This window comes from Hyperolius riggenbachi, chromosome 2 (assembly GCF_040937935.1).
Source record: "Hyperolius riggenbachi isolate aHypRig1 chromosome 2, aHypRig1.pri, whole genome shotgun sequence".
NCBI lineage: Eukaryota > Metazoa > Chordata > Amphibia > Anura > Hyperoliidae > Hyperolius > Hyperolius riggenbachi.
The window spans coordinates 14,789,933-14,862,021 of record NC_090647.1 but is presented as its reverse complement, the minus strand read 5'-3'; the positions used below and the strand labels follow the sequence as shown (position 1 = coordinate 14,862,021).

Genomic DNA, 72,089 nt, shown 5'->3' with positions numbered 1-72,089 from the left:
TTATGTACGTCACCATCACTACCATTGAAATAGCCCAAATAAACAGGTTTTTGTGACCCTAGGCTATGACCTCTTCGGCCTAGGGGCCCGAAACTCACCAGTCATGTTCCCCCTAAGGGTCCCTACAATGCTAGAAAATTTGCCACTGCTGAGCAATTGCCCTTTGAAAAGATGTGAGATTTTGGAAAGTGAAATAGGGAGGCAATGAAAGCCTATGGGGGATTTTACCAATTTTGGACCCCTGTAACTCTGGTTTGCAAAGATGTAGGGACCCCATCTTTGGAATCCAAGTCTAACAATATGTCTTCTACCTGCATGAGACATTTCGTGAAATTCAGACGTTGCTAACGGCCATGGCTGAGATTTATGTACGTCAGCATCACTACTATTGAAATTGCCCAAATAAACAGGTTTTTGTGACCCTAGGCTATGACCTCTTCGGCCTAGGACTGCATTGAACGCGACCCACGCATTGTGCGCATTCTGGACAACACCAATTACTGTGTTTATACCCTTCTGGATCCACGGTACAAACACAATGTTCCAAAACTGCTTGAAGAAAGAGTCAGACAGGTCAAAATGGAAGAATACCAGCAGGCCCTTGTGGAGACTTTAGAGAGGAGATTGACATCCTCCCCCTCCTCTAGCCAGTTGTACGCCGACAGACTGACTTCCGCAAACCCAGGACGACCAGGAGGGCAGCAAACAACACAAGCCGCAGCTAGTGCCCAAAAGGGAATGGTATCGGCAGTGTCCTTGGAGTGGGAAAATTTTCTGACACCCATGCAGCAGCACACAGAACAGCAAGCGTGCAGATCCACCTCCAACACCGATCGCCTGGAGAAGATGGTCAAGGACTACATGTCAGATGGCATAGCTGTGTTGAACAATCCATCTGCACCCTTCAACTATTGGGTATCGAAGCTAGACACCTGGCACAAACTGGCAATGTACGCAATAGAGGTGCTGGCTTGCCCGGCAGCCAGCGTTATGTCGGAACGCTGTTTCAGTGCTGCCGGAGGCATCGTCACAGATCGGCGTATCCGCCTCTCCACAGAAAATGCAGACCGTCTGACTCAAATTAAAATGAATCAATCCTGGATTGGAAACGACTACGCAACACTCCGGGACCCCAACCAAGTAACATGAACAATGAACATCTGTGATGGGTTAGCGTTTCCGGTCCCTGTTTATTGAACCTCTCATTTGTATTACATTTATGACTGCATGGCGACAAAATGCAAATTGCTATCCGCACGCTTCTTGTCCTCATGCAAGGCCTGGGTTGTTGTGTCTCACAAAGCGTGGCCTTCTCCTCCTCCACCCTCCTCCTGTTCCATCACGTGTGCTGCTGCTGGGTTAGCGTTACCGGTCCCTTTTCCTGGAACCTCTTATATGTATTACATTTATGACTGCATGCCGACAAAAAGCATGTTACCTGTGCAAAGAAAACAGACATTTCCCGCATTTAAAAGACAGTTTTCCCTTTGAAATTTAAAATCGATTTTCTCAAAAACTATAAGCTCTTTTTGCTAATTTTTTTTCCCTCTTGTACCCACTCCCAAGGTGCACATACCCTGTAAATTTGGGGTATGTAGCATGTAAGGAAGCTTTACAAAGCACGAAAGTTCGGGTCCCCATTGACTTCCATTATGTTCGGAGTTCGGCGCGAACACCCGAACATCTAGGTGTTCGCCCAACACTACCCACAGTCAGGGCTGGTGCACACCGGAGCGGTTCTGGAGCGCTTTTTAAAACGCTTGCAGGGGGGAAAACCGCTTGGCTAATGAAAGTGAATGGGATGGTGCACACCAGAACGGCTCGTTTTTTTCACAAACGCAAACTCTCGGTCTGCAGCTTTTTTAGATTTCTGAGGCGTTTCTGCCTCAATGTTAAAGTATAGGAAAGTGGAAAACTGCTCTGAAAATGCTAGATCAGAGGGGTTTTCCAGGCGTTTTTGTTACAGAAGCTGTTCAGTAAAACCTCTCTAAACATGCCTAGAATCGCTCTGAAATCTGCTTCAAAAACCTCTAGAGGTTTGTGGATCTGCTAGAGGCTTTTGGTGTGCGCTGGGCCTTTTGTGGGAAGGGGATAAGGCATGTGAAAGGAGGTGGGTGCAGGAAGGGTGATGGGACAGGCATTGCCCATATAATTTGTAACAACCATTTCATTTATTGAAGCGTCTGGATTTTTAAATAAAGGATTTCATGAGAGGCTCCCTTGGCTAAATATTCCATTTATCTTGGCACTTGTATTGGCCTGAGGAAGCGGGCTTGGACCAGCGAAACGCGCTGCCTGTTCTATAATAAATCTTTTGTTTATTACAAAGATTTGTTGTCATTGAGGTAAGCTACCTCATGTTTTTGTCAATTTTAAACTGTTATTAGATGCTTTTATCTACGATTAGGGCGCCTCTTTACAATTGTCTAGTGCATTTCATGAAAATGATTAACTATATTTTCTCTTGGTATTTCCTTGAACCACTAGCAGAAGTCTAGCATAGATTGTTTAAAAATTGGTGATATTTGAATATGGATGTGTGAATTTGCGGAAATGTGCGGAAATATTCACAAAAATACATTATATTTTCTCAATATGGCGAAAATGTACGAAAAACATGGAAAATCATTATTATTGTGAATATGTGAAAAACGTTATTTTTAATGTGAAAAATTGTTTATTTTTAGTGTGAAAAATCGTTTGTTTTATCACAAAAATGAAAAAAAAATCAACAACTTATTACAAAATGATTTCCGATGGCATTTTCGCTTGAAAGTCGAATTTGACAATATTTTGGCGAACATAAGTGCAAAAAGAATATTGGTGTTTTCACTCATCACTGGCGCTGTATCAATTACTATTTTCACCACATCACCCAATAGTAAATAACATTTTGTCTTCTTAAAACAGAAGGTTTTTACGATATTTTAGCTTTAATCGAGCAGTGGTGTGTGTGGTTTCCCATGATGCATCACTGCCAATATTCAAACTATCTCTTTATGCCCCTGAAAGCCAGACTCACATCCAGAACTGCTGGTGTATAGTGAACCTTTAGCTTAAAGGACATACAAGGTGAAAATTAACTAATGAAATAAACAATTGTATCTATCCTCCTCCTTCTAAAAATGACTTTTTAAGGTATCCCACAGTTTTATTTTATATTTAAATCTACTTTTAAAGTTTTTACTGTTTCATGGCCTCTTCTCAATGACACATTCATTGAAGTATGCCAGAGCTAGAATCTGTGAACTATTGACCCTTTTTATTGCTTTCCTGCTCTCAGAAGCCATTTACTGCCCGGGAAAGTGTTTTATGGCTGCAATTCCTTATCAGTGAGGGTTACGTTATAGTCCGACCCAGTCTCAACCCGGACAGAAATTGTCACTTGCATACCCGATTTTTAACTCTTTCAGGCAGAGAAAGGAAAAAAGGAACACAGCCTAGTTATTTGCGTGCTAGGCACTGTACATACACATGTCTATCTCATCATGTCACATGTCACCTCAGATGTACTTTAAAGCCAATAGGAATCCGTACTTAAATAAAAAAAAGTCAGATACTCACCTCTCCCGGTGCCCCCGGTGCTGCGCTGGCTCTTCCTTTCAAATCCCCCGCCGCGGGGACTTCAGAAGTGTTTGGGAGCCTAGTCCTCCCAAAGACAGGCGGCTTCATAATGCGCACGCGTGAGTGCATCATAGAGGGTGTGCACAGTGTCTTCGGGAGCACTCGGGCTCCAGTAGCATTTCTGAAGCCTCCCTTCGGCGTGGAAACAGTGGTATTTGACTGAAACGGTCGAATAAAGATATGGGGGAGCCAGCGCAACAGCGGGGACCAGGAGAGGGAATGCTCTATGGGACCCAGAGCCTCCCTCTCCTTAGGTGAGTATCTGACTTTTTTATTTCAGTATGGGTTCCCATTCACTTTAAACATTTTACAGAGCCACATCAACTCAACATGCAGACAGCCTGTCTCAGACTTTTTGGTCCTCATCAGTGCATGGCAGGGATTAATATGGCTCCATAGGATAGCGCTTGGAAAAGGGCTATGTTATACCCAGACAGCTCATGGACCCAGAACCACTAGGAATGTATAAAGGGCTAAAAGAGACCAAAAAGTACTCTGTAACTAAACACTATTCATTTCTCAGTGCTGGAGGTCTTGCTGGAGGCCCTGTACAGTGTATCTGCAGCACTATGAGCTGTACAGGTTCCCATGCACTATTCACTATTTCTTTAAAGAGACACTGAATAAAAAAAAATGATGATATAATGATGATTTGTATGTGTAGTACAGCTAAGAAATAAAACATTAGGAGCAGAGACATAAGTATAATATTGTTTCCAGTACAGGAAGAGTTAAGAAACTCCAGTTGTTTTCTATGCAAAAAAGCCACTGAGCTCCACAACTTTAAAAGTCGCAGAGAGCTCAGTCTTCTGAAGCTTATTATCTCAAGTGTCTGGCACTGTATTGTTTTATTCTCTGCAGAAGACAGTTCAAGAGTTCATTAGCTTGCTCTGTGAAATCATTTAGAATGCTGAGTAGTGTGTAAACTGCAAATATTAGAGAATGATGCAATGTTATAAAAAAAACAATATAACGGAAAATAAAAATACGAGAATATTTTCTTTGCTACTAATGTTCTAGTAATTATTGGTACTACGTTACCAATTCATTATATCATCATTTTTTTTTTCGCTTCAGTGTCTCTTTAAGGGATTAGAGATTTGATTTGCTGTGCATAACAGTTCTTGCTCAAAGCATGATACTTATCGTTTTGAATCGCTGCTGTTTGAGTGAACGAGGGGTTAAACGTTCCTGACCTCCTCAGGCCCAGAGGAATTGGGGAATACTGTGTCTGGCAGTGGTGCTCAGCAGAGCTCGAATATTCGAGTAGCTCGAATATTCGAGCTCTTTTTCAGCTATTCGAGCTCGGTATTCGAGCTCCGAATAGCTGGAGCTATTCGAATGGGCTATCCGAGTACACTCGAATAGCCCATTCACTATTCGAGCTATTCGAGCAACCCGGCGCTATTCGAGCTCGGTACCGAGCTCGAATAGCGTCATAGCCCAGATTGATGTCCTTAGAGCCAATCAGAGGGCTCCCAGGCCCTCTGACGGCAGCCAATCACAGAGGGGGACCCTGGCCAGCCCCTACCCTATAAATAGCGGCCGCCATGTTCCGTTTCTCCATGCTTGCCTGAGACTTGTACAGAGAGAGAGTTGCTCCTTTGTGCTTTGGCTTAGCAAGTGCTCTATTGTGATCATTTACCTAGCGTTTTTGCTCACCTACACCTGCCATATACACCTATATTGTTGTTAGTTAGATAGACATTGTATTTTAGTTAGTAGCTTGTGTGTTACATTAGAGACAGGCAGCTGCTGCAAGCTTACAGGTTTAGGCCTCAGGGGGGCCTTGCCTCTGTGGGCAGCTGTCCTCTGTTTATTTCTCTCATCTATACCAGTATTTCTGCTGTCCTTTACTAATAGTATTGTAGTTATACTGTACTAGGAGTAGGACACTCACTGACTGTCACTGTTTATAGGCTACTAGCTAGCTCCTGCGTGTGTGCACTCACTCACTGTCTGTGTGTACACACACTCTATTTCCTTCTGATTACTGATAGATTATTGTTAGTTAGTTGTACTTACTTACTACTTACTCTTACTGTACCCGTAGGGACACTCACTGTCACTGTTCATATAGGCTACTAGCTCCTGCGTGTGCGCACTGCACTCACTGTCTGAGTGTACACACACAACACACACTCTATTTCCTTCTGATCGCTGATTGATTATCGTAATTAGTTAGTTCTACTTACTGTTACTACTTACTCTTACTGTACTAGGAGTCTAGGACACTCAGTCACTGTCCATAGGCTACTAGCTCCTGCGTGCGTGCACTCACTGTCTGAGTGTACACACACCCACACTCCATTTCCTTCTGATCGCTGATTGATTATCGTAATTAGTTAGTTCTACTTACTGTTACTACTTACTCTTACTGTACTAGGAGTCTAGGACACTCAGTCACTGTCCATAGGCTACTAGCTCCTGCGTGCGGTCACTCACTGTCTGAGTGTACACACACCACCCACACTCCATTTCCTTCTGATCGCTGATTGATTATTGTAATTAGTTAGTTCTACTTACTGTTACTACTTACTCTTACTGTACTAGGAGTCTAGGACACTCAGTCACTGTCCATAGGCTACTAGCTCCTGCGTGCGGTCACTCACTGTCTGAGTGTACACACACCACCCACACTCCATTTCCTTCTGATCGCTGATTGATTATTGTAATTAGTTAGTTCTACTTACTGTTACTACTTACTCTTACTGTACTAGGAGTCTAGGACACTCAGTCACTGTGTTCATAGGCTACTAGCTCCTGCGTGCGGTCACTCACTGTCTGAGTGTACACACACCCACACTCCATTTCCTTCTGATCGCTGATTGATTATTGTAATTAGTTAGTTCTACTTACTGTTACTACTTACTCTTACTGTACTAGGAGTCTAGGACACTCAGTCACTGTGTTCATAGGCTACTAGCTCCTGCGTGCGTGCACTCACTGTCTGAGTGTACACACACCCACACTCCATTTCCTTCTGATCGCTGATTGATTATTGTAATTAGTTAGTTCTACTTACTGTTACTACTTACTCTTACTGTACTAGGAGTCTAGGACACTCAGTCACTGTGTTCATAGGCTACTAGCTCCTGCGTGCGTGCACTCACTGTCTGAGTGTACACACACCCACACTCCATTTCCTTCTGATCGCTGATTGATTATTGTAATTAGTTAGTTCTACTTACTGTTACTATTTACTCTTACTGTACTAGGAGTCTAGGACACTCAGTCACTGTGTTCATAGGCTACTAGCTCCTGCGTGCGTGCACTCACTGTCTGAGTGTACACACACCACCCACACTCTATTTCCTTCTGATCGCTGATTGATTATTGTAATTAGTTAGTTCTACTTACTGTTACTACTTACTCTTACTGTACTAGGAGTCTAGGACACTCAGTCACTGTGTTCATAGGCTACTAGCTCCTGCGTGCGTGCACTCACTGTCTGAGTGTACACACACCCACACTCCATTTCCTTCTGATCGCTGATTGATTATTGTAATTAGTTAGTTCTACTTACTGTTACTACTTACTCTTACTGTACTAGGAGTCTAGGACACTCAGTCACTGTGTTCATAGGCTACTAGCTCCTGCGTGCGTGCACTCACTGTCTGAGTGTACACACACCCACACTCCATTTCCTTCTGATCGCTGATTGATTATTGTAATTAGTTAGTTCTACTTACTGTTACTACTTACTCTTACTGTACTAGGAGTCTAGGACACTCAGTCACTGTGTTCATAGGCTACTAGCTCCTGCGTGCGTGCACTCACTGTCTGAGTGTACACACACCACCCACACTCTATTTCCTTCTGATCGCTGATTGATTATCGTAATTAGTTAGTTGTACTTACTGTTACTACTTACTCTTACTGTACTAGGAGTCTAGGACACTCAGTCACTGTGTTCATAGGCTACTAGCTCCTGCGTGCGGTCACTCACTGTCTGAGTGTACACACACCCACACTCCATTTCCTTCTGAACGCTGATTGATTATTGTAATTAGTTAGTTCTACTTACTGTTACTACTTACTCTTACTGTACTAGGAGTCTAGGACACTCAGTCACTGTGTTCATAGGCTACTAGCTCCTGCGTGCGTGCACTCACTGTCTGAGTGTACACACACCCACACTCCATTTCCTTCTGATCGCTGATTGATTATTGTAATTAGTTAGTTCTACTTACTGTTACTACTTACTCTTACTGTACTAGGAGTCTAGGACACTCAGTCACTGTGTTCATAGGCTACTAGCTCCTGCGTGCGTGCACTCACTGTCTGAGTGTACACACACTAAATTTACTTGTGATTACTACTGATTATTGTAACTGCTAGTTGTACTTCCTGACTGTTACTACTTACTTACTGTACTAGGGGACACTCACTCAGTCACCTCACCAACCAACCCACTCCATTAAAGTACCCCACTTTTCACCCGCCCTTTTACAAAACTTTTGTCTATACGCCCAAAACATTTAAGATGTCTGGAAGTGGCAGCCAGCGCGGTTTGGGCAAGGGGAAGGGCAGCAAGGGAATCAGGAGGAGAGGGAGCAGCATTGTGGCAAGCCGCGGCCGCGGGCGCGCCACCATGCACAGTTCCGCAGCAGCAGCAGCAGCGTCAGTGGCTAACATTCCTCCCATAGCCACTGGCCGTGGACGCCTTGGGCGCCGCCCAGCAGGAGCATCTGCAACTCACGCTGCAGAGACACAGCAGCAGCAGCGTGTAGCACCTGCTCCCATTTTCCTCCAGCCGGGTCGGAAACGTCCCATTGAGGAAAAGGATGCAGACACTGTGGTGCAACTCATGACGGAGGATGAGCAGCCCGCCATCAGCTCTGCATCCGAGGCCTCCACCCTCACCACCACCACCACCCCTGTTCGCAGCAGCCGCCCAGCAGGGTCTGGGGAGGAGGCCAGTTCACCGTCACTCGCCGACCTGTCATTCAGCAGTCTTTTGACCCCAGGCATCATGAGTAAATTGTCTGCTGTTGTTGGCGATCTTGAGGAGGAGATGCTGATGGGCACTTTGGGGGATGAGGGATTGGACAGCAAGACTGTGGCGACAGTCAAGCAGCCCATCCATGCATCAGGAGAGGAGTTTGGGGGGTCCTCATCCCAGCAGGACATGTTTCAGGAGGGGGAGGATGATGATGACCCGGTGACAGACAGAGACTGGGTGCCACCACCTCCAGGGGATGTCGTCCTCAGCAGCTCTGAGGAGGAGGAGGAGGATGCGCTTGTGGGCCTTGCAAGGAGGCGCATCATTGCAAGCATTGGCAGCGTCCCACAGCCTGCTGGTGTCTCAGGCTCAGCAGCAGCAGCATCAGCCAGTACCACCCCCAGCCGCACCCAAGCCCCTCCCCCAACCACCACAGGGAGACAGGCAGCAGCGCTTCCATGCCGTAGGGGGAAGTTTCTGTCACCAATCTGGCGGTTTTTCACCATGCCCACTGTGTACAGCAAGTACGCCACTTGCAACCACTGTCAGCGGAAGTTGAGCAGAGGTGCAGACCCCTTAAAGTTCAGCACCAGCTCGCTCATCAACCACCTTGCGGCTAAACATTTCCACCAGCATGAGGAGTTCCAGAGGCTGAAGGCATCTGCTGCTGGCAGTGGCACCACACCCATCACGGCACAGCCTTCAGCAGCAGCAGCAGCAACAGCAGCCACCCGCCCTCCTGCTCCTCCAGCAGCACCAGCAGGAGTGCGGAAACGCACTGCTCCTCCCCCCTCTGCAACTCCTGCCGCCGACACTGAGGCCTGTTCTGGCAGCCAGTCCTCAGTGGCCTCCTCTGCTGTGTCTGCTGATTCCCGTGTCAGCAAAAGGCCACGCCAGAGCCTTTTGAGCGAGTCCTTCCAGGGGGTGGTTAGGGCTCTGCCTCCCAGCAGCCGTCGCGTGCGGCAGCTGAACGGCTTGCTGGCACGGGCCATGTGCTCCCAACTCCTGCCGTACACGCTCGTGCAGGAGGGGAGCGACATTCGTGCGCTGCTTGCTTGCGCAGCCCCAGATTGGCAGCTCCCCAGCAGACACTTTTTCTCCCGCAAGGCCATTCCTGCACTGCACCGCTTTGTGATGGCCAATGTGGAGCGAGGGCTGGAGCACGCGGTTGGTGAAAGGGTCCACGTCACCATGGACTCCTGGAGCAGCCGCTTCGGGACAGGCCGCTACCTGTCCTTCACTGTCCACTGGGTCAGCTTGGTGGAAGGGGGTGAGGATGGGAGAGCAGCAGCGGGCACAGCAGCAGCAGCAACACAGTGGGTGGTGCCACCCCGCAGGCTCAGGGGAACTGCAGCAGGTTCCTCCGATCCTCTGCCATCCTCCGGCACACCTGGCCAAACCCCCCGCCTCAGCAGCAGCGTGAAGGCCCGCCACTGCCAAGCGCTGCTGCACTTGGTCAGCCTTGGGAAGACCAAGCTGACGGCAACCCATGTGTTGGCCAAACTCCAGGAGCAGGAGAGGATTTGGCTGACCCCCAGAGGCCTCAGAGTCGGAGAGGTGGTGGCCGACAATGGGGCCAATCTGGTTGCCGCAATAGACAGGGGAAACCTGACCCACATCCCCTGTCTTGCCCACGTGCTGAACCTGGTGGTGCAGAAGTTCCTGCGCACCTACCAGGGGATGGGCGAACTGCTGGAAACGGCAAGGAATGTTGTGCGTCACTTCCGGCGTTCGGCTGCAGCCTGTGCGAGCCTGGAAGACGTGCAAAAGGAGCTGGATCTGCCACGCCATCGGCTGATCCTTGACGTTCCGACTCGCTGGAACTCCACCCTGGCGATGTTGGAGCGTCTGGTTGAACAGAGGCGCGCTGTCAAACAGTACCTTGCCCTGGCCACTGTTTCCGCAGCTCTGAGAAGGGACAAGACCAGCAACTTCCCGTCCATCGTCCCCGATGATGACTGGAGGCACATGCAGCAGGTGTGCTTAGTGCTGGCTCCCTTCCTGCAGGCCACAAACATGGTGAGCAGGGACCATGCTATGGTCTGCGAGTGGGTGCCCCTGGTTTCTCTGCTGAACAGGGCCCTCGATGCTTTGCTGGAACAGGGAGCGGCAGCCTTGGACCAGCAGGAGCGGCAACCAGCTGCACAGTCCACCTCTGAGGGGGAGGAGGAGGAGGACTTGGTGGAGGTCCCTGACCTGGCTGCTGATGAGGGGGATCAGCACAGCGCAGCTGAGTTGGTGCGGGGGTGGAGAGAGGATGAGGCGGCAGAGGAGGAGGATGAGGACAGCACTGACGTCGATGTGCCAGCAGACGTGGCCCGCCTCTTCCCAATGGCAGCGCACATGCTGACGTGCCTGCGCAGGGACCCCAGGGTGATCCAGATGAAGCAGAGGGAGGACATCTGGATCAGCATGATGTTGGACCCACGCCTCAAGGGGAAGTTGAGCCAGTTCCTGCCGCCTGCAGGAGGAGACCCAGCGCAACAAATAAGGAGCTTGCAGCAGGCCCTTGTTGAGCGCTTGGAGGAAGCCTTCCCCCAGCCTTCCATCCCCACTGTCCAGCAGCCAGCACAGAGGCAGCAGCAGGTGCCTGCATCCAGCAGCAGCAAGCGCCCCACAGACCTGCTGTCTCTCAGCCACGAGCTCTACAGGACTGTAGAGGCTCCGGCAGCAGTGACTAGAGAGGAGATGCATGCAGCAGCATCCTCCTCCGGTCACAGCCAGCGCCTGACCCGCATGGTGGCTGACTACATGGGGTCGTACAGCGGGCTTGACAGCGATGCCCCTGTTGATCCCATGGAGTATTGGGTCAAGCGCATGGAGATCTGGAGCGAGCTGGCGCAGTACGCCCTGGAAGTGCTGTCCTGCCCCCCTTCCAGCGTGCTGTCCGAGCGCTGCTTCAGTGCAGCTGGTGGCGTGGTCACCGAGAAACGCTCACGTCTGTCTCACAAGTCTGTGGACAGACTGACGTTTCTCAAGATGAACCAGGCGTGGGTGGAAGGCGAGTTCCTGGCCCCTGTTGTCGGCGAGAGGGGGACATGAACTGGCTGCCGGAACCATCGTTAATGTGCCTTACCACCCTTTACCACCTCCTGGCTCCTGCTCACTAAGCCAGCCTGGTTCACTTTGACTATTACGTCACCTGCAGCCACACATTTTACACCTACAGTGGGCTGCTGTGTACTGCCCTTCTGCTGTCTGTCTGTGTTTCCCACTGCCAGGGTACACAGATGATTTACCTTCTGCTGCCACTCTGCCACCAGCTATTACGTCAAACAATAGCTATATTGGTTGCAAAACCAAAAACCAAAAAACCATAAAAAAAAAAAAAAGGTTTAATTTTTCTGAGGTGCCCGGGTTGAAAACTGTGTTGTCCCAGTTGTGTATTGGACACAATGTGGGCTGCACGACCGCTGTCTGGGACCTCCTGTTGTGTTTATTTACAGCCCTGGTATCACCGCTAGGTACCAGGGCTATTATGTCACGCTGCCTACCTGCTGCCACACTCACACTGCTCCTCCATACCTCCTCCTGCTGCTGCTGCTGCTGTCTGTCTGTGTTTCCCACTGCCAGGGTACACAGATGATTTACCTTCTGCTGCCACTCTGCCACCAGCTATTACGTCAAACAGTAGCTGCTCGCCTACTCCTCCATTCCTCCTCCTGCTGCTGCTGTCTGTCTGTGTTTCCCACTGCCAGGGTACACAGATGATTTACCTTCTGCTGCCACTCTGCCACCAGCTATTACGTCAAACAATAGCTATATTGGTTGCAAAACCAAAAACCAAACAAACCATTAAAAAAAAAAAAAAAGGTTTAATTTTTCTGAGGTGCCCGGGTTGAAAACTGTGTTGTCCCAGTTGTGTATTGGACACAATGTGGGCTGCACGACCGCTGTCTGGGACCTCCTGTTGTGTTTATTTACAGCCCTGGTATCACCGCTAGGTACCAGGGCTATTATGTCACGGCGAGCTGCCTGCCTCATTGACTGCCTGCTGCCACACACTCATCCTCCTCCTCCTGCTGCTGAATTTACCTCCTGCTGTCTTTGTGTTTCCACTGCCAGGGAGCACATACAATGGTGCTTCCAACATGCGTGCGCCCACCAGCTATTTGTTACGCTCAAAAATAGCTGCATTTCTTTAAAAAAAAATTGAAAAGAGAAATACGTGAAGAAGAAGAAGACGATATTGAAAAGGAAGGAGAAGATGAAGATGAAGAAGAAGAAGAAGATGAAGAAGAAGATGAAGAAGATGATGAAGAAGAAGATGAAAAAGAAGAAGAAGATGAAGAAGATGAAGTAGAAGAAGATGAAGAAGAAGAAGAAGATGAAGAAGATGATGAAGAAGATGAAGAAGATGAAGAAGAAGAAGAAGAAGAAGAAGAAGAAGATGATGATGAAGAAGAAGAAGAAGATGATGATGATGAAGAAGAAGAAGAAGAAGAAGAAGAAGAAGAAGAAGAAGAAGAAGAAGAAGAAGAAGAAGAAGAAGAAGAAGAAGAAGAAGAAGAAGAAGAAGAAGAAGAAGAAGACAATATAGAAGAAGAAGAAGAAGATATAGAAGAAGAAGAAGAAGATATAGAAGAAGAAGATCGAGAAGAAGAAGAAGAAAGATAAAGAAGAAGAAGAACAAGTATATACAGTAACACTACTGAACAAAATTAAGGACACAACTTCTCTTTCCACATTTTTTTTTAAAGGAACATCCCCACATAATCACTTGCTGTTGTTACTTGGAAAAAAAGAGGTTTCTTGCATCATTCACCCTCAAAAAAAGTGTTGGAAGGCTATTTAAGGCCAATTCGAATAGTCAGCTCGAATAGTTAGCTCGAATACCGACTCGAATAGTGAGCTCGAAGTCCGAGGTCGAATCGAATAGTAAAAATTATTCGACTCGAATATTCGACTGACCTCGAATAATTTACTATTCGAATTCGACCAAACTCGAATTTTAAAAAGGGGTATTTGAGCATCACTAGTGTCTGGTCCTCTGGGTCTGACTGATATCATTATAAACCTCCATCCAGACCCTGGACACAACATAACAGGAGGTGTGAGGACTGTCTGTCTGTAGCGGCTGTCACAGAACGTACTCGGTGGAGAATTCTGTAAGTTATACAGCTGGGGGATAATTTTACTCTAAGGCTTGGTTCACATCAGCTTTTAGCTGCGGATCCGGCTGTACGGTTCCGGTTTCCGTTCCGCTGAATGGACAAAAAAATGCAACAGGACCTATTTTTCCTGACTGTATCGCTCGGTGGAACGGAAACGGAAGGATTTGCAGCAAAATAGGAACCTATGAAAACAGACGTTTTACAGCATAAAAACAGAGCGTTTTCCTGGATCCAGATGGCCGGATCCGTACGGCCCGATCCGCAAAATAACACAGATGTGAACCGGATCTAACATTCAGAATGATCCTATGGATAATGTATAGTATAACTTCATTCAAACACATTTGGAAAAGTTAAGAACAACATATGGCGAGTTGTATGTGCAGATTCATTAACCGAGAAATCATTTCTTCATTTAGAGCAGGGGTGTCAAACTCAAATACAAAGTGGGCCCAAATTGCACATTGGTACCAAGTCACGGGCCAACCTCAATGTCTAGTGGCCCTCATCCCTCCCTAATCAAATTTCCTGGTGTCTCATGCCCTCCCATACAGTGACCTGGTGTCTAGTGGTCCTCCTCACACCTCTTAACAGTTCCTTGATGTCTAGTGGTCCTCCTCACACCCCTGAGCAGTTCCCTGGTGTCTACTGAACCCCACACCTCCCCTATGGGCCATAGGTTGATATTTACTGTATAATTCAGAGCAGTTAGCAGTTAGTGAGTGGTACTCAATGCCAGGCTATTTAGGATTCCAGCACCGATATCTGGCTTGATAAAGTCAGTTATATATGCTTACAAAACATGTTGCCATCCTCTATAATAATCCCTAAGTGTCTCTGCGTCCCATGTCCCTGTGTTAGTGTTGGGCGAACACCTGGATGTTCGGGTTCGGGCCGAACAGGCCGAATATGGGCCAGATGTTCGACATGTTCGGCCCGAACCCCGAACTCAATGCAAGTCAATGGGGACCCGAACATGCCGCAATACGGCCCCCCTATGGGGTCGCAGGCATAAGGGGGGAGCATGCCCCGATCGCGGGGGGGGGGGGGGATGGGGGGGGGGTTGGAAATTCCCCCCACCCCCTCCGCTAGCGCTCCCCCCTCTGCCCGCTTCCCCATAAAAAAGTTGGCGTAAAGTTAAATATTACCGGTGGTGGCTGCTGCAGTGGCTGGCTGGCAGTGGTGTGAATGAGGAGGAGGAGGAGGAGTCTGAGTATGACGCGTTGAGGCCAGGCAGCGGGCGGTTCAGCGGTAGTACCCTTGTGGTACTTCCGCCCTTTCTCTGACCTCACGTCCTCTACGTGATGACGCATACGAGGGTACGCGTGACGCGTACCCTCGTATGCGTCATCACGTAGAGGACGTGAGGTCAGACAAAGGGCGGAAGTACCACAAGGGTACTACCGCTGAACCGCCCGCTGTTCGGCCTCAACGCGTCATACTCGGACTCCTCCTCCTCATTCACACCACTGCCAGCCAGCCACTGCAGCAGCCACCACCGGTAATATTTAACTTTACGCCAACTTTTTTATGGGGAAGCGGGCAGAGGGGGGAGCGCTAGCGGAGGGGGTGGGAGGAATTTCCGACCCCCCCCCCCCCCGCGATCGGGGCATGCTCCCCCCTTATGCCTGCAACCCCATAGGGGGGCCGTATTCGGCCGAACATGGGGCCCTGTTCGGCCTGGCATTGAGTAGTTCGGGCGAACCCGAACGGTTTGGCCGAACACCATCAGGTGTTCGGCCGAACTCGAACATCACCCGAACAGGGTGATGTTCTGCAGAACCCGAACAGTGGCGAACACTGTTCGCCCAACACTACCCTGTGTGTGTCCTTTTGCGCTCTGCGCATGTGCAGGGACGCAGAGACACTGAGGGGGAGTGACGCGTGGCTCGCACGCCATGACAGGCCAAGGGGTGGGCGGGCCGATGGATGGGCGGGCGTGCACGGTGGGCGTGTGCGGTGGGTGGGCGTGCGTGGAGCGTGTGCACGGCATTTGTGCGCAGCGGGGGTGCGTGGCGGGCGCATGTGCAGTGACAGACCTGGCCCATTTTTAAATGGGCTAAGGTCACTAGTGGCACAAATAATTTCCCTATTTTACCTCTTGTATTTTACCTGCGCCAGTGCTCCACGATCCTCCTGTCCCCTTGGCGCCGGGAGCGCAAACGAGTATGTGCTTGGGCAGGTCCATGCAGGCGCAGTGGCCTTCAACTTGCAAATCAGCGATACCGAACTGTGCCACGGGGAGAAGACGATCGTTGAGGACTGTGCGGTCACAGGGAGTTGGCAGAAGCCCCAGGTAAGTGAAACTCTTTTTTTTTTTAACTATCTTCAGGTTCCCTTTAAAGGTACCGTGAGCAGTAAAAATAAACAAAATCGGAACTTACCTGGGGCTTTGTCCAGCCCACCGTAGGTCTGGCGGTCCTCCGGCGTCCTCCTGACTCCTCTTCCGGTCCCGCTGCAGAATACACCACCGGCGACACCTGGGCAGAGTGTCGGGCTGACACTTTCTTATCGGTGACGCTACGTGTCATCGCGGGGCCCGCTATGGTGTCATCACAGTACTGGGCATGCACGGTTTTATAACTCTAAACAGCGCATGCGCAGTACTGTCACGGCAACCACCGTGATGATGCATAGCGGCACCGATAAGGAAGTGTCAGCCCGACACTCTGCCCCGGTGTTGCCGGTGGTGTATTCTGCTGCGGGACCGGGAGAGGAGCCAGGAGGACGCCGGGGGACCTCCCGGCCTACGGTGGGCTGGAGAAAGCTTCAGGTAAGTCCCGATTTTGCTTATTTTTATTGCTCAGGTTCCCTTTAAGCTTCTTAATACATTTTATCCATCCTGGACGCTGCTCTTCCCCCATTGGCTATCATTCATAAAGCATTTCCGCATGTGGAAATGCTTAAAACAGCTGATTTTACCGAACACTCAGCATTCATAAAGGCTCTTTCCGCATGAAAAGCTGACATTACCGAGCAGAGCGATAAATCACCGCCTTGTGCGGTCATTATCGTAACAAATGTAACAAAATGTTAATTTATAAAGATCACCGCAAGCGGTGTGAGGTCGGGAAGTACCGCTCCCTTACATGTGACGATAACCATGTTAAGTTAATGGAGACACAGACCTCCCAGGCAGCTGCAGCAGAGCGGAACACGGAGAAATGTATCAACTCGGCAACTTCCGTGTCTCCGCCTGCCTACTGCCAGCCTAGTTCGGGGAATCTCCGCACTGCTACCGCACATGGATACATTTTTATGAATGCCCACCCAGAAGTCTAAAACACCGGCAGCCGTGTTTTACCGCATTGATTCTCCTTACCGACAGCTCCTTTATGAATGATAGCCAATGTGTCAGAGCAATTAGTACTTTTGCTGTAGATGAAATTTATGGCTTTAAGGCAGCGTTCACACTGTGGTAAGATCGCTCGCATTTTACCGCATCCGGAAATGTAAAACCGTTTCACAACGACGCACACTTAAATCAATGGCTGGCTCTTGTCAGTTCACATATATAAAATGGTGAATTCTGTCCACAATTCCAATTCCGGAGGCAGATTTTCAGATACTGGGCCGATCCAATTCCCTCTTCTCCTGACTTTTCTCCTACGTGATATTTCTTATCAATAAAATGCTTTCACTTTTGGTACTTTTTCAGTTACATAGCGATGGAAAGTTATTTTAAACAGAAGATGAAAATGATCTCCTAGGAAAAAGCTTGTGAATCAGATCAGGCAAATCGCACAGTCGCCTTGCAGAGCTGGGCCCAGCCTGGGCACTATCTGCACTGAGTTTGTATGTTCTCCCCGTGTCTGTGTGGGTTTCCTCTCGGCACTCCGGTTTGCTCCTACATCCCAAAAACATACAGACAAGTTAAATGGCTTCTCTCTAAATTGCTTCTAAATGACACTGGACATACGACTATGGTCAGGGCCAGTTCTAGACTTTTTGCTGCCTGAGGCAAACTTGTCCTTTAAATTGATATTACTAATTTAAAAATGTCCATATGAAGGACAATGAACCAGGATAGAAAGGACCAGTGTGGTTTGAATTATAAAACAACAATTTTTCTTATGAAATCTTTATGGTATGCGTGACTAGGGGTGTGACGGGGACGTGACCTAGCGGTGTGGCATGGGCGTGACTTAAGTGTCCCTCTTTCTCATCTCAAAAAGGTATGCTGGTCGCTGTCCTGTCACAGCAGCTCAATGGACTCTGAGGACAGTCAGTGATATGACTATGTACTCTGTAAAGTGCTGCAGAAGATGTCAGTGCTATATAAATACATAATAATAATATGGTAGGACATTAGACTATGACTGTGGTAGGATTAGAGTGTGAGCTCCTCTGAGGACAGTCAGTGACATGACTATGTACTGTGTAATGTGCTGCAGAAGATGTCAGTGCTATATAAATACATAATAATAATATGGTAGGACATTACACTATGACTATAGTAGGATTAGAGTGTGAGCTCCCCTGAGGACAGTCAGTGACATGACTATGTACTCTGTAATGTGCTGCAGGAGATGTCAGTGCTATAAAATACATAATAATAATATGGTAGGACATTAGACTATGACTGTGGTAGGATTAGAGTGTGAGCTCCTCTGAGGACAGTCAGTGACATGACTATGTACTGTGTAATGTGCTGCAGAAGATGTCAGTGCTATATAAATACATAATAATAATATGGTAGGACATTACACTATGACTATGGTAGGATTAGATTGTGAGCTCCCCTGAGGACAGTCAGTGACATGACTATGTACTCTGTAATGTGCTGCAGGAGATGTCAGTGCTATATAAATACATAATAATAATATGGTAGGACATTAGGCTATGACTATGGTAGGATTAGAGTGTGAGCTCCTCTGAGGACAGTCAGTGACATGACTATGTACTCTGTAAAGTGCTGCAGAAGATGTCAGTGCTATATGAATACATAATAATAATATGGTAGGACATTAGACTATGACTATGATAGGATTAGATTGTGAGCTCCTCTGGGGACATATATATATATATATATATATATATATATAGGGAGATATATATATATATATATATATATATATATATATATATATATATATATACAGTGGCTTGCAAAAGTATTCAGCCCCTTGAAGTTTTCCACATTTTGTCACAATACTGCCACAAACATGCATCAATTTTATTGGAATTCCACGTGAAAGACCAATACAAAGTGGTGTACATGTGAGAACTGGAACGAAAATCATACATCATTCCAAAAATTTTTTACAAATAAATAACTGCAAAGTGGGGTGTGCGTAATTATTCAGCCCCCTGAGTCAATACTTTGTAGAACCACCTTTTGCTGCAATTACAGCTGCCAGTCTTTTAGGGTATGTCTCTACCAGCTCTGCACATCTAGAGACTGAAATCCTTGCCCATTCTTCTTTGTAAAACAGCTCCAGCTCAGCCAGATTAGATGGACAGCATTTGTGAACAGCAGTTTTCAGATCTTGCCACAGATTCTCGATTGGATTTAGATCTGGACTTTGACTGGGCCATTCTAACACATGGATATGTTTTGTTTTAAGCCATTCCATTGTTGCCCTGGCTTTATGTTTAGGGTCTTTGTCCTGCTGGAAGGTGAACCTCCGCCCCAGTCTCAAGTCTTTTGCAGTCTCCAAGAGGTTTTCTTCCAAGATTGCCGGAAAAAAGAGAACCAGGTGAGACCTCTCCTGCTGGAACGTTCCTTTATCTTTCTGGGAGTCTCAGAGTGCCCCTCTCTTTTTGTATGTTTTTACAGTGGACTTTTTTTGGGAGCAGCCGAGTGAATACTAGGTGGCCAGATTGCGCCTCTGGGGGTCTCCTCACTGCCTCATACGTTTCCTTTGAATTTTTTGGAGATAGGGAATAGAAGAATTTAGGAGCATTAAATGTCAAAAGTACTTGGTTAGACTTATAGCCAAACTCCAACCAAAACCATAATTTTCAAATCTAAAAAATGCAAAATCAGCACCTGCATAAAATCTAAAAAACAGCTGATAAAATAGGTCTGTCCCAAGTCTCAATTGTTTAAAAATAATCCGCGCTTAAATTCATCTCAGAGGTTATACGCCACCCGATGTCAACACTCTTTAGTGACCAATCACCAAAAACAAGTAAAGAGGCTTACCAGCCCGATACAGCCTGAATCACAAGGCTATATATGGCTGTACAGAGATGTCCTCCAAATCTGCAACTGGTAGGCAACTGGTAGGTACAGTTATCCTCCGAATTCTCTTGGGGTAGGTGTAGTCTGTTTTTTCTTGTGTGCCTCAGGGTTGCTACTTTAGTTGTTGGTATTTTACTGGCTTGACCAACTCTAGAGGTACCCCCTTGCGTAACATCAGGCAGCTAGCATACAAATCAGCTGCTTCATGCAACCTTCTTTACTCCAAGGTGTTTTCATAAAATCACAATGCTCAGGTGAGAACAAGCTCATAGCATTACATTAGCAAGAGCTTTTAAGACCACAAGTGCTTAGAAAAAGCTCTTGCAGTGTGAGCCAGCCCTTTGTGTTGGTGTTCAAATTTGGCATATTGAATTGGGAACACCCGAATACTCCCGAAAACCCCGCTTCAGCACCATATCAGCACCGAACAAGTGGACCAGGTCAGGGGGCGGTCTTTGCTTGTGCTTCACGGTGCATCCAGGTGACACACATTCTTCCTCCTTCTGACTTTGGAAGGAGGAAGTATTGGGGTCACATGAAACACACCGTAAAGCACAAGTGGTGACCTCCCCCTGACCCTGTCCACGTTTTTGGTGCTGATATGGTGCTGAAGTGGGGTGTTCGGGAGTATTCAGGTGTTCCCCGGCTAGGCATAGAGGGACACAAACTCACCGTGGCTGCGTACGAGGTGCCGGCCAAACGAGAACCAGGTGAGACCTCTCCTGCTGGAACGTACCTTTGTCTTTCTGGGAGTCTCAGAGCGCCCCTCTCTTTTTGTATCTATCTCCAAAAAGACACTCACATATATCTGTTTTTTAAATGTGTTTCTTATTTCAGAGACCTAAACAGCAATGGCATTTTCTGGTAATATTTCCATAATTTTTGTTCTGAGTGGGATTCCTGAACTAGAAGATCATCAGAATTTCCTTTCTTTTCCTCTGTGTATTTTATACATTGTGGCATTTTTTGGAAATTTTACCATCTTGGTCCTCATTAAGATGGAGGAGAGTTTCCACCAGCCCATGTACATCTTGCTCGCCATGTTGGCCAAAACTGATATTGGTGTGTCACTCACCACCCTGCCTACAATGATTGGCATCTTCTGGTTTAATCACCACCAGATCCATATTGACCTGTGTCTTACCCAGATGTTCTTTCTCCATGCCTTTGCTGCCATGGAGTCTGGAGTCTTGGTGTCTATGGCAGTAGACCGGCTTATTGCTATCTGGAATCCTCTGAGATATTCCTCCATCTTAACCAATCCAGTTATCGGGAGGATTGTGCTTGCAAATGCTTTACGTGGACTGTGTTTGGGTATCCCTCTCCCAGTTCTCACCAGAAGATTTCCATTCAGCCACAGTCACAACTTGTCCCTTCCCTTCTGTCTCCACCAAGATGTTATCAGACTAGCTGGAGCAGATACCACCATCAATAACATCTATGGGCTGGTAGCTGTATTAATGACCAAGGGGATGGACTCCATGTTTATCATTCTCTCCTATATACTGATACTTAAGGCCGTTCTGAACATTAGGGCCAATGAAGCCTTCAGCACTTGTGTCTGCCATATTTGTGCCGTGCTCTTGTTCTACATCCCACTAATTGGACTTACGGTGGTCTACAGGTTTGGGAACAACAACTCTCACCTTCTCCTTATCTTGATGGCTGATTTATATCTTCTATTTCCTCCAGTGATCAACCCAGTTATCTACAGTATAAAAACCAAACAGATTCGACAGAAGATTGATAAAATGTTTACAAATCTGAAAAAACAGACTCTTAGATAGAATATTGCAGTTCTCAGGGTCTAATGCCCTATTTCTACTCTCCGCGATGGGACGTGGCAGAATGCATACCTGCTTCGTACTATGGAAAACTACAGCATGTCGTCCAGAATCGTACCACCATGCTATTTGGACAACATGCCTATTGTCTGAAGAGGCAATGTGAAAACTGATTCTATGGAAACAAGGCAAAAAAAAAAAAATTCAAAAAGACCTTGTTTGAGAAAACCGATTTTTGAAAATTAAAAGTAATTTTGCTATGGTACACTTTAATAGATACTGAGTACAAATTTTATATATTAAGCGTAGGGTCCCCCCACCGATCCTCTTAAATCTCTTGTTACCCATGCGGGCTGACATAGCCAGAATTCAGGGGTTATACTGTATGAGGCTTGATGCCTGAGCTATACCAGCCCATATGGTCCATGGTATGGGGTAGGGGCAAAGGGCTTTTCTCCACCTCTGGTGCCCAGGAAGAGATGGAGGCCCTGAGGGATTCAAGGTGGAATCTAGGGTTCCATTTGACAATGGGACCCTAGATGCCCAAATGCGTATAAGCATACTAATGTACCCCTTTAGCATTTCCACAAAGAGTTAAATAATCAATGTGGGTGGATGTGCAGCAAGGATCTTCAAAGATCAATTAAGAAGAATAAAGGTCTGCTGTTACATTTTTATTAGACTTTGACCCTTTGTGGAAATTGGTAAGGGGTATATTAATACCCTTATACCCATTTCATTTGGTGGGGCAGGCATCTAGGGGTACCATCATTAAAGGTGACCCCCAGGTTCCACCAGGATCCTGCTGGGCCCCCACCCTTTCCTGGGCACCAGAGGTGGGGAAGAGCATCTTGTCCATTGTATGGATAAGGGCTTTGGAGGAGGCACTGCCGCCCCTCTGTTCCAGAGTCTCCCAGCATCATGGACCATGCGGTTCAGGGTGTGGAGTCCCACGTGATCTGTGCTCCGAATTCTGGCTATGCCAGCCTGCTTGGATGCCGGGGGTTAAGGGGGTTTGGGAGGGAGATCCCATGCTGTCCGTTCTTAAAATGTATGCAATGTGTAAACAGCATGTGGAACTTGTATATGTTAACCACTTCGCATCCAGACCTTTTTTCCCACTTATGGACCAGAGCAGTGTTGACAGTTTAGCTATGTCCTTATTTAATCAGAAATAACTTTATCCCTACTTATGACACAGAAATGAAATATATATTGTTTTTTTCTTCAAGACAAACTAGGCTTTCATTGTATGCCATTTTTTCCCTCAAACAATTTTGTTTTCTATGAATTTTATTTGGAAAACATAGAAAATACACATTATTTCTCTGTTTTACCAATTCCAGTTTAAAAATAAAAAGTGCAACTGTGGATAAAAAAGACACATTTTGTTTGGCTATTCTTACCGCTTATCACAAAACCTGATTATAGATTATAATCAATTAGATTATGTTCCTGTCACAATTTATGGTGAGGATATTTGATTCTGAAATAATGGTACAGAGTGTATTTTTCACTATGAAATGTGAAAATAAAAGTATTTCTACTAGTAAAAATCAATCTCATTAGCTCAGGAAACATATATTCCCGTTCACCAATTAGTGCTGCATCAGATAGTGGCAGAAATGTGCACAGGAGCAAGCCCAATCCTGCACAGCACTGCTTCTGCTACAAGACGTATATCTACTGACTCGTGGCTTAGATGAAGTCACAGAGGACGGAGATAGACTGTAGTGGTGGATAAAGTGGTTAAACTGCACTGCAGCAAAATGTGATTTTTACAGAGTTTAAAAAAACATTTTCTTTGAATTTTTAAAAATAAAAAAAAACTGCAGGGTCTTTTTGAAAAAAAAAATGTGTCTTGTGCCTACTGGTTTATGCCGACTGCATTCATAATTTACGAAACATGTAAAGTTTACGAAGGGATTACATAATTTTAGACAAAATTCACACTACTCACTACTGTATATCTTCTGGAACCTGAGATATGTTAATTAATGTATATGTTACGGCCAGAACCCGAAGTATGGCCACTTCGGGTTCTGGCCGGCCAATTTGCAAAGTGGCCACAGCGCAGCGGCCAATGTTACAAATGGAATGTTTACACTTATTTTACGGCCGTCTCGCTGCGGCCAAATGTATTAAAAGTTGCTTAAATTTAATTAAATATAGCCGGCGGCAATGTGATAGATGAAGCTGCCGGCTTTCGCACTGCCTCCCCCCGATTCCCCCCCTCCCGCCTCTCTCCTCTACCTGCCTTCCATACAATACGGAGCAGCCGGGAGAGTCGTTCGTCGCGGCAGGGGAAGCAGAGTGGGGAGGCTGCAGACATTGCTTCTGCCAGCACCCGCTCAGCAGGAACGGCAGGATTCCCCTGCCGCGACGAACGACTCTCGGGAACACGCGTGTCCCCGCCCGGCTGCTCCGTATGTCGTATAGGAGGCAGGGAGAGGAGAGAGTCGGGGGGGGGGGGGGGGGGGAGGAGAGGAGGAGGAGGCAGTGCGAAAGCCGGCGGCTTCATCTATCTCATTGCCGTCGGCTATATTTAATTAAATTAAGCAACTTTTAATACATTTGGCCGCAGCGAGACAGCCGTAAAATAAGTGTAAACATTCCATTTCTAACATTGGCCGCTGCGCTGCGGCCACTTCGCAAATTGGCCGGCCAGAATCCGAAGTGGCCACACTTTGGGTTCTGGCCGTAACATATACAAATAATACAGTATTTTTTGAGTTCATGTAATACTTTGAATGCATTTACATGTTTTTATTCTGGGATTACGTGTTTTATGGTACAGATAAAGGTTTATTGAAGTAAGTGTAATATACAATATGCAGAACATATTATTTATTCTAAAAAAAATTGTAAAGATTCATAAAGCAGAGTAAAATTTTTTCCCTGTAATTTACTCCTTTAAATGATTATCATAGATAAAGTGATTTTAAGAGAGGACATTGAATAGAGTATTGTTATTATCTTTAGAAAAAATAATATGTGTTCCTGTCTAGCTACAGTATCTAAGTTACAGCTATAAAAGTGAGGGCATATGTCATCTTCACAAAGTATGTTTTTTTTTTTATAAAGTTGATGTATATTATGTTTATAGAATGGGGTGAATGTATTATTGGCACAATGTTTAGTTTTTGATCTACAGGCACTCTTTTTTTCTGAGGAAGGGAGTATGACCCACAAAACATGCTGAATATACAGGATCTTCTCAAAAAATCAGCATATTGTGATAAAGTTCATTATTTTCTGTAATGTACTGATACACATTAGACTTTCATATATTTTAGATTCAGATACACACAACTGAAGTAGTTCAAGCCTTTTATTGTTTTAATACTGATGATTTTGGCATACAGCTCATGAAAACCCAAATTTCCTATCTCAAAAAATTAGCATATTTCATCCGACCAATAAAAGAAAAGTGTTTTTAAACAAAAAAAGTCAACCTTCAAATAATTATGTTCAGTTATGCACTCAATACTTGGTCGGGAATCCTTTTGCAGAAATGACTGCTTCAATGCGGCGTGGCATGGAGGCAATCAGCCTGTGGCACTGCTCAGGTGTTATGGAGGCCCAGGATGCTTCGATAGCGGCCTTAAGCTCATCCAGAGTGTTGGGTCTTGCGTCTCTCAACTTTCTCTTCACAATATCCCACAGATTCTCTATGGGGTTCAGGTCAGGAGAGTTGGCAGGCCAATTGAGCACAGTAATACCATGGTCAGTAAACCATTTACCAGTGGTTTTGGCACTGTGAGCAGGTGCCAGGTTGTGCTGAAAAATGAAATCTTCATCTCCATAAAGCTTTTCAGCAGATGGAAGCATGAAGTGCTGCAAAATCTCCTGATAGCTAGCTGCAGTGGCCCTGCCCTTGATAAAACACAGTGGACCAACACCAGCAGCTGACATGGCACCCCAGACCATCACTGACTGTGGGTACTTGACACTGGACTTCAGGCATTTTGGCATTTCCCTCTCCCCAGTCTTCCCCCAGACTCTGGCACCTTGATTTCCGAATGACATGTAAAAGTTGCTTTCATCCGAAAAAAGTACTTCGGACCACTGAGCAACAGTCCAGTGCTGCTTCTCTGTAGCCCAGGTCAGTCGCTTCTGCCGCTGTTTCTGGTTCAAAAGTGGGTTCATGTTTCCATCTGCTGAAAAGCTTTATGGAGATAAAGATTTCATTTTTCAGCACGACCTGGCACCTGCTCACAGTGCCAAAACCACTGGTAAATGGTTTACTGACCATGGTATTACTGTGCTCAATTGGCCTGCCAACTCTCCTGACCTGAACCCGAAAGAGAATCTGTGGGACATTGTGAAGAGAAAGTTGAGAGATGCAAGACCCAACACTCTGGATGAGCTTAAGGCCGCTATCCAAGCATCCTGGGCCTCCATAACACCTGAGCAGTGCCACAGGCTGATTGCCTCCATGCCACGCCGCATTGAAGCAGTCATTTCTGCAAAAGGATTCCCGACCAAGTATTGAGTGCATAACTGAACATAATTATTTGAAGGTTGACTTTATTTGTTTTAAAACACTTTTCTTTTATTGGTCGGATTAAATATGCTAATTTTTTGAGATAGGAATTTTGGGTTTTCATGAGCTGTATGCCAAAATCATCAATATTAAAACAATAAAAAGCTTGAACTACTTCAGTCGTGTGTATTTGAATCTAAAATATATGAAAGTCTAATGTTTATCAGTACATTACAGAAAATAATGAACTTTATCACAATATGCTCATTTTTTGAGAAGATCCTGTAGTGCTTGGATAAACTCCTTTGTAAACAATCAGACTTTTTGTATTTTGTTCTCTTACTGTGTTGCACTTAGCACTTTTTTAGGGTGCCTCCTTAATTTTGTAGTCCATAATAATTAGGTTGTTTTTTACCTTTCTAATGTGAATAAGTATTGTAATTTTGCAATATCATGGTGTGTTATCCTTTGCTAACCAAAAAATAAATCACCACTTGCCTCTTCCGTGTGTGTGAAGGTTGAATTGGGGCAAGAGATTTTGATTCATTCCTTTATGTTATTTTGTGATTGGCCAATAGCTTTTATGTTCCACTTATGGAATGAATTCTAAATTCCAAAAAGGCAGCAGTTTGCAGCTAATGCAGAACCTCATGCAGGGTTCTGGTTTTCCATTGTCTGCCCTATCCCACTGCTGCCACCATATTGTCATAATGTAAAACGAAGACAATCTATAAACAGGACAAAGACATGGAATTGGATGAAGGGAGATTTATTCTGTTGCAAGTTGTAGCAACCTACATCCCAAAGTCCAGCATCCAGACCTCACAGGGCTTAAAGAGAAACCGTGACCAAGGATTGAACTTCCTCCCAATCAGTAGCTGATACCCTCTTTCCCATGAGAAATATATTCCTTTTCACAAACGGATCATCAGGGGGAGTCTAGTATGGCTGATATTGTGGTGAAACCCCTCCCACAGGAAACTGTGAGGACCATGGTCCTGGCAGTTTACTGTCTGTGAACCTCATTGCATTGTGGGAAATAAGCTATTTACAGTTGTTCCCAACTGCCAAAAAAATCAAGCAGCATCTCCTTCCAGTGACATCACCTGCCAGCAGTAAAAAATGTCACCATGTGATAAATGTCTGAATGTAAATCAGGTAGAGGAAAGCTTTTACAATGGGAGAACACTAACTAAATCATTTATATATAATAATTGTAAAAATGAACCACTTTTTTGTTACATTATTTTCACTGGAGTTCCTCTTTAAGCAGGCCATACACACAGTTTTCCAGTTCAATTCCCAGCAGATTTAACCCTGTAGAAGCCAATTTATTTAGAAGCTTGCAAGGGGCCCAGGCCAATTTATTTTGGCACTTTTTTAGTTCTTATTTGTTACATTTGCTTGCTACTAAATAGTACTGGTGTAATGTGTATTTATGGCCACTTCTCACTAGGGGGCAGTGTGATACAATAGCAGAGGAAGTCTGCTTTCAGTTTCTGTATTTTCTGCTACCAGAGAGAGAGATCCAAGCATTCCATGAATTTACAGCACAACAGGTTCTACTGACTGAGGTCAAAAGCCGTGCACTCATCTCACCAGAGATAACTCTATTGAAGCTGTTAATGGGTTAAGCATTCCAGTCAAATCTGCCGTGAATGTATTATACAACATGTTTGATTGATAGTAATTTAGATCAATTTTTGGGCTAACATTGATCTAAACTATCAGTCGGACAGGATTGGCACACCCACCGGGGCAGAGGGGACGACACTGGCTGCTTGGCTTTCACAAACACTGAGTAATTGCTATATATAAACACAGTGTTTCTTACCAATACTTCTTATGCAGGAAGCAGTAACCAGTGAATGCCAGGAAAGTAATGTCTGTGGGAAAGTGACCTCAGGCTGCCCAGAGGTATCCTGTCCTAAACAGACATCACTGATTATAAAACACTGGGATAAAAATAGTAAATGTATTTTTATTTCTCATAATCTCATTCATTTTGTGATACCAAGACATTCAAACATGATGTGGAAAGGATAACAAAAAAAGTGATCATCTAATGAAATATATTGAAATACATAAATAGTGATGGTCGAACATTGCAGACTGTTCAAGAATTTTACCATACAAATTTGTGACCCAAACATTCAAAGTGAACCCCATTGACTTTAATGTGCAGGTGAACTTCTAAAGCCTTCGGGGCATCTGTGTACAAAGTGTCCAAAAACCCAGATAGTGGCATGGGGGAGGGGGATCAATGGCAAAATAGTCGTCAAAAATACATATTTTACGCAGATAATTTTTTAAATGTTTTTAACCACTTATGTTTTTTGGTAAGTATAATATTAGGTAATTACCGGAAGAGTTGATCCAGGAATTTATCTGAGTGCCATCTGGAGTCGGGAAGAAATGTCTCCCTTTGAATGCTAATTGGGCACTGGAGGTGGAGAAGAGCCCCTTGTCCATGGATTGGACAAGAGTTCTGGGGGAGAGGGGGAGGCTTGTCCGACCCTCTCTTCCAGAGTCCCCCCCCCCCCCCCCCCACCATGGACTAGGATCAGGCTGAGAAACCTCAGGGTTCCGCAATATGGCTATCCCAGCCTGCATGGGTGACAAAGGGTAAGAGACTCGGGAGAGGGAACCCCACGTCATTTTTTTTCTAAATGTAACTTTTTTATTGTCCAAATCATAGCTAAAATCACCAGGGATCCTTATACAGCAATATAGCAGCTGTACAGCAATCCCTGGCCAAAGTGTTCCATGGGATATTAGGTAGTCATTACGCCCTGCGTACTGATCGCCATGGAATTCACTGCTCTTTTTGTTGATATACGTGAATTTACACTACAGATACATTGATTCATTATCTGTCATTTAAAGCAAAACTGAAGAACTTAAAAAAAAACAAAGTGTTTCACTTACCTGGGGCTTCTGCCAGTCTCCTGCAGCATCTCTGTCTCTCCGTCTCTCCTGCCCCAGTCTCCTGCAGCATCTCTGTCTCTCCGTCTCTCCTGCCCCAGTCTCCTGCAGCATCTCTGTCTCTCCGTCTCTCCTGCCCCAGTCTCCTGCAGCATCTCTGTCTCTCCGTCTCTCCTGCCCCAGTCTCCTGCAGCATCTGTGTCTCTCCGTCTCTCCTGCCCCAGTCTCCTGCAGCATCTCTGTCTCTCCGTCTCTCCTGCACCAGTCTCCTGCAGCATCTCTGTCTCTCCGTCTCTCCTGCCCCAGTCTCCTGCAGCATCTCTGTCTCTCCGTCTCTCCTGCCCCAGTCTCCTGCAGCCTCTCTGTCCTGGGCCAGTCCTCCACGATCCTCTGTTCTCCCACCGCCAGCTAGTTTCATTACCGTCGACTTGTAAGTCAATGGCAACTGCACCTGCGTGCCCCGAGCCATGTGTATCTTTCTTCCTGCTCCAGACCGCAATAGCGTCCTGCGCTAATAGTGGCGCGGGACAGGGAGGCTGCAGGAGACTGGCAGAAGCCCCAAGGAAGTGAAACACTTTGGTTTTTTAAGTTAAAAAAAACAACCCTTTTTCCTATCGTAAATCTGCTTTTCTTAAAAACTACAAAGTCTTTTTGAAAGATTTTTTCCCCTTAACCCTGCTGTCCTCCTTTCACTCCTCTACATACCCTGCAAAATTGGTGATTCTTGCATGTAGGAGAGCTTTGCTATTAACTGCTAAAGTCAGTGTCCATTGACATTAATGTTAAATGCGAACATAAAATTTAGGTAACAATCATTTGCGTAAACGCGAACGGCAGAAGAACATTGATTCATTGTCTCCATAACTTGTTTATAAATTATTTATCTCTGTAGCATATGGAATATGTTGGTCGTTTATAAAATGATAGTAATCATAGTGATTAAAGGGAACCAGAGAGGAAGCACCCTTGTGTATTTTACCATGTATATCAGTAAGAACATTAGAGAAAACACTTACCATGCTCTCTGTGTCATCCTCACTGCTAAAAGTGTCTGTTATCAGCTGTGATAAGAATCCCGGACTGAGCATTCAGTCTGGCTTTGCAGGGAATGCTTATTGCTGAGTCATTATAGCAGAGCCACAAGGGGGCAGGCTTGGGCCTGAAAAGACACCAGAGAAGACAGACTCAGCTATAATCTTTCCGTTGCAAAGATAGACTGAGTGCTCAGTTGGGGATTCTTATCAGAGGTGATAACAGTCAAATTAAACAGAGAACAATGAAACAAAGAGCAGATTAGGTGTTTACTGTCATGTTCCCACTGATTTATAAGGTAAAATACATGAGGGTGCTTCATCTCTGGTTCTCTTTAAATCTAGAAAGGCTTTCAGATAAGGATTGTAACATACAGTGTATGAGAGCTTTCTCCTAATTCCATCTCAGGAAATGCCGCGTGAGTGACATCACTACAAATATCCATGGAAAGAAGAGTCGTATAATATAACGCAGCCGGAGCAGTGCTTTTCAGCGCTGCTTGATTTGGGCGCAGCCGGCGCCTCCATAGACTACAATAGGAATCATTCCTATTGCAGCGCTCGGTGAGTAACGTCGAGTCTGTCAGAAGACAGAGCCGAAGTTGCTTAAAAACATAATAATTCGGCCTCCAGCAATCGCTGGAAGCCGAATTATTTCATTCCCCCACTATCCATGTCGGCCTGGAGGGGGAATAGTAATTAAATCGGCCCGGACTTGTGCAGAAGCAGGATCAGCCATATAACAGCTGGATCCTGCGCCCAAGTCTACCGGCGCCGATTTCAAATGTACGCAACGCAGCAGCCTGGACAGCACACACTGACAGATAACCAAACACGCTTACTTCATTTCAACCAGTGATGCTCGCAAGTTTTTGCCAAAATTATTTTCGCATTGAAAATGGTATTTAAAATTTTGAGAAAATTTTAGCAAAAATGCATTGTATTTTTGCAAATTTGTGAAGATTCGCTAAAACAAACAAAAAAAAAGTTTTTACAGCAAAAATGCAAAAATCATTATTTTTACCTCAAAACTATGAACATTTTTATTTTTACTGCAAAAAAATGCAGAAAACCCGGTTTCTTAATTACAAAATGATTTTCAATGGCATTTACGTTCGAAAGTTGAATTATTTTTGCAAAAATGAATGCGAAAAGAATATCGGCATTTTCGCTCTTCACAGATTCCAGCTTTCCTTATTGCATATCAAACACGAAATACAAACAGCACAACGTGAAATCCATTTGTTGGAACAGACTAACACATGACAGCATTCAGGGTTAAACATGTCTCTGGGATTAGATTTATAAGCAATAAATGCAGAGATTTCATAATAAAAAAAGTGTAAATGTAATCTGTGTTATTCAGGTAATTGTCATTATTTTATTACAAGGAACACATCTTGTTCAGGGATCTCCGGAGACAGAGACACCTCAGAGGATAATACTGCTTTATCATGACACGATAATGACAATGATCTAACCGAGAGTTCCCAAAACACGACATAATGCTGGCACTAAACTCCCCAGACCACCCACACTGCCCCCAGCATTCCTTATATAAGATCCATCAGTGGGGAGATCCCAGGAACACAGGACAGACAGAGCACAGAGGTCACAGAGGTGACTATGCTCAGTGACATAGGTGAGGAAAGTTACATACAGTATGTACTCGTACTGTACACACGTTGCACGCACACACTGTACACACACAAATCAAAGATAGCTTTATTAGCATGACCAAGATTCATACAGGCAATGACAAAACAAGGGGGAATGGGGGACATGGAAGGGGGTGGGGTAGGGGTTCAGTGGCTAAGCAGTCTGTAGACATTTTTAGGTTACAGTACTTTTATGCTCCTCTCAGTCTGTGGCATGCCGTGATGTAGGCCTTGATTCACTAACCAGCACTAAGCTGGTTAGTGTGCTTTAAGAACTAATGGGCGCAAACCACTGAGTTGAGTGGTTTGCGCCCACACATCGCGCACTGCCCAGTGCAGTGCGCACGTGCGCTTCCAGTAATAGTGCGTGGTGCGACGATAACGTCGCACCCAATGCCCTGTAAACAATGGCGCATCGGGTGCCCCGAAGAGGCACACTGATGCACCGTTTCGGGGGCACCCGATGAGCCATTTTCATCGCACCGGGTGCGACATTTACAGGGCAGCGGGTGTGATGTTATCGTCGCACCGCACACTATTAATGGCTATGCGCGCACTGCCCTGGGCTATGCGCGATGTAGCTTTGCGTGGCTATTAGTGCCCGCAAAGCTACATGTCGGGCACTGAGTGGCTTTTCACTCCGGCGCTATTTGCGCCGGTTATAGCGCCGGTTAGTGAATCAAGCCCGTAGTGTGCAGCGATTGTCACTGTGGATCCCTCCTCTCTGTCTGTAGCATGCTGTGAAGTAGTGTGCAGTGATTGTCACTGTGGATTCCTCCTCTCAGTCTGTGGCATGTTGTGACGTAGTGTGCAGTGATTGTCACTGTGGATTGCTCCTCTCAGTCTGTGGCATGCTGTGACATAGTGTGTAGCAATTGTCACTGTGGATTCCTCTTCTCCTAGTAGAATGTTGAGTTTTCTCTCAGCCTCTGATGTGTGAGTCTGGAAATATCTCCATCAATTTATTAAAGTAACTGTCCTGGTTGCAGTATATTTGGGGCAGTGCAGCAGGAAGTGGTTTTCATCTTTGAGGGTCTTCTGTTCACAGTGTTGGCATAGTCTCTCCTCCCTGAATTTGTATGTCTGTTTGTGTCTACTACCCTCAATTTCCAGGTTGTGAGCACTCAGTCTGTAGACACTTAGGATTCGCCTCTCTTCTCTCTGTAGAGACTGATATATGGTTAGCTTTTGTGACATAGTTCTCTTTGGTCATGGCTGCAGTGCTTTAGCTGGACTCTTGATAGGACCCCTGGATCTGGATTGGAGGGAGGTTATGGCTTTTCTTGGTTTTCATTGTTCAACATGGCTTTGTAGTGGGGGGAGTCAGGCCTGCTGCTCTGTAGGTGGGCCCAGTAGGACAGCACTCTCTTCTCTATGTCTGTAGTGGGGGGAGTCAGGCCTGCTGCTCTGTAGGTGGGCCCAGTAGGACAGCACTCTGTTCTCTATGTCTGTAGTGGGGTGAGTCAAGGCTGCTGCTCTGTAGGTGGGCCCAGTAGGACAACACTCTCTTCTGTATGTCTGTAGTGGGGGGAGTCAGGCCTGCTGCTCTGTACATGGGCCCAGTAGGACAACACTCTCTTCTGTATCTCAAGCAGTAGTGGGAATCTCCCAAGCTCAGCTCGGCAGGCATTGTTTGAGGTGCTCCGATGGACCTGGAGGAGGTGTTTGCAGAATTCCAGGTGGAATATTTCTGTAAGGATAGATTCCCCTTTTGATTGATCTGGGTAGGTTATGGGACCCCATACTTCACTTCCATACAGTAGGATTGGGGTGATGACACTGTCAAAGACTTTCAGCCAGATCTTTACTGGTGGTTTGAGATGGTACAGTTCTTTCCTAAACACTGCACATGTGCTTACACACACACTCACACTAAACACTGAGCTCACACACACACACACACACACACACACACACACACACACGCACACACTGTACACGCACACACTCACACTAAACACTGCACATGTGCATACACACACACTGTACACACACTCACACTAAACATTGAGCTCACACAGACACACACACACACACACACACACACACACACACACACACACACACACACACAGACACTGTACACACACAGACACTGTACACACACACACTCACACTAAACACTGCACATGTGCATACACACACACACTGTACACACACTCACACTAAACACTGAGCTCACACACACACACACACACACACACACACACACACACAGACACTGTACTCACACACTCACACTAAACACTGCACATGTGCGCACACACACTGTGCGCACACAAACTCACACTAATCACTGCACACACACACTCACACTAAACACTGCGCACAAACACACACTGTACACACACACTCACACTAATCACTACGCACACACACACACTGTGCACACACACACACACACTAAACACTGCGCACACACACACTATACACACACACACACATTGTAGGTTTCTTCCACAGTAAAATACACTATTATTTTTTTTTCCTATGTCACACTAAACACTGCACATGTGCGCACACACACTGTGCACACCCACACTCACACTAAACACTGCACATGTGCGCACACACACACACTGTACACACACACACTCACACTAATCACTACGCACACACACACACACTGTACACACACACACTCACACTAATCACTGCGCACACACACACACACACTGTGCACACACACACACACACACACACACACACTAAACACTGCGCACACACACTATACACACACACACATTGTAGGTTTCTTTCACAGTAAAATGCACTATAATTTTTTTTTCCTATGTCACACTAAACACTGCACATGTGCGCACACACACACACACACTGTGCACACCCACACTCACACTAAACACTGCACATGTGCGCACACACACACACTGTACACACACTGTACACACACACACACACACACACACACACACACACACACACGCTCTAATCACTGCGCACGTGCACACACACACTCACACTAATCACTGCGCGCACACACACGCACTGCACACACACTTACTCGCTCTAATCACTGCGCACGTGCACACACACACTCACACTTATCACTGCGCACACACACACACTGTACACACACGCACTGCACACACACATACTCGCTCTAATCACTGCGCACGTGCGCACACATTTCAAAGCAAATAAGGAAACACACTAATCTCTTGAATAAGCTGTGGGAAGCAAGATGTCATCTGATGTTATAGATATCCATGTTGTCTCATTTTATGAATTGTAGGCTGTCCAATTGTTTCATGCAACAAGCTGCTTCTGTTACCGGTCACAAGTCCTCCTGCTGCACTAAAGACCCGTGCTGACAGTACACTAGAGGCCAAGCATGACAGTACCTCCAGAACATAGTATGATACCTTGGCCCACTGCTTCAAGGACACATGTTGTGAATATTGTAAAATATAACATACATGCCTATAAATTGTAGGTTTCTTCCACAGTAAAATGCACTATATTTTTTTTTCCTATGTCGCTGTCATTAAAGAGACTCCGTAACAAAAATTTCATCCGGTTTTCTTCCATCCTACAAGTTCCAAAATCTATTCTAATGTGCTCTGGCTTACTGCAGCACGTTCTACTATCACCATCTCTGTAATAAATCAACTTATCTCTCTCTTGTCAGACTTGTCAGCCTATGTCTGGAAGGCTGCCAAGTTCTTCAGTGTTGTGGTTCTGTGATGCATCTCCCCCCTCCAGGCCCCTCTCTGCACACTGCCTGTGTGTTATTTAGATTAGTGCAGCTTCTCTCTGCTCTATTATCTTTTACAAGCTGGATACATCCTCCTCTGAGCTGGCTGGGCTTTCACATACTGAGGAATTACATACAGGCAGAGCTGTCTTCACTCTGCAGGAAGAAACGGAAGCAGTAGATTTGGGCGCATGAGACAAGTGGACAAAAAGGGCGCCCCATTCACTTTCATTATAAATATCGTTTACCGGGCGCCGAACAGGGAAAATAAGGCGCCGGAGATTTTTAAGGATTTATAACGGCGCCCGGAGATTTTTAAGGATTTATAACTATGTTTGTGATGATTTAAGTTTACAAAATGAGCCCGTGACGAATAACGTTTATGAAGATAATAAATCACTATTTCTAAAACATTTCTAACACATTATTATCCACCCAAAAAAATAATTTACATTTTTTTTCTTTACATTCTTTATTTATTCATGTCTGTAAAACATTATTATCCATAGGGGGTTTTAGGTTTAGGCACCTACAGGGGGGTCTTAGGTTAAGGCACTAACAGGGGGGTCTTAGGTTTAGGCACCAACAGGGGGGTCTTAGGGTTAGGCACCTACAGGGGGGTCTTAGGGTTAGGCACCTACAGGGGGGTCTTAGGTTTAGGCACTAACAGGGGGGTCTTAGGTTTAGGCACTAACAGGGGGGTCTTAGGTTTAGGCACCAACAGGGGGGTCTTAGGGTTAGGCACCAACAGGGGGGTCTTAGGGTTAGGCACCAACAGGGGGGTCTTAGGTTTAGGCACCAACAGGGGGTCTAGGGGTTAGGGATAGGTACAGGGAGGGTTTTTAATAAACGAAAATATAAGTTTCACTTTACAAACAGGGAAGATTAACGTTTTAAGAATTGCCGATCTCATATACATTATTTAGTGATTTATACATTTTTAAATCACTATTTATAAACGAAATTCTACACAATAATTTCTATAAACGATATTTCCATTTATCGTTTATACCACGCGCCCTTTTTTCCCGACGCCCTTTTCGTACGTACGCGGAAGAAACAGCCTGACACTTCAGTGGAAGATAGCTGCAGGGGGAAAGAAACACACAAATGATCTCTTGAGATTAAAAAGGAAGGCTGTATACAGCCTGCTTATGTATGGATGTATTTTCTATGTGTGGACATACTGTACATCAACCTACTTCCTGTTTTGGTGGCCATTTTGTTTGTTTATAAACAAACTTTTTAAAACTGTTTTTAACCACTTTTAATGTGGCGGGGAGCAGCGAAATTGTGACAGAGGGTAATAGGAGATGTCCCCTAACGCACTGGTATGTTTACTTTTGTGCGATTTTAACAATACAGATTCTCTTTAACAGTACCTGGTAAAAATCGGACGGGTTTTGAGCTAGTCCATCTCCACAGGGGGGATTCTCAGGTATTTAATTACAAAAGCACTTACTGAATGGCAATTGCACAGTCCAGTTTCCAAAATAAGTAGGAAGGCTTGCCAGCATCTGTGCATAGATCATTTATGGGGGGTGCTTATGAAATGAATAAAGGTAATACTGAGAATCTCCCATGAGGAGATAGACTAGTCTAAAATCTTTCAGATTTGTTAGATTTTTCTTTACCTACTGTATGGTAAGTGACAGCAACGTAGGAAAAAGTAATTTATAGTGCATTTTATTCTGGGAGAAATGTACATCTTATAGGTATACATTTTGCATTTTACAATTTTTTTTGCCATAGTGCTTCCTTAAATTTCTTTAAGCAGTGATTCTTCCAGTCTTCTGATCTAATATAGTCAAAGGCACTGTAAAGGATACACACTAAGGCCTTGATTGACTAAAGGGTGATAAGTGTTAGAACGCCAGTGAAAAGCCACTTAGTTAGGACGTGAAAACAGCCGCTTCATGCGCTAATATGCGCACAAGCGTTTGAGCTTGCAAAGGTTAGCGCAAAAGTCGCACCGGTGCGCGAAAAATGTTGCACCGTTCGCGCACAAAATAGCCTTAAAAGCTATTTTACACGCAAACGGTGCCATGTTTTGCGCGCACCGGTGTGACGTTTCAAGGATCAAGAATAATGGCAAGCCTGTGGTCATTTACTATTAAAGTGGACTTAAACTCATGCACAGTACAGAAGGAAAACAGAGAAATGCACCCTGTATGTATTTTGAAAGTTTGGCCCATCTAATTTCCCCTCATTTGTGTCTAATGACAAGTTGATTGTGATTGTAATTTGATCTCTCCCCTGTGTCACATGACTGCCACGGCAGATAAGCTCATTTGAAATCACAGGCTGTAAACAATATGTCTGCTTCCATGAATCAGGAAGTAGAAACAGTGCAGATTTATTTTAGGATTTGTATCGGCTGTAACAAATAAATGTTTTGTTTAATGGTTATTATACAGTTGCATATCTATTAGAGCAGAGAGGACACTTTGAGTTCAGATCCACTTTAACACAGGGTCACTCTTCATACAGTGCAAGAACTGGGCAGACATATATTCCTATCCTGCCCACTAGCCATGTTCTCTGGTTTCTGTTCCTCCCCCTCCTCGCGGCTCTCTCGGCCTTGCATTGAGTGTTAGCTGGAATGATGGGTTATGGAACCTCTTTCTGATCTCAAACCGGTAAAATAAGTCTTTACTTAGTGCTCTCCTCTTACTCCATCATCTCATCCACTTCTGCTATTTCTTGCACAGTATATTGCCTGCTGGGAACCCGGCTGAATGATCTGAAGTCTCTACAGCTGATCTATCCCTTCTTTCTCTTCAAGCAGACCACACAAGGTCCTACCAAGATGAACAGAGGATGAGATGACATCATTTTGCCTGGCTCTGACTGAAGAGTTTAGTGGCCTCTTCGAAGAGTGAGTATTTTACAAAGCTGTTTTTTTTTTACCACTCATCTCCAGTAAAGAGGTCTATCTGTGAGATTGCCTCACTGCTGCTGTACTAACAGTTCAATTCTCCATACACTCACATGCTGTACTATGTGCAAAGTAGAAGTTATAGGGGTGTTATTAAAGAGACACTGAAGCGAAAAAAAAAATATGATATAGTGAATTAGTTGTGTACTATGAATAATTACTAGAAGATTAGCAGCAAAGAAAATATTCTCATACTTTTATTTTCAGGTATATAGTGTTTTTTCTAACATTGCATTATTCTATAATATGTGCAGATTACACAATACTCAGCATTCAAAATGAGTCTTTCAGAGCAGTCTGTGAAGTAATGACCTCTCCTCTGCCAGAGGAAAAGTAAACAGTACAATAACACTTGAGATAATAAAAGTCAGATAACAGCCCTCTCCATGACTAACTTAGTCGGAGAGCTTAATGGCTTTTTTGCATAGAGATAACAACTGGAGTTTCTCAACTCATCCTGTACTGGAAACAATTAGACTAATGTATCTGATCTTAATGTTTTATCTCTTAGCTGTACTACACATACTAATCATAATATCATAATTTTTTTTTCGCTTCAGTGTCTCTTTAACATTGATTGCTATATGGTGGACAGTGGTAGAGGTAAAAAAAAGCGGTGTACAGAGGGGGGGGGGGGAAATAATTAGTTCTGTTTTACTCCCAATATTTTAAGAAGCGAGAGGTCATGAAATAACAAGTAATCCCTCCCCTTTTGAAACCCTCTCCAGAAGCAAAGATAGACAAAAAGGTTTAATTTCTCTTCTATATGGTATAATACATGTATGAGATGTCTCCAATTTTTCTAAGCACAAATATATGCTCAAATGGGAGGAGGCCTTGTCAAAAGAACTTACATTTATAGAATGGTCGGAGATTTGGGAGAATGCCCGCAGAACCTCTATCTGTATCACAATAAAGGAAAACATCTTTTATTCTGGTGGTACCTACTACCGAACCCCATCAATTCTTTATAGGTTTTTCCCTGAAGTCTAAGACAGATGTTGGAGAGGTTGTGGAGGTCCTAGTTCGTTCAGGGCCGGTTTAAGCAACAATGGGGCCCCAGGGCAAAATAAGCCTGGGGTCCCCCCCCCCAACATATACCCCGGAACAAAAATCGGCATTAGGGGACCTTTTTTGCAGCTGGTATAGTCAGGGTGTGAAGTCCCAATCGGTCGGAGCTCCACATTCTGGCTATCCCAGCCTGCATGGGGGACAAGGGGTTAAAAAGTTTCAGGAGGGGGACCCCACATAATTTTTTTTTTTTTTTTAAATCCCACACTCTAAACATAAAAAAAAAAATGGAAAAATAGAAAAAAATGCCAGGGATCTTCATACAGCCATATTGCGGCTGTATAGCGATCCCTGGCCAAAGCGCTGTGGCTGCGTATAGACCCCCTGGAAACCCTGTCAGGAAATTTATTGCGCTTTCGTTTGATGCATGTAAAATTACACTACCGTTAGGTTTGCTACTAAAAGTGACATTTACCGCATTTAAAAGTATACTTTTTTCCTTCGAAACTTTAAAATCGATTTTCTCAAAAACTATAAGGTCTTTTTGAAAAATAGTTTTTTCCTCTTATTCCTAATGATCTCCTTAACATATCCTGCAAATTTAGGGTTTCTAGCATTTAAGGTGGATTTGATATCAACCATTAAAGTCGGCAGGTTTTTAAATGTGTATTTTTTTTCCTTTGAAATTTTAAAATCGATTTTCTCAAAAACTATAAGGCCGATTTGTCTGATCTTGTAGCCACTGGGGGCCCCTACAAGCTCTGGGGCCCTGGGGCAGCTGCCTCCTCTGCCTCTATGGTAGCGCCGGCCCTGGGTTCGTTAGATCATATTTTTTTGGTTTTGCCCCCGGATAGAAGGGTTTTGTAAAAATATAAGAGACTTGGCTGCTAAGGCTACACTTAAAGAGCTCCCTTTAGTCCGCTAGACCCTAGTACTTGGTCTACCACTTCCCCACACCAGGGTTTCAACTCAGAAAATGATAAATATGATCTTAGCGGCGGCCAGACTTTCGATTACAGCCTGTTGGAAATCTATGTCTCCTCCCACGATGGAAAGGGTTAGATCTAAAATGTATTTATTTATTTATTGTATTTATAAAGCACCAACATATTACGCAGCGCTGAATTGAATTCATTAGAAAAATGGACCTCCTTACAGCTACAAAAAATAATACAATGGCATCTTTTGAAAAAGTATGGGACTTCTGGGACATTAATGGGATTATGGCAGACTCAATATCGTAGGGGTAACAAGAAGGGCTTACCTAATTGTCTGGGATTTGCTTGCAATGTTGTGGGGGAATTGAGATTTTTCTTTGCCCTGTGATAGGTGTTGTGCCTTTGCCTTCCTGCACGGGTTTGCTTTTGATGTTAACTCCCGTTTGGAGTAATTTCATACTCAAAATATTTGATGTTACAATTAGGGCAAAAAATTGAAAAAATCCTATATTGAGGTCTTGCTACTATGTTTCTTCTGTCTTACTGAAGATGCAATAGGTGAAAATGTCTTTCTATCTGGATGTTTATAAGTATCTTTCATGTACTGCCATATTTCTGTATGCTTGCCTTTGACCTCAATAAAAAATTTTGAGTACAAAAAAACAAAACAAAAAACGAATCCCCATAACTTCAGTTCCCAAAGCATGGTGCTTAGGAGCAGGGGCGTAACAATAGACCCTGCAAGGGATGCAGCCGCTGGGGGGCCCAGAGGCCTCAGGGGGCCCCATGTGGGGGAGAAGTTTCTTTTCCTTGTCCTGAGATACAGACAACTAAATGCACAGGGAAAAAAAGCTTTTTGCTCTCTGCACAATTGTTATAATGACTGCATCTGCTCAGCCACTGATACGGAATCATACAAAGTTTTGCAGACAAAGATTTTTAGACAGTCCCTCTTCAGTATGCAGAAGGCTCTTGTGTACAGCGCTGTTCTACTCCCAGCCTTTCCCCCCCCCCCCCCTTCCAAAGTGCTGTCTACTGTAGTGATGCAAGAGGATACTGGGCACAGAGAGAAAAAGCTTTCTATTCGCTGCACAATTGCTCTAATGACTGCATCTGCTCAGCCACTGACAATGAATTATACAAAGTCTTGTAGGCAAAGGTTTGTAGAGGGTCCCTATTCAGTGTGCAGCAGGGTCTTGTGTACAGCGCCCAGCCTCCAACCTCTCTACCCCTCCCCAAGTGCTGTGTACTGTAGTGATGCCGGAGAAGTGTCTGCAGGGCCACGCCCCCAGCCTCTCTACCCCTCCCCAAGTGCTGTGTACTGTAGTGATGCTGGAGAAGTCTGCAGAGCCCCGCCCCCAGCCTCTCCACTCCTCCCCAAGTGCTGTGTACTGTAGTGATGCTGGAGGAGTCTGCAGAGCCAGTTGTGCTCCATCAGAGATGGACAGAGTGAGTGTAATAAGCTGAGGCTGGGAGCACACTTGTCTGTCAGTTTTCTGTTTAGTTTATCTGTGCAGAAAGCGTGGGGGAGGGGGCCCCATCCAAAGTTTTGCAGGGGGCCCAGTGATTTCTAGTTATGCCCCTGCTTAGGGGTAATATTTGACTTCTCTCTATCTCTCATTCCTCACATTCACTCTGAAACCATCTCCTGCCATCTCCAACTCAAAAAAATATCTCGCATCCGACCTTTTCTCATTCAGTACACTACTTAAATGTTAATACATGCTCTCATAGAATCTTGTTTAGACTATTGGAACATACTGCTTCTTTGAATACCAGCTAACAGACCCGCCTTGCTCCAGTCAGTACTCAACTTAGCTGCTCGTCTCATTCACCTTTTTTCTCGCTCTTCCTCTGCTGACCCTCTCTGTCAAGCTCTTCACTGGCTGCCAATTAACCAGAGGATTCAGTTCAAACTCCTAACCCCAACCTACAAAGCTCTCCACAATCTCTCTCCCCCATACATATCCTCACTAGTCTCCAGATACCAACCCAACCGCAATCTCAGATCTGCACACAAGCTTCTTTTGTCCACCTTTAGAATTACCTCCTTGCCACATGTATACAAGATTTTGCACGTGCTTCACCCCTCCTATGGAATGCCCTTCCACAACACATCCATCTCTCACTAATCTTTATCACGCACTCTCAAAACTCAGTTTGTCCGTCAAGCATACGCTCTACCTTAAGCCATTCCCCCTTTGACTTAAAGTGAACCTCCAGACTAAAAATCTACTCAGCAGCACTGAAAAGGCTTGGTGTTTCTTTAACAGTTTCACAGCATCAAAGCTTTGTTTTTCTTACCCAAGCCTCATTTTTAGCTGCGCACAAGAAAACTGTCCGGGCATTTTTCCCCTGATGCTGTGCACAGCATGATGGGATTTCTGATGTTGTTCTCATTCTGCTGTTTTGGTGCAATTTTTTTTTTATCTTGAATTTGAGATTTGAAGCCTAGTGCGGGCAACTGGGAGGGGTGATCAGGACATAGGACAGTTGGAACTGTGTCTCATTCTCCCTGTCACCTCCTTTCAACCAAAAAGATGGCTGCCCTCATGAAATCACAAACATTTGCCTGTTCTTTTAAAACAGTGTGGGTAAGAGATTATATTACCTATCTATTTTAATTAACATAACTAATGTAACTTAATGACAATATGTTTGTTTAGGCTGAAGTTCCCATTTAAGGCCAAGTTGCACTCCTACAAGATATCCTAGTCCTAGAAACACACTGTCTCTAGGTATTATTATTCTATGCTACCCAACCTCTTGTTTCCCCTTATTCCTGTAGATTGTAAGCTCACAAGGCCAGGGCTCTCTCATATTTTGTGTCTTGCTATATGTTATACATTTTATGCATCGCTAGTTGACCTAAGTCCGTTTAAAAATGGGCTCTAGGTCTTTGTCCCTCCGCCGCCACTGCCGCATGTTAGTGCGCATGCGTGCACATCTGTCCGTCGAGCGCATGCACGGGCACCCATCCGTCCGGTGCAAGCGCGTGCACCAGTCCGCCACATGCGTGTTTACCGGTCTACCCAGCCCTCTGGCCTGTCCTCCTCTAGTCCCAATGGCTGTCTGTGCGCACATGCTCAGTAGCGCAAATGCACAGACCCAGGGACATAGAGACAGCTGTGCGCAGGGACACTTACAGGGACTTACTTTTGTCACTGTAATTACCAATTCTGTATTTTGTAACAATTCTGTATTTTGTACCAACTCTGTACTTTGTATATTGATGTATATGATTGTCTGTATTATTATGTACCCCATGTTTGTTTCTTACTTTGTACAGCACCACGTAATATGTTGGCGCTTTATAAATCAATAATAATAATAATCCCCGGCAGCATAAAATACTATTCCCCCTCTGAGTTGTGGCAACTTGGAGGGAGATGTCATTTGGGGTCTGACAATCCCCAGAAACCCTACATTTTCTTTTCACGCCCTGCGCAGTTTAACATTACTGATACGGTGGCGACTAGTTTCAGCACTGAGTGTTGTGCACCTAAACCACCTGCTCCACCACCAGACTGAGATTTTTTTTTTTTCCTGATTTTTGTCCTGTAAACCCAGGTGTGTCTTATGGTACGACAGATATGATAAATATAGAACATAGCTGATTGCCCGGCGTTGCCCGAGAATGTATTTGGCTAGTGTTGGCTCCGCCCACTTTTTCTAACCCTAACACACAATTACTCAATGACCAAGTTTGTGAGCTTTTCGGTCTTTGGCATCAATAATTTGCATTGAAATGAAAAAAATCTGATTGGCTGTTTGTGGCTCCACCCCCTTTTCTGAATTTGAACCCAATGACCACCTGTACCAGGTTTGAGGCCTGTGCCATTAACAGTGCAAGAATGGCAGCAATGAAATATTCCCCTTGAGAAGCAATAGGTGAAGTTTGATTCACTTTTGTAGGCTCCACCCACTTTTCTGAATATTAAATCTAGTCACCCAGTGACCAACTGTGCAAAGTTTGAGAACCCTGCCATTAACAGTGTAAGAATGGCTGCAGTATACATTTTCCCAGTGACATTTTTATTTGTCTCCACCCACTGATGACCCGGCGTTGCCCGGGTATGTATTTGACCGGTTTTGGCTCCGCCCACTTTTTCTAACCCTAACACACAAACACTCAATGACCAAGTTTGGGAGCTTTGGGGTCCTTAGCATCAATAATTTGTGTATTCCCATAGAAATAAAACAAATCAGATAGGCCGTTTGTGGCTCCGCCCCTCTCCAGCATTTGAACCCCAGTCACCCAATGACCAACTGTAGCAGGTTTGAGGCATCTGCTATTAACAGTGTAAAAATGGCAGCAATTTAAATATTCCCCTTGAAAATCAACAGGTGAATTTTGATTGGCTATTATAGGCTCCACCCATTTCCCTGAATATTAATCTCAGTCACCCAGTGACCATCTGGGCAAAGTTTGAGATCCCTGCCATAAACAGTGTAAGAAGTGCTGCAGTTTACATTTTCCCAGTGAAATTTGTTTTTGGCTCCGCCCACATTTTGTATCCTGGACACAAAGTCACTACTCAGTGACCAAGTTTGTGAGCTTTGGGGTCCTTGGCATCTATAATTTGTATTTTCCCAGTGAAATGAAACACATCTGATTGGCTGTTTGTGGCTCTATCCCCTTTTCTGAATTTGAACCCCAGTGACCCAATGACCAACTGTACCAGGTTAGAGGCTTGTGCCATTAACAGTGCAAGAACTGCAGCACTTTTAATATTCCCCTTGAAAATCAACAGGTGAATTTTGATTGGCTTTTTTAGGCTCCACCCACTTATCTGTATAATAATCAGTGCCATTAACAGTGCAAGAATGGTAGCAATGTAAATATTCCCCTTGAAAATCAAAAGATGCATTTTGATTGGCTGCTGTAGGCTCCACCCACTTTCCTGAATATTAATCCTAGTCACCCAGTGGCCAACTGTGTCAAGTTTGAGAACCCTGCCAATAACAGAATGGCTGAAATCAATTTAACAAATCTGATTGGCTGTTTTTGACTCCACCCCCTTTAGTGAATTTGGTCCCCAGTCACCCAATTACTGACTGTATCAGGTTTGAGGCCTCTGCCATTAACAGTGTAAGAATGGTAGCAATATATATATTCCCCATGAAAATCAATAGGTGAATTTTTATTGGCTGATGTAGGCTCCACCCACATTTCTGAACAATAATCCCAGTCACCCAGTGGCCAATTGTGTCAAGTTTGGGAACCCTGCCATGTAAAAAATTAAGTGTCTGGCACCGCCCACTTTTTCTAACCTTGACATATTACCAAGTTTATCAGCTTTGAGGTCCTTGGTATCAATACTTTTTATATCTGATTGGCTGTTTGTGGCTCTGCCCCTTTCTGAATTTGAACCCCAGTCACCCAATGACCAACTGTACCAGGTTTGAGGCCTCTGCTATTAACAGTATAAGAATGGTAGCAGTTTAAATATTCCCTTTGAAAATCAAAAGTTGAATTTTGATTGGCTGTTGTAGGCTCCACCCACTTTCCAAAATCTTTATCTCATTCACCCAGTGACCAACTGTGCAAAGTTTGACAACCCTGCCATTAACAGTGTAAGAATGGCTGCAGTTTATATTTTCCCAGTAAATGTTGGTTTTGGCTCTGCCCACTTTTTGTAACCTTGAAACACAGTCACTCAATGACCAAGTTTGTGAGCTTTCAGGTTCCTGGCATCAAAAATGTTTGAATGGAAGCAGTTTATCCAGCAAATAAATCTGATTGGCTGTTTGTGGCCCCGCCCCTTTTGTGAATTTGGACCCCAGTCACCCAAAGACCGACTGTAGCAAGTTTGAAGCCTCTGCCATTAACAGTGTAAGAATGGCAGCAGTTTAAATATTCCCCTTTTGAAGCAATAGGTGAATTTTGATTGGCTGTTGTAGCCTCCACCCATTTTCTTGAATCTTAATCTCATTCACCCAGTGACCAACTGTGGCAAGTTTGAGAACCCTGTCATCAACAGTCTAAGAATGGCTGCAGTTTACATTTTCCAATTTAAAATGAATGGCTGAATTTTGATAGGCTGTGTTATGCTCCTCCCACTTTTCCTGGATTTGTAACCTCAGTCACCAAGTGACCAACTGTGCCAAGTGTGGGGACTCTGGCTTGATTACTGTGAGAATGGCAGCCTTTTACATTTTTTCCATTGACATGAATGGGTGAAATCTGATTTGCTGTTTGTAGCTCTGCCCATGTGTGCAGGGGGGCCGCGAGACCCCCAGAACGTATCATCCCAGGTAGTAAGGGATCTGTATACCAAGTTTCGTTCAAATCGGTCAAGCCGTTTTCGCGTGATCGCGGCACATACACACACACATACATACATACATACATACACACACACATACATCCGATTTTATATATATAGATGTGTATTTCTGTATGTTTTAAAACTATATTTCTATGTATTAATGTATTGCTTTTATTGCTTGTTTTGGTTACAGGAGAAGATGTGTGACATCTATGGCTGAACACGTGTCACAATGTTAGAAGACAACTTAACGTGTTCCAGAATAAATGATTTCATCCTCAGTGGGATTCCAACTCTGGATGGTTTTAATTTTTGGTTTGGCTTCCCCCTCTTTTTATGGTACATTCTGGCTGTCCTGGGGAATGCCACCATCCTTTACCTCATTAAGGTTCACCAGGAGCTCCAGAAACCCATGTACATCTTCCTCTTCATGTTGTCTGTTGTGGAACTGTTAATCTCCACCACAACCGTGCCTAAAATGTTGGAAATCTTTTGGTCTGACGGCTACCAGATAACTTTTGACATGTGTCTAGTCCAGATGTTCTCGATCCACTTTCTGACCACCATGGAGTCTGGGATCTTAATGGCGATGGCCGTAGACCGATACTTGGCCATTTGCCACCCACTGAAATATACTTCTATTCTGACCATTCACAGGATTGTGAAGATCACCTTGGCCATTATGGTCAGAGGGGCAGCTGGGATGATGCCTCTCCCATTACTTCTCAAGAGGTTCTCCTTGTGGAAGAGCAATCTACTGACCCATTCCTACTGCCTCCACCAGGAGGTCATGAAATTGGCCTGTGGAGACATAACAGCTAATGTCATACATGGCTTGTTCGTGGTCATCTCTGTCATGGGCCTGGACTTTCTGTTCATCTTCTTTTCATATATGCTGATCATAAAGACTGCGGTGTGCATGGTTGTAGAAGCCAATAGGAAGGCCATAAGTACCTGTACAGCCCACATATGTACTGTCCTCATCTACTATATCCCTCTGATTAATGCCTCTGTGGTGCATCGGTTTCCGTATGGGACAGTCCCAAACCTCCCCATCCTTTTCGGGAATGCCTACCTGCTGCTCCCTCCTGTTATCAATCCAGTCATCTATGGAATTAAAACTAAGCAGATTCGAAAAAGGCTCATAAAACTGTTCAATAAAGTTTTATGTTTAAACAAAACATTATGAGAGACTAGGAAGTTAAACAGATACACACAGGACACATACACACAAACACTGAACACACACATACTGAACACATACACACAGCACACTGTATGCACACGCACGCACGCACGCACGCACACACACACACACACACACACACACACACACACTTGCTGTGCACACACACTCACAAAGACACACACACACACACACACACTGTACACATACATACAAACACACACACACACATTCTGCGCACACACACACATGCACACACACAATGTACACACACATACACACACACACACTAAACACATACACATCAAACTGTATGCACACAAACACACTGGACACACACACACACACACTTTATGCACACACACACATACACAAACTCACAAAGACACACATACACACACACACACACACACACACACACACACACACACATACACACACACACATACACACACACACACATACACACACACACACACACTGTATACACACATACAAACACACACTGTACACACGTGTGGTGTGTACAGTGTGTGTTTGTATGTTCACACACATACACACTGTACACACCACACACACACACACACACACACACACTGTACACACTGTACACACTGTACACACTGTACACACTACACACACACACACACACACACACACACATACACACACACACTGTTCACACACATACAAACACACACTGTACACACCACACACACACAGTTCACACACATACACACTGTGCACACCACACACACACACACACACACATACACACACACACAAATACACACACATTGGAAAAGGTATTTATTTTAAGAATGTTTTCAATTAAAACATATTTTCATTGTTAGTTGTGTGTAAATTATTTGTTGATTTTTATTGAGACTACAGTCCCTTTTACACTTGCATTGCAAATGTGTGTTGTGTTCCCCTTTTTACCGCAGGGTAACACAACTGCAATGCAAGTGCAGCAATGCGGAAGTCATTGGAGTTAATGGGCAATGCAGGAATTTAATCAACAGCAGCACGTTGCGGCATGCATGCGCGGACGATGGGAATCCCAGTGATGTATTTCCTGTCCTGCAGGAAGTACGTCACTGAGCAGGCGGGCGGGGGGAATCCGGCCTTTGATTTCAACAGAAATGCAGAGAAAGGGTGTGGAGGGAGCTTTGTGCAGCTTGTAATGCCCTCTATGTGTCTGTGGCCAGTATTACACCTATCTGATGTCTGGGTTCCTCTCTGCGCATGCAACCCAGAAGTCATCTGCCATTGAATACGGGCGGGGAGGAAGTGGTAGTTCATCCTCCACTCTCCCCGTCCATAATTACTCCCCCTCCACCAGTTGCTATAGTCCGCTTTATGTTCCACTGTACACAGCACGCAGGGGAGCTGCACTTTTTGGGATCTTGTGGTAATTGAGGTCAGACATCCTTCCGACCTCAATTATCACAACCCTGCACACACGCAGCTCCCCTGCCAGCTGTGTGCAGTGAATCATATATGGACCTAAAGCTGATAGTGGAGGGGGCAGAGTTAAGGCTGCGCAGAGGCGAGGAAGAACTGCCACTTCCTCCCCATCCATAACTGATGCCAGAACGGGAGCCACAGGGGGTGCTGGAGAGGGGAGGATTGTGTTGTGCGCTCACAGCACCAGTAATAAAACAATATTAAAAATATTTGGGGGGATTGGGACCAGGTCAGGGGTACTTTAACATTTTTAAAGCTTGCAATAAACCATGTACACCACATTTCATGAGCCTAACCTATAGAAGTCTATATAATCCCATTTATGATCACAGGACAGCTGTATTCTCTGCAGTGTAGATCATGTCTCTACCTCTGTCTAGGCCTAGGATTTAGTAGGATTTAGTGTGAATTTTCCCATTGTGACTTGGCTTGTTATCTGACCTTGCTTGAACTCTTCCTGCCCCGACCTTTGGCCTGAGTACCTGACTAAACGTATTTTCTGCCTGTGCTAGTTTATCACACCTGATACTTTGTTACCTGCCCTGATCTTGGATTCTTTCCTGACTGATCCACAGACCCATGAAGCCTTCCGTTATGTCCATCTTTGGGAGGGAAATCCCAGGTGTGGTAACCTGGTGGCTATCAGGCAGCAAAGTAGTCCATCCACTGTCCACTAGGAGTGGTGGACCAACATCCCTTACGGGGTACTCTTGTGAAGACCCAAACCACTACGACTCTGTACCCTGGGAGTGCTCACACTTACCACTGGTGCCGAGGTCAACAGAGCTGACAACCATGACATGATACGGGATGGGGAATACCTGTGTGTACGTTATATCCAGGGCTGCGGAGTTGGTTGTTTCATAAACTGAGGAGTCGGAGTTGGATGATTTTTGTACCGACTCCATAGTGGTGGTTATATTGCCGATGTAGTGCCGAGTTGACCTACTTTGTCGAAATGTACTACCTGGTCTAATCTGGTAGCGTCAATCGATTAGTCAAGGTGTCTAAATATGCAATTTTATCGGGATATGCTACTGCTCTGCCTAACTTACTCACCCTTCTCCACTCGTAACCCTAACTCTACCCCCTCTCCTATCCTAACACTAACCCTCTCATCTGTTCTCCTAACGCTAACCTCCCTTTTCTACTCCTAACACTAACCTACAACCTCTCCTAACCTTCTCCTATGGGATGCTTAGTAGTAGTTAGTATCGACAAGCCGGCGGAAGGATATCAGGCAAACTGAGCTCAAGTGCTGGTGCACATGCCCAGATCGGATTTCAGCATGTCTCGATAGGAAGCATAAATCGGAATTACACAGGTCATTAAATCCCACGTCTGTAAATCCCCACTTACTATTTTCCTATGCACCACCCCGTACTCCTAACATCCTACTCCTGGCTGGCAGCAGGTTGAAATGAAATAAAATCTCTAATACCCTTAATTTACAAAACTGCTGATTCCGCACCAATTTATATTTATGGAAATTTTATAAAAATAAAAAAATTATTGGAATAAATTATATGAATTAAGTAAGTTCTGGTTTGAGAAAACAAACAAAAGCATATTTTTCTGAGTCTGGAGAGACTCTAGGCCAGAAGGGACTTCTGGGAGAGCATCTATTAATATCTGTAATGTGAAAGGCACTTAATCCTCCAGAGGTTTATTTGAACCGTGGACAACCTCCCAAACCTCCGCTGGGATTCCCAACATGCCGTATAAATGTCCCATCGCTGAGGGGGTCCCAAATCCACAGAGCTGGACGAGGACACAGGAGGCACTGAACTGACACCAGAGGAGATCTCTCGTACATGTAAGGTTACAATGAGGTCTTTAGTTTTTAGAGAATAACTATTATAGAAAAGGTAAACTCAGTAAAGGTTGTGTTAATGTCGATATTGTTGCAAGTTAGAAAGGAACTATGCGTAAGAGTTCCTACTCTGCTGAGAGTTCCTTAGTGGGGCTGTCCCCATCTCTCGCATTCTAGTGCAATGTGATATTTCTACCACTACAAAGAGCATCATTAAGTAATCAGTCACAACCCACAGTGCTAGGCCTGTCCCCCCAGGTCCACATACTAGTCTTATGTTTTTTTTTCCTTATCTTTGGAGGTCCTGCATGGACCATCTCTTACCCTGTTCTGCCCTCTATTGTTGTCAGGAGGACCCTTAGATGGATCATATACCAGAACTCAACCTGAGTTGTAATTTGTACCACTTTGGTGGTATCAAGCCAATAGCACTTTATCAGCCATTTGTATTTGGAATTATGTTATGTATTTGAAATATTCCACAATGCTAGTTTCTCTTTTTGTATCCCTTAAGTATGAAAACTCTGAAAAACTTTTTAAAAAGAAACAAGCATCAATGCTGCCATTAAAAGCTACCTAAAGTGACATATGACATGATGAGATAAACATGTGAGCACCAAGTACGACTTAGAATTTGCGGCAGCCTAAACTGATTTGTGCATCAACTCTATAATGAACAAGTCAAGAGTTAAGAAAAAGTGGGGGGAAGGCTGCGCATCCCTAGACACATACTGCAATTGAATGGTTAATCGCACAGGCATACACCACCTCTATTAGACTGAAAAATGCATGCCCTGCATCCAAGACAAGTGCTAACATTTATTACACTAGGAGGAACTTTAGCTTCCAATATGGTTTGCATGCAAAGTATATTTATACTAGACACTTGCGCCACGGTGAGGCAAACCTCCGGGCAAGTGACCTAACCTAAATTTAAAACCTCGGGAGCAGCTAAGCAAAAAAAAATCTAACTTACATTTTGTTGGAGAGCGAGGAGAACGCCAGCACATACCACTAAGGCTGCATCTGAAATGACCACCAGCTCAGTGTGCAGCATCTAAATAGACTTTCTGCACACTTCGCATTCAATTCAGATGCAAATCATATGCAAATCTGCTACTACTTATTATGCAAACAGGAAACTCAGGAGGAGGGGCTGGGAGCAGCTAACCTGATAGTTATATAGTTACTAATTTGTTAAAGATTGGTTAAATATTTGTGAATGTTATTAGTTGCACACTCATCACATTTGGTGCAGTTACCTAAAACTGTGTCCTCTTCACCTCTGTTTGCCTCAACCGTATGCGACTTAATGCTTAGGATCTGACACTACTGACACTATCTGACGCTACTTAGTTTGTATAAATAGATGGAAAGCATTTGGTCCCAACAGTGATCCTTGTGGTACACCGCTGGTAATATTTGCCTGTTTTGGATGTGACCCACTAACCTATTGTTAGGTTTCCTTTATCAGCTTTTAATTCGGGTACACAGGTTCCCTCAAAAAAGGAAGCACATGTGCTCATTCTCCTGACCAAATAGTTGTAACATCCCCTTCTGGGTCCGAATAAACCAGGTGGTATCTCACCAATCCATGCTGAGCTCTGCTGATCGATCTGTCTTCTCATAACTCAGATGCTGCTCATCTCTGTAATTCTCTTCACTGGCTCCCATCAAACACAAGATTCAGCTCAAATTTCTAAACCGTTCACCTGCAAACCTCTCTCCCATCTGGCTCCACATGAAACCAGAGCAGGATCATCCACCAGGCAACCTAAGGAGGTGACTGGGGCTTAGTGGGTGTCATGGGGCCCACCTGGCACCTTCTCTGACCTCCCTCCACTTTGGTTTACCTAAAGGACCATACAGGGGTGCCACATCTACTACCTTGTCTAGGGCCCCAATACATTTGAATCCATCACTGCATCAAATACACACATATGCAAATCCCATCCTAAACACAACCTGTGCTGTATATTACAAGAAAAGCAATCCAGAGCCTATAACAAACCCAAGTATATGACACCTGAAGCATGACCAATGCCGAGGTGTACACTTACCTCCTAATATAGAATGTCATGCTACTAGGAGATACGTTATGTTGCATTAACTCATGTAAATTATCTGTTAGGCCTCATTCACGGCGTTTTGTGTTTTTGTACACTTTTCCCCCCCTACCGGCTATCAACTGCACTCTGCATTTCTGGTAAAAGCGCTTTTCCAGAGCGGTTTTCAGACGCCAGTCTGTAACGATTGTGGGATTCTCTCCATGGTCAGCGCACAGGACGCGCGCTGACACTGCAGAAATCCTCCACAAGCGTATAATTTGAGAGAGCCCAGCAAAAGGTGCAACGCACCTGTAGAGGGAAATTCCTGTCGGCAGATGGAGCTGTGGAGTGCAGAGGAACAGATCCTCTGCCCTGCCACAGACGCCAGATAGGAATTGTACGAAGGGAAGAACGTAGGGCAAGATAGCCCTTAAAGAGAGAGAGTAAAGCGACAGAGTGTATGTGTGTCCACCAATCTAGTCGCCACCCAGCGACGATGAACGCACAACCATGAAGACCAGGTGAGAAGGCAATCGCAAGAGATGGCGATTGCTAACAGTGACACAAGACAGAATAAGCACAGAGGAGGAATGTATGTATGTCCACCAATCTAGTCGCCAACCTGCGACGGTGGACAAACAACAGAGGAAACCAAGTGAGAACGCAATCGCAAGAGAAGCGATTGCGAATGAGAATGAGCATAGGGACAGAATGTATGTGTGTGCACCAATCTAGTCGCCAACCCGCGACGGTGCACACACAACAGCGGATACGAAGTAGGAACGCAATCGCGAGAGAGGCGATTGCCAGAGGTGACACAAGGCTACAGCAAGGCAGAGCACGAGAGTAGCAAAGGCACAGCAAATCATACAATGAGAAGATAAGGAAAATAACAAACGCTAACTAAACACGAACACCGCACTCATTCGCAACAGCGAACACATTTACAGCGCGATCTCCGCACGTTAAGCGCAACAGAGACAAGCACGCCTAACTAACCCCCACCACCCAAACACGAAACAGAGGACGCGAGCGCTTGCTTAACGGTTACCTCACCGAGCCTACAGCAAGCGTTCGTATCAGACAAGACAGACAGATGAATGGGAGACAGGATAGGAAAGATCCACTGCTCTTTCCACCAGAGCGAGTGCGATCAGTTTAAAGCAACAGAGCTTAGCAGGATCCACTGCTCTTTCCGCCAGAGCGAGTGCGATCCAAGTTCAGGGACAGGATAGGAAAGATCCACTGCTCTTACCACCAGAGCGAGTGCGATCCGAGTAAGACAAATGAAACAGAAGGGGCTACCAGTAGCAACCGATGCACTGGTTAGCACCCAGAGACAGGACGATTTCCTATCGACCACCATTGGCGACAGGACAATCACAGCAGAGAGGCAACATAGACAAAACAGATAAGCAGGCTAACTGCACTAGAGGAGCTGCCTAGTGCAGTCCCCAGAATTACTCTAAGATACCTATAACAATCCAACAGGGAAGGCTGACACTCCAGGAGTGTACAAACCTTTATGACCAGCAAAGCCTTCTGGTCAGCAGAAGGCTTATATACTGCCAGCCCTCAAAGGAGACAGCTGGGCAATTTGCATGTATGCAAATCCCTCAGCAAAGCAACTCTGAAAGTTGCAAGATGAAGCCAGGTCTCTTTTCCAGAGACCTGCATCTCTCAGACATAAGGAATGGTCAAACAGCTGGCTGCACAGCTGATCGGTTCATTAAACAGTCTAGTGTGAACCAGGCCTTACAATGTCTTATTTTTTTGTGTATTCTTTGACTTTCAACAAAAATAAGTCTTAAGCTGGCCATACACTGGCCCGATTTACCGCCGTTTCGACAGCAGATTCGATCACTGGGATCGAATCTGCTGCCAATCGTTCGCGCTACACGCCGAATTTCGATCCATTCCGTCCGATCCCGTCGATCGCGCCGTGCGGAAAATAACCGTCGATCGCCCACGGGTAAAGAGCGCATCGCTAGCGGCGTTCGAGTGCCCGACGACCGACGCAATAGAGCCCGCATACATTACCTGCTCCGCCGGCGCTCCGCCGGCGCGACTGCCCCTGCTCGTCTCCCCTCTTCTTCTACTCTCTGGTCTCCGGGTCCGGCATGCCTTCACTTATTCCTGCACGGCAGGAAGTTTAAACAGTAGAGGGCGCTCTACTGTTAAAACTTCCTGCCGGGCAGGAAGAAGTGAAGCATGCTGGAGCCGGAGACCAGAGCGGAGAAGAAGAGCGGAGACCCGGGAGTCGCGCCGGCGGAGCAGGTAATGTATGCGGCGGGGGGGGAGGGAGCGGCGGCACCACCACCACAACAGGTTGTGAATGGTTTCAGGCTGAAATCGGTTCACAATCTGTTTGCAGTAAAGGTAGCCATACGATCCCTCTCTGATCAGATTCGATCAGATAGGGATCTGTCTGTTGGTCGAATCTGATGGCAAATCGACCAGTGTATGGCTACCTTTAGGCACGGGCCAGATTTGTGAAGGATGACAACGGCCAGTCAGAGTCCCCAGTCTATGGGAAAAGCATCCCCTTGTCCATAAAAATCATGCAGGTCCCAAATTAACATTGGAACCATTATGATCTGTTGCAAAATTACATGTGTGAATGGATCCTTTTAAGAAGATTAGATCTGGTCAATATTTCTTTTGGCTCAAGTTTGAACTGAGCTTTACCGTTATTTATATGTACAGTTTTTGCTTCTCACCTTTTACTAAGTGGGGCAAGAATTGATCCGTGCGCTTGATTCAGTCAAGAGAGTGTGTAAGATCCCTCTAAAGGTTCCCAGACACAATAAAATAAAATTATCCAATTTATGGCAATTCGATAAAAAATTGGTTGTGACGAAAAATTGAAAGTCTTTGGTTTTTTTTTTTCGAGTGAGAAATGATCATATCGTATCTTCCATTTTATTTTTTTATTATAAGTCGTTCGGGAGTGGTGGATTTTTCTGATCAATTATTATGAAAATTGAATAGTGTAGGGTAGATGTATTCATTTATCAATGTATAGACCCAAGAAATGTTTACAAAGTTTTCAATCTTTTTCATAATCCAATGTTACACCAATTGGATAAAAAAAACTATTGAGTGTTCCGGGAAATCAAAAGTTTTTTTTTTCCTATTCGAGCGAGAAATCTGATCGAATTTCCCATTTTCAATATAAGTCAACCAGGAGTGGTGGATTTTTCTGGTTGATTTTTCAGAAAATTGAATGCTGTAGGGTAGATTTTCAATTTCTTGATTTGTAGACCCAAGCAATTTTCTCAGCGTTTTTATATCATTTTATATCATAATTGGGTGGAAATTGAAAACACGTGTGCAGTATATTGGTCAGATTTTTCAATTGTTACACTCAGAAAAATTGATTTCAATTTTCAGATTGAAAAGAAATATAAACAATTGTATGGTGTGTGTCCTCCTTAATTCTTGAATGGAAAAAACATTTAAAAAACAATTGTATGGTGTGTGGCCGCCTTCAGATGGATGATTAGAGTGGCCACTGGCTGCCACATACACCATCTTGCCAAATGTAACCAGTTGGGCAAAACAGTGGCCAGCAATAATTTGCCAAATGTTTGTCAAACTTTTGTTGTGGTGGTTGGGTGACATTATAGAGATTTTTGTTCTATTTAACACCCATCCACATCATTGCAACCACCCACAACAGCAATCACATTACTTTGTATTCCACTTGCTTGCCATTATTACAGTAATTCAGCAGCTGAACTATGTGATAAATGCTACATGCAGTGTTTGATATCAACCAAATTCCAGATGAGAAACATGTGCAACTGCTGACCCAGCTCTAGGTTTAAGTGGAATGCATCAAATGGTGGTGGACTCACTGACCTGGCCTATTATCATCTTATACACAGCTTTAGTCATTCCATAGAGATGATCTGCTTATATAATTCATAGACAGTGTTGGACTGGGAGGTGGAAAAACTGAGGAAATCCACCTGCTGGCCAAGCAGCAGTAGCCCTGTGTTATCACTACCAATAGAAACCTGCAGCAAGTCTTCACTGTGAGGAAATCCACCTGCTGGCCAAGCAGCAGTAGCCCCGTGTTATCACTCCCAATAGAAACCTGCAGCAAGTCTTCACTGTGAGGAAATCCACCTGCTGGCCAAGCAGCAGTAGCCCTGTGTTATCACTCCCAATAGAAACCTGCAGCAAGTCTTCACTGTGAGGAAATCCACCTGCTGGCCAAGCAGCAGTAGCCCCGTGTTATCACTCCCAATAGAAACCTGCAGCAAGTCTTCACTGTGAGGAAATCCACCTGCTGGCCAAGCAGCAGTAGCCCTGTGTTATCACTCCCAATAGAAACCTGCAGCAAGTCTTCACTGTGAGGAAATCCACCTGCTGGCCAAGCAGCAGTAGCCCCGTGTTATCACTCCCAATAGAAACCTGCAGCAAGTCTTCACTGTGAGGAAATCCACCTGCTGGCCAAGCAGCAGTAGCCCTGTGTTATCACTCCCAATAGAAACCTGCAGCAAGTCTTCACTGTGAGGAAATCCACCTGCTGGCCAAGCAGCAGTAGCCCCGTGTTATCACTCCCAATAGAAACCTGCAGCAAGTCTTCACTGTGAGGAAATCCACCTGCTGGCCAAGCAGCAGTAGCCCCGTGTTATCACTCCCAATACAAACCTGCAGCAAGTCTTCACTGTGAGGAAATCCACCTGCTGGCCAAGCAGCAGTAGCCCTGTGTTATCACTCCCAATAGAAACCTGCAGCAAGTCTTCACTGTGAGTAAATCCACCTGCTGGCCAAGCAGCAGTAACCCCGTGTTATCACTCCCAATAGAAACCTGCAGCAAGTCTGTACTGTGAGGAAATCCACCTGCTGGCCAAGCAGCAGTAACCCTGTGTTATCACTCCCAATAGAAACCTGCAGCAAGTCTTCACTGTGAGCAGCAAGCAACACCTGATTACTGATTTCCTCAGTTTTACCACCTCCCAGTCCGACACTGTGTAGTGATGATCATTACGAATATGCAAAATTTCACGAACATTTTTGCAACTACACCCATATGTAATTACAATTTATAAATTGAATTTATTTAATATAATCCATCCGTAATTTCACATCATTTTTGCATAATTTTGTGCCCAATTTAGCGGTTAATAGGAAAGCCCCCATGTGTGCTATTGTCACCAAAATTGCTACATGTGTTAAGGAGAATAATGGGTACCGGTACACGTCAAAAAAAGATTTTTTTTAAAGACCTTGCAGTTTTTGAGAAAATTTTTAAAATGCAAAGGAAAAATGTTTTTTAAACTGTACTGAGTTTAAAAAACATTTTTCCTTTGCTTCTTTAAAATCGATTTTCTCAAAAACTACAAGGTCTTTTTAAATAATGATATATATATATATCAATTTTGGTGACAATAGCTTGCACGAGGGCTTTGATATTAATTGCTAAAGTCGGCACAAAATTACACAAAAATTACAGAAAATGCTTAATTATGGTTCCTGATTACAATGACAGATGAAATTAATTACGATTTTTCCTGAAATTTCACATTACGATTTCACATCCTAATTGCAAATTTTATTTAAAAATTACGACTATAAAACATTTTTTGCTCACCACTGACTGCAGACATTTCTTTACTTTTCAGGCTTCCAGTTTACCTGCTGTAGATTTTGCCTGTATTTACTTTGCCCCAGACTATTGGAGATGATGGGTAAACATAATATACCGTTACTGTGACTAATAATATGTAGATGTTCTGCCAAATTTATGACACTCCATTTGCAGCAGAAGATGCAGCTTCAGTGACTCAACACGATGGAGGCAGAGAATACGACCTGCAGGAGTATCAGTGATTTCACCCTTAGCGGAATACCGGATCTGGATGACTTGAACTTCTGGCTCGGCTTTCCCCTCGTTTTAATGTATGTTATGGCTGTCCTGGGAAACCTCACCATCATCTACATAATTAAGGTTCACCAAGCCCTCCACAGTCCGATGTATGTCTTCCTCCTCATGCTGTCCATTGTGGAACTTTTAATAGCCACTACGACCATGCCCAAAATGCTGGGAATCTTCTGGTTTGACAGTCGTCGGATAACGTTTGACATGTGTCTAACACAGATGTTCTCAATCCATTTCTTGTCCACCATGGAGTCGGGGATCCTGACGGCCATGGCTTTCGACCGATATGTGGCCATTTCCCACCCTCTTAAGTATTCTTCTTTTTTCACAAACCAGACAATCATAAAGATCACTTTCTTCATTATGGTGAGAGGGATAGCTGGAGTGATGCCCCTCCCATTACTTGTCAAGAGGTTTCCCTTGTGGAGGAGCAATCTACTGACCCATTCCTACTGTCTCCACCAAGAGGTCATGAAGTTGGCATGTGCGGACATAACGGTCAATGTCATCATTGGTTTGGTGATAGTGTTCACCGTCATGTGCAATGACTCTCTGTTCATTCTTTTCTCATATCTGCTGATCATAAAGACGGTGGCTTGCTTAGCAGATGAGTCCAATCTGAAGGCCATTAATACCTGTACAGCCCACTTATGTGCCGTCCTTATCTACTACATCCCTGTTATCAATGCCTCTGTGGCACACCGATTTCAGTATGGCTCAATACCGCACCTCCCTGTCCTATTCGGCAATGTTTACCTCCTTCTTCCTCCCATGATTAACCCTCTAATCTACGGAATTAAAACAAAGCAGATTTATAAAAGGCTGATAAAATTATTCCTTAATAGAAGGTGTAAGGTAAATATTGCAGGACTGTGGACAACTAAGAAAATGTAACCGTAAACAACATATATTTCTCATTATCTTACTTTTTAGTATATTTCTATAATATATGTATAACTAATCGTTGAGGTTATTTTTTTTAAGTACTGTTTTTAGTATTTATTTTTATCTGTAAGAATAAATCACTAAAAAGAGCAATAACAAGTATTAATTTATTGTTTGTGTGTTTGGAATGAAAGGAACGTGTAAGAATTTTTTAAGACAATTTTAAGACAAATTTGATTATTAGTTTTAAGTAATAATGTAGCAAGTAGAGACAGAAACAAGTATCAGCACTACGAATTCTAGTGAAGGGCTGAGAGGCCCAAATTACATAAGAAAATTCTGCAAAATTAAAATTAGGTATAAATAAACTGACACAAGAAAGATAAAAAAAACAGAAATAAAATAATAAAATACAAAAGCAAAAAAATACCAAAAAAATGAGGAACTTGGCATCTTGGCTGTACTATGGATGCAGTTATCACAGATGCCATATTTTAGCAAATTTCTAGAGGTTAAGTAGAGGATAAAACATGAATGACTAAATCAAAACACATGCCATGTACAGAAAATAAAATTTATATATGTAATAGTAATGCAGTTAGCTAACAACAGCTAATAAATGAAGCTAGGATTGCTGTCAGGGCCGACCCTAGACTTTTTGCCGCCTCAGGCAAAATTTAAAAACATTGCCGCCCCCCCCCCCTTCCCCACCGAGCTGGAGGGGTAGCGGACAGGAAGGGGGTATTGGGCCTAGCGGTGGGGAGGGGGGTCGGACCAGTGAAGTGACGTCAGTGAAGCGCACGATGGAATGCGGAAAAGTTGAGTGATCCCCGCCCGTTGCCTCTTAATCTATACACTGGTACTTAACTATTTACAGCTGGAGGGGAGCGCAGATCGGGGGACCCAGGCGGGGGACCCACCACTAGGCCCAATGCCCCCTTTCTGCCTGCTACTCCTCCAGCTCGGCGGGCGGCTTCCCCACCCATGGACAGGCAGGTGCCGCCCCCCCAGATGTGCCGCCTGATGTTTCACCCCGCCGGCCCTGATTGCTGTCAGAATTCATTATAGAAATGAATAATATAATAGGAGTAACAAATCTTTATACACAACATTATAATCATAGTTAACAATTGGGTCACTCATATACTAAATATTGGTGCTCGTATCTGTGGGAAAAAAATCAGGCCACCCCCATGAATACAAAATCAGAAACAAAGAAAATAAAAATTGAGAGTTTCACAGCCTAGTAATCATGTAATATACATAAAACATAACTTTTAATACTAATGCCTATAAATAGTCATCCAAGGGATATGGCATAAAAAGTCTTTACTCCTTAAAGGGAACCAGAGCTGAAGTAGAGAAAAGATGTTATACATACCTGGAGCTTCCTCCACCCCCATACGCTCTGATCAATCCCACGCCGCCGTCCTCCGCTGCCCACAGCTACGAGAACCGGGTCCCGTCACTGACGTCATCGGAGCCGGGCTACGCAGGAGAAGTGCGCCCTCTACGTATCTCTCCAGTGGCTGCTGCAGAGATACGCAAACAGCGCACTTACCTTACGCTCAGACTGGCTCCGACTGACGGAACAGCAGGGAGACGGTTCTTGTAGATGCGGGCAGAGGAGGACGGCGGCGCGGAATCGATCAGAGCGTATGGGGCTGGGGGAAGCCCCAGGTATGTATAACATCTTGTCTCTACTTCAGCTCGGGTTCCCTTTAAATGACAACTGTAGTGAGAGGTATATGGAGGCTGCCATATTTATTTCCTTTTAAGCAATACCAGTTGCCTGGCTATCCTGCCGATCCTCTGCCTCTAATACTTTTAGCCATAGCCCCTGAACAAGCATGCAGCAGATCAGATGTTTCTGACATTATTGTCGGATCTGACAACATTAGCTGCATGCTTGTTTCTGGTGTGATTCAGACACTACTGCAGCCAAATAGATCAGCAGCGCAGCCAGGCAACTGGTATTGCTTAAAAGGAAATAAATATGGCAGCCTCCATATACTTCTCACTACAGTTGTCCTTTAATACACGTTGGTCAAAATATCAATAGCCTAACGCATGTTTCACGACCAATGACCAGGTCGCTTCTTCAGAGGCAGAGTTTTTTATTGTGTTCTGTGTTGTGAAACATGTGTTAGGCCTCGTTTCCATCCATGCGCTTCTGTCCGCTTTTTGGCAACATGTATCAATCTGTAACATTGATGTGCTGAAAAAAAGCGGATAAAAGCGGACAGATGGAAACAAGGCCTTAGGCTATTGACATTTTGACCAACGTGTATTAAGGCTTTTTTTATGCTTTATCACTTGTATGACTATTTATAGGCATTACTATTAAAAGTTCTGCTTTATGCATAAGATTACTAGGCCGCGTAACCCCCAATTTGTATTTTATTTGTTTTGATCTTGCACTCCTATACTGACTGATATTATCAATGGGAGAGTTTGGATGTTTGGATGTTTGTTACTCGATCACAACAATGGCTGAACGGATTTGAATGAAATTTGGCACACACATAGTACATTACCTGGAATAAAGTATAGGATACTTTTTATTCCCATAACCAAGAAGTGGGCGGAGACAAATACAAATTTCACTGGAAAATGTAAACAGCAGCCATTCTTACACTGTTATTGGAGGGATCTCAAACTTTGCACAGTTGGTTGCTGGGTGACTGGGATTAATTAATTATTAATTATTCAGAAAACTGGGTGGAGCCTACAAAAGGCAATCAAAATTCACCTATTCATTTTCAATGGGGAATATTTATTTGCTGTCGTTCTGGCACTGTTAATGGCACAAGCCTCAAACCTGGTACAGTTGGTCATTGGGTCACTGGGGTTCAAATTCAGAAAAAGGGGGTGGGGCCACAAACAGCCAATCAGATTTGTTCCATTTCAATGCAAACTATTGATGCCAAAGACCGCAAAGCTCACAAACTAGGTAATTGGGTAATTGAGTAGTTGTGTGTTAGGGTTAGGAAAGTGGGCGCAGCCAACACCAGCTAAATACATAAGCGGGCAATGCCGGGTCATAAGTGGGCGGAGACAAATACAAATTTTATTGGGAAAATGTAAACTGCAGCCATTCTTACACTGTTAATGGCAGGGTTCTCAAACTTTGCACAGTTGGTTACTGGGTGACTGGGGTTAATATTCAGAAAAGTGGACGGTGCCTACAAATGCCAATCAAAATTCACCTGTTGATTTTCAAGAGGAATATTTCATTGCTGCCATTCTTGCACTGTTAATGGCAGAAGCCTCAAACCTGGTACAATTGGTCATAGGGTGACGGGTTCAAATTCAGAAAATGGTGTGGAGCCGCAAACAGCCAATCAGATTTGTTACATTTCAATGCCCATTATTGATGCCAAAGACCACAAAGCTCACAAATTAGGTCATTGAGCAATTGAGTAATTTTGTGTTGGGGTTAGAAAAAGTGGGCTGAGCCAACACCAGCCAAACAAAGCCGGTCCATCAGCTAGTATTATCATAATGAGTAACTGAAGGTGGTGGAGAATGTATTTTAAACATCAAAAAAAGGGTGCTTTAAAGGTTCCACAAAGTCAAACAATGGTGGTGGCGTAAGCTAAGATGTCAAGAGCAGAGACCAAGTATAAGTACAACGTGGTCCAAATTACAGGACTGGACTTTTTTCTATTGTAATAATAATTAGGTGCTCTAATTTAACCACTTTTTCCACCACTATACTATATCTATGTCCTCTGTGACTTCATCTAAGCCACAAGGACATAGTTACACGTCTTGTAGCTGAAGCAGTACTGTGCTTGATTGAGCATTGCTCCTGTGCACACCTCCAGCACTATCTGCTGCAGCACTAATTGGTAAAAGGGAATATATTGGATGAACTCAATGGACGTATGTCTTTTTTGAACCCAAATAACTATATGTTCCCTGCAGAGCCGGGACAAGGTCCTCCAGCACCCAAGGCTGAGACACCAAAGTGCGCCCCTCCATCCCTGCCACCCGAGCCATCAAACACTGATTGCTATTAGATTAAGAGGCGCAACAGGGCCCACAACCTCCCCAGCACCTTAATATCTAGTTATCTGGCTTGCAGTCACTGCTATGTATCTCCTTTTCTTATTTCTTTCTGCTTCAAACACAATTAGGAATGACAGCTGAATGAATTCTGCGCCCCCTCTTACACTGCGCCCTGAGGCTGGAGCCTCTCCAGCCTATGCCTCGGCCCGGCCCTGGTTCCCTGAGCCAATAAGATTGATTTTTACCATTAAAAATACTTTTATTTTTTCACTGCAGCATTATTTCAGAATCAAATATCCTCACCATAAATTGTGACAGGAATGTAATTTAAGTGTTGTAATAAACATTAGAAATAGCCGTAGTGCTATAGTAGTGCTTTTTATTTTTTAACCGGAATAGGTAAAACTGAGAAATAATGTTTTTTTTCAATTTGTTCCTCCTTTTCCCATTAAAATACATAAAAAACAAAATTGTTCAAGGAAGAAATATGCCCTACAATGAAAGCCTAGTTAGTCTTTTAAAAAAAACAATATATATTTCATTTAGGTGTCATAAGTAGGGATAAAGTTATTGCTGATTAAATAGGGACATAGCTAAAATGTCAAAACTGCTATGCTCCATAAGTGGGAAACAAGGTCTGGTGGTTAAAGTGGAATTATTGGAAAACTGAGTTGTAGCAATGTAAAGCAACATGTATGGGCTATGAAGACTTAGGAAAGTAGGGGTGTTACACTGATTGAGACAAGGGAGGATGAGTTTACAAAACTGGCACTTCTACCCAAACATTGGAGGTTTTAAGGCATGACCACAAGATTTGAAGGCGGTCAGGTTTGATGGAATTACAATGGGCCAGATATCCTGCCTGTCTGGATGTACAATAGCAGCGATTGTTGGTTACGCTCCTTCCTGTTCTGTACAGTCTTGTTTATATTGTGTGGACATTTATCATCCAGTAGCGATTGGATTGGTAAATGTTCCCTTCTGTCCTGTCTGTCCTTGTCTTGCTTGTTGTGGCAATTACCAGAGGCTCAGAGCTGCAGTACCGCTGAACAATCTTCCTCCATGTTTCTTGTCTGTCTACTCATGCTGTGATCTGATCTGGCTCCTCCATAGTGCATACCGCGCTCCATCCTGAGATTACTGACCCAGCAATGTGTGGGTTTGTCTAGTGGGTTCTGGTAATATCCCTGTCTTCCTTCATTCAGTCTCTATACCTTGCGCTATAAGGCCTGGGTGTAAGGAAACGCGGAAAAGCCGCCATCTCTCGAGGTGAGGCGGCTGTTTCCGCGTCCAGCATGGCGTCACAACGCGGAAAAAACGCCGCATGCCGCATAGGCAGTGCGGCGGAATCCGCATCAGAGGCGGCCCCCGCACTAGATACATTGCATGACAGTACTGGTGTGGCTGGGACTGATAGTCCACCAAGATTCAGACTTACACGCGCGCGAGCAGAGAGGCAGAGTTTAAATAGCAGTTAGAAGGGTGTCTGCTGACCAGCTGGGTCAGCTGACAAATTCCACTGCTCTCATTGGACCAGCAATTAGGGAGGTCCTGGAAAGGTCCTAGAGTATATATACTGCTGGTTGTTCACTTGCTCTTTGTCTGGCGTGCGATCACATACGTGGGAGCACCCAGATCCGTAGTCAGATCCTGAAGTGTGCCGGGACCAGCTGGAGCTGTAATCCTACACTTAGCTAGATATTTGATAGCTAAAGTACTAGTTTGATTGTGATTATATGTTATGACTTTTGCCTGCCTCGACTATCCTCCTGAACTCTGACCTTGTACCTCGATATTTCTGATACTCTGTTGCCGAACCTCGGCTCGTTCCTAGACTCTGTTTCTGCCTCCTGATTTTGTACCCCGATATATCTGATACCCCGTTGCCGAACCCTGCCTGTACTTTGACTCCGCCTTTGCCTACTGTATTTGTACTTTATCTGTCCGTGTGTGTACGACCTGGCTTGTCTGACCTCGAGAACCGACCTCACGATTGGAGGCGGTTCCCAGTCCTGTTAGTGACACTTCTTCCTGAGTGTCACTCTCGGACTTTCCTTCCTACTTTCAGTCTGACTCCTCCCGTCTTGGAGAGCTCAGGTCTGCGGAAGGAATCCGTGCAGTTCTCCTTGCTGCACTGAGGCCTAGGCCTCCTAGTGTTACTGTTACACCAAAACACTACACTCTACTCAGGCGAACAGAGGTTAGTTTGTATATCGGATTATCGGTGAGACTGCAGATCACTTATAATCTGGTATATATCTGTATTTCCGGCGATACTGCAGATCACCGGTAATCAGATACTCTCTGCGCCCACCGAGCGTTACAGAACGCCAGACCAAAAAATGCAAATGGACGCACACACTGACCGTCTGGGCGCACTTGCCACTTAGGTGGAAAACATCAACCAAGTGCTGGGTAGCCACAAGACTTTGATTGATGTCCTATCAGGCTCTGTGCGAACCCTCCAGACGTCAGTTGATTCAGTGCGATCCCCTCCTAGTGCTGACATACGTATGCCCGTACCAGATAAATTTTCCGGCCACAAGTCTGACTTCCGGAATTTTCAGAGTAGAGTGTTATCGTACTTCGAATTGAGACCCCGATCCTCGGGGACTGAGACCCAACGGGTCACCTTTATTAAAACTTTACTGACTGGTGACTCCCAGTCATGGGCATACAACCTGTCTCCTACCGATACTGCTCTGACCTCGGTAGAGGAATTCTTTAAGGCCATGGCCGTAATTTACGACGACCCTGATCTTGCGGCAACCTCTGAGCGGAAGCTCAAACTTTTGCGGCAAGACAGGGGTTCAGTCGAGGATTACGCGGCTGAATTTCGCAGATGGTCAGTCACGGCCAGATTTGATAATTTTGCCCTCATGGATTACTTCTTGTCTGGGTTGTCGGAGGAGGTCTCCGATTTAATGCTAACCTTGCCCGAGCCCAGGACAGTCGATGAGGCCATCACATCGGCCATTCGAGTCGACCGTCGATTACGCCATCAGAGGCAGATTCGGGGCAGTCACCGTGCCAGGGTAACATCATATGTGGCACCCTCCGCTGCACCCTTAGTAACGCCACCTCCGTCTGTCTCATCTCCTCCGGCCTTGCCTCCACCCGAACCAATGCAGATTGGTTGTTCGAAATTGACCCAGGTGGAGCGAAGGCGGAGAATGATGGATCAACTGCCCGAACAAGTCGGGGAACGAATTTGCCTAGGAGTAGTGGGGGGTGACACCCTAGGCACGCCACTTGCACCCCTTAAAGAAAAGAAATTGCTTCTCCCTTGTACAGTTACATGGGAGAAGAAATCTGTGGCCACTGAGGCTTTTATTGACTCAGGCTCAGCGGCAAATTTTATGAACTTTAAGTTTGCTCAGGAGTTGGGTATTCCGCTCACTCCTGTGACACCCCCCATTCAGGTCACGGCAGTAGACGATTCCCCTCTACAACGGAATCGTGCTCTGTCACAGACCCCGGAGGTGAAGGTCACCATAGGGGCACTGCATGGGGAACAATTATCGTTTTTTGTATTGCACATGTCTACCTCAACTATTATCCTAGGCATGCCGTGGTTGCAACTTCATTCACCTCAAATAGACTGGGCCACGGGTCAGTTAACCACTTGGTCACCTCGTTGTTTTCAGCGGTGTTTGGGGAAGTTGACCTTGGGGCAAACCAGATTTCAGGTGGAAGGGGTACCAGATCAGTATTCTGAATTTTCCGATGTGTTCTGTCCCAAGGCAGCTGATAAATTGCCCCCACATCGTCCTTTCGATTGTCCCATTGATCTCCGTTCAGGTTGTTTTCCCCCCCGGGGTCACTTGTACAATCTGTCAGGGCCCGAAAAATTGGCCATGCAGGAGTACATCCGTGAAAATTTGGCCAAGGGTTTCATTCGCCCGTCCCGGTCACCTGCTGGAGCAGGGTTCTTTTTTGTCAAAAAGAAAGACGGAGGCTTGCAACCCTGCATCGATTATCGCGGTCTCAACAAGATTACTATAAAGAATCGCTATCCGTTGCCACTGATAGATGATTTGTTCACTCAGGTTACTGACGCTAAGATTTTTTCTAAGCTAGATTTGCGGGGCGCGTACAATCTGATACGTATAAGAAGTGCATCTTCGAAGTAACATCTGTTGCGTTCTTGGGGTACATAATTTCCACCACAGGCCTGTCTATGGATCCTGCCAAGGTCTCCGCTGTTCTGGAGTGGCCACAGCCGGTTGGGTTGAAATCCCTTCAGCGCTTTCTTGGCTTCGCCAACTACTATAGACGGTTTATAAAGGGGTACTCCACTGTCATTGCTCCCCTTACCTGCCTCACTAAGAAGGGGGCAGATACCACTCACTGGTCTCCTAAGGCTTTACATGCTTTTGCCACTCTGAAGGGCCTATTCTGTTCAGCACCCATCCTCAGACATGTGGATGCCTCTTTCCCATTCATTGTGGAGGTAGATGCCTCGGAGGTTGGGGTGGGGGCTGTGCTGTCACAGCGGTCAGGCTTGCAGGGTAGAATGCACCCGTGTGCGTATTTCTCTCGCAGGTTCTCCCCTGCAGAGAGGAATTACGATATTGGAAACAGGGAGCTCTTGGCCATCAAATTGGCTTTCGAGGAATGGCGACACTGGTTAGAGGGAGCTGAACATACCATCACGGTTTACACCGATCACAAGTACTAGAGTACATCGAGGGGGCTAAGAGGTAGTGTTGGGCGAACAGTGTTCGCCACTGTTCGGGTTCTGCAGAACATCACCCTGTTCGGGTGATGTTCGAGTTCGGCCGAACACCTGGTGGTGTTCGGCCAAACTGTTCGGGGTTCGCCGAACTACTGAATGCATGGCCGAACAGGGCCCCTGTTCGGCCGAACAGGGCCCTGTTCGGCCGAATACTGCCCCCCATGGGGTCGCAGGCATAAGGGGGGAGCATGCCCCGATCGCGGGGGGGTCGGAAATTCCCCCCACCCCCTCCGCTAGCGCTCCCCCCTCTGCCCGCTTCCCCATACAAAAAGTTTGAAACAAGTTCAATAGTACCTGGGCTGGTGGCACTGGCTGGCAGTGGAGTGAGGAGGAGGAGGAGTCCGAGTAGCAGAGTGACGTTGAGGCCGGGCAGCGGGCGGTTCAGCGCTAGTACCCTTGTGGTACTTCCGCCCTTTCTCTGACCTCACGTCCTCTGCATACGAGGGTACGCATCACGCGTACCCTCGTATGCGTCATCACGCAGAGGACGTGAGGTCAGAGAAAGGGCGGAAGTACCACAAGGGTACTAGCGCTGAACCGCTCGCTGCCCGGCCTCAACGTCACTCTGCTACTCGGACTCCTCCTCCTCCTCACTCCACTGCCAGCCAGTGCCACCAGCCCAGGTACTATTGAACTTGTTTCAAACTTTTTGTATGGGGAAGCGGGCAGAGGGGGGAGCGCTAGCGGAGGGGGTGGGGGGAATTTCCGACCCCCCCCGCGACCGGGGCATGCTCCCCCCTTATGCCTGCGACCCCATGGGGCCCCCAAAATGGGCATGTTCGGGGGTCCCATTGACTCCCATTGAGTTCGGCGTTCGGGCCGAACATGCCGAACATCTGGCCCATGTTCGGCCTGTTCGGCCCGAACCCGAACATCCAGGTGTTCGCCCAACACTACTAAGAGGTTGAGCCCTCGCCAGGCTCGATGGTCGTTGTTCTTCTCCAGGTTTACTTTCATTATTACGTACACCCCAGGGAGCAAGAATGTTAAGGCGGATGCTCTATCCAGATGTTTTGAGTCAGAGACAGCACAGCCCTCCATTCCAGAGACCATTATTCCCCAGAAATTAATACTGGCAGCCACTGAAACTTGGGAGGATTGGAGGGAGACATTGGCTCCCTTTCAGCAAGACATTCCGGAAGGGAAGCCCGCAGGGGTCCTGTTTGTTCCTCTGCCTTTTCGCCTGCAGGTTCTTGAGATGTTTCATGCACATAAGAACGCAGGGCATCCTGGGGCATCCAGGACACAGGATTTGATAGCCAGATGCGCCTGGTGGCCTTCCTTGGCAGCGGATTGTAAGGAATACGTAAAAGAGTGTTTGATATGTGCCAAGAGTAAACCCTCCCGGCTGGCACCTGTCGGTACGTTGCAGCCTTTGCCCACCCCGAATGAGCCGTGGACCCACCTGTCCATGGATTTTGTGGGCGAGCTTCCCAGGTCTGAAGGTATGGCGGTCATTTGGGTGATAGTCGACCGTTTTAGTAAGATGGCCCACTTTGTGCCTTTGAAAGGACTCCCCTCGGCTCAGGAATTGGCCGAGTTGTTTATCCCTCATGTCTTCCGTTTACATGGCATTCCCGAAGACATAGTTTCAGACAGGGGAGTCCAATTCGTCTCACGGTTTTGGAAAGCTTTTTGCCACCTCATGGGCATAAAGCTATCTTTTTCATCGGGCTATCACCCACAGACCAACGGCCAGACTGAGAGAATAAATCAGTCTTTAGAGCAATTTTTAAGGTGTTATGTGGCAGAGGCGCAGGACGATTGGGTCAGATTTCTGCCCTTCGCAGAATTTGCCCAGAATAATTTAAAAAACTCGTCCTCCGGATTCTCTCCCTTTCAGGTGGTGACGGGGAGATCACCCAAATTTTCCCCATTACCTATAGCCTCCACTCCTTTCCCAGCCCTGGAGGCCTGGCAAAAGTCATTGAAGGACCTTTGGGGGACGGTTAGAAGTAACCTGGAGAAGGCCTTTTTGAGTCAGAAGGGTCAAGCTGACAAAAGACGGTCGCTGGAGTGGAAGTTCCGACCAGGAGACTTGGTCTGGGTGTCCACACGTCACTTGACCCTAAGACAACCTTCGAATAAGCTTGGTCCCAGGTTTGTGGGTCCATTCCCGGTTGTCAGGAAAGTCAATGATGTTACTTACACCGTTGATCTTCCCTCTAACATGCGGGGGGTGAGGTCTTTCCACGTGTCCCTTCTTAAGCCAGCAGTCCAGGTGGGTCCCACTCCTCCTCCTCCTGTCTTGGTAGATGCCCAACACGAATATGAGGTGGAGAAGATTCTAGATTCACGCTCTGTACAAAACTCGGTACAATACCTCGTGCACTGGAAAGGGTATGGCATTGAGGAGAGGCAATGGGTACCGGGGACGCGCATGCATGCAGACGAATTAAAAAGGGAGTTTCATGCCTTACACCCCGAGAAACCTGGTGGGAGTTGTCCGGAGTCCACTCCTCGGGGGGGGGGGGGGTACTGTAAGGAAACGCGGAAAAGCCGCCATCTCTCGAGGTGAGGCGGCTGTTTCCGCGTCCAGCATGGCGTCACAACGCGGAAAAAACGCTGCATGCCGCATAGGCAGTGCGGCGGAATCCGCATCAGAGGCGGCCCCCGCACTAGATACATTGCATGACAGTACTGGTGTGGCTGGGACTGATAGTCCACCAAGATTCAGACTTACACGCGCGCGAGCAGAGAGGCAGAGTTTAAATAGCAGTTAGAAGGGTGTCGGCTGACCAGCTGGGTCAGCTGACAAATTCCACTGCTCTCATTGGACCAGCAATTAGGGAGGTCCTGGAAAGGTCCTAGAGTATATATACTGCTGGTTGTTCACTTGCTCTTTGTCTGGCGTGCGATCACATACGTGGGAGCACCCAGATCCGTAGTCAGATCCTGAAGTGTGCCGGGACCAGCTGGAGCTGTAATCCTACACTTAGCTAGATATTTGATAGCTAAAGTACTAGTTTGATTGTGATTATATGTTATGACTTTTGCCTGCCTCGACTATCCTCCTGAACTCTGACCTTGTACCTCGATATTTCTGATACTCTGTTGCCGAACCTCGGCTCGTTCCTAGACTCTGTTTCTGCCTCCTGATTTTGTACCCCGATATATCTGATACCCCGTTGCCGAACCCTGCCTGTACTTTGACTCCGCCTTTGCCTACTGTATTTGTACTTTATCTGTCCGTGTGTGTACGACCTGGCTTGTCTGACCTCGAGAACCGACCTCACGATTGGAGGCGGTTCCCAGTCCTGTTAGTGACACTTCTTCCTGAGTGTCACTCTCGGACTTTCCTTCCTACTGTCAGTCGGACTCCTCCCGTCTTGGAGAGCTCAGGTCTGCGGAAGGAATCCGTGCAGTTCTCCTTGCTGCACTGAGGCCTAGGCCTCCTAGTGTTACTGTTACACC

At 45.3% G+C, this 72,089-nt stretch overlaps 3 protein-coding genes across 3 annotated transcripts; all 3 read left to right on the top strand.

The window, feature by feature from the left end:
- Positions 1-20,721: 20,721 nt before the first annotated feature.
- Positions 20,722-21,657, top strand: LOC137544617 (olfactory receptor 51G2-like). Its single transcript, XM_068265711.1, has one exon. It carries the CDS (start codon positions 20,722-20,724, stop codon positions 21,655-21,657), a length of 936 nt encoding a protein of 311 aa, XP_068121812.1.
- A 25,203-nt stretch (positions 21,658-46,860) lies between these two features.
- On the top strand, positions 46,861-47,817 carry LOC137547464 (olfactory receptor 51E1-like). The gene has a single exon (XM_068271061.1). It carries the CDS (start codon positions 46,861-46,863, stop codon positions 47,815-47,817), a length of 957 nt encoding a protein of 318 aa, XP_068127162.1.
- Positions 47,818-58,951: 11,134 nt separating this feature from the next.
- On the top strand, positions 58,952-59,932 carry LOC137544616 (olfactory receptor 51E1-like). The gene has a single exon (XM_068265710.1). It carries the CDS (start codon positions 58,952-58,954, stop codon positions 59,930-59,932), a length of 981 nt encoding a protein of 326 aa, XP_068121811.1.
- The last annotated feature ends 12,157 nt before the right edge of the window (positions 59,933-72,089 follow it).

Coding starts and splice junctions, on each gene's coding strand:
- LOC137544617 (XM_068265711.1), top strand. CDS start 20,722: ATGGCATTTTCTGGTAATATTTCCATAATTTTTGTTCTGAGTGGGATT.
- LOC137547464 (XM_068271061.1), top strand. CDS start 46,861: ATGTTAGAAGACAACTTAACGTGTTCCAGAATAAATGATTTCATCCTC.
- LOC137544616 (XM_068265710.1), top strand. CDS start 58,952: ATGGAGGCAGAGAATACGACCTGCAGGAGTATCAGTGATTTCACCCTT.